The following is a 63,199-nucleotide window of genomic DNA, read 5'->3' as shown; positions in this document are numbered from 1 at the left end:
TATTGGCCCCATCCTTTGGGGAGGTAGTCCAGTCTGAAATCCAAGTTATGTCACGTCCCTGAAACTCACCCTCTATAGAAATCTCCAGCAGTCTCATCTTGCCATGCCCTATCAGAAATCCTAGTCATGTCCCTGAGATTAAATTTTTCCCCTATAAAATCTATTTATGGGCCATCCTATGGCTTCTGTCTTCCTTTGGGTCAGTCTGCTACAGCAAGCCTGATGTCTTTCCCCTTCCCCTTTCCCTGTACCATATGGCATCTCTTCTAACTTCACTATGCTTTCCAAGCCTTTTTCTCCTCCTTATAGTTAATTAACTCTTTTAGGATACCGAGTCCTTTCAGAATTTAGCCTGCCAAGGACATGCATATCCCAACCTCATGAGGTGCTCCCTTCTTACTGGGTAATAGTGAGTTCCACTGAGAATTTAGCTTTTTGTATGATCTCCCATTCCATTTCATATTTACCATTCTAGTGAAGTAATATGATTTTGTGGTCCTCTGATTTTAGGGGGGCTTTTAACAAGTCAGAAAGCCTAAATCTTCTGTTTTTGGAGTCTGCCTCAAGGACAATTGTTGGAATCTTTACAAACTGCTAACTAATTAGAGTTGATCTAATCTTACAAGAAGATGTTTTGGGCAGAACCTGAAACAAGGTACTAAGTGGAACTAATTAGTACAATGCTTGTGTTTGCACCTTTACTCATTGGAGTTCACAAGTATGCCAGCTTCACAAAGTAAACTTTGTAACTTTGGGAATTCACACCTCCCTTAAAGCTCTTAGGGCCAGAGAGCACTATGGGAGAAAACCCATAATCCCTCTCTCTCGTATCCCACAATTCCTCCTTCTTGTATAAAAGAAACAGACAGAGGCTCTTGATCAGATTTCACCGGAATGACATGAAGAGTGGAGCTGGCTGGAGGCTGAAGAAAGCAGAGGCAGAGGCTGAAGGACAAAACCTTTGGATTTGGTGACATTTGGAGGGAGCTCTTGGAACCAAGCAGAGAGATAGACCTCTAAGCTAACCGGGCTATATTGGAGATAATAAAAGAGCTGAACTTTTATCACTTGGCTGTGTTTGAGAAGAAAAAGCTCACCACATTTTGGCGCCTGAACAGGGACCTGATTCCAGTGGAAAAGCCTCTGATCCTGATCCCAGTGGAAAAGTCTTCTTGACCCAGAAATTAGAGTGAGTACAACAAAGAAATTTTGTTAAAAGAGTTAAAGTAGAATTTCATCTAAGATGGGACAGATATTTAGAAAACAGCCTGTTTCTGTTCAAGGAAAATGTTTAGAGAGCATTGTCAAAGTTATGGAAAGCCAAGGTTTAATTATAAGTTTACAGCAAATCACTGAACTTTTACAAACTGTAAAGGACATATGTCTTTGTTTCTCTCTGGAAAAGGAATTAGATCTAAATGAATGGAAATTGATAGGAGAGGATCTTTGTCAATTCTATAATAAAAATGGGCCTAACTCAATAATTAATACATATAATGTAATACAATTGGCTATAAGAAGTTATTTAAGTGATAGAATGATGAAAAGGAAAGTACAGAAGGAAGTGCCAACTTTACTAGGTGAAAAGGAGGACGAATCAGATGAGAATGGAGTTAATTACAATTCTGAGTATGATACTTCACAGCAGGAGGAATTAGGTGATTCCACATCTCATGACCCTCCCCCCGCAATTAACCCTTCCTGGGTGGAACAAGGGGGAGGGAGAGAGGCAGAAACACAGTCAGCTTCTCCTGTAAAGCAGAATTTGACAAGATTAGAAAAAGCATTAATTAAAGCAAAAAATGAAGAAGATATATCTGATTTTATAAATGCATATCCTGTGATTGAAAAGCTTGACTCTTCAGGTCAAAAAAAGAGAAAATATACTCCTTTTAATTTGGAAAAAATTAAAGATTTGAAAAAGGGTTGCACTCTTTATGGGGCTACATCATCTTATGTGAAGATGTTATTAGATAATTTGTCTTATGAAATCTTAACCCCGAATGACTGGAAATCCATAACTAAAACATGTCTAGAACCGGGACAAAATTTATTGTGGCTTTCGGAGTTTCATGAATTATGTAGGATTCAAGCCCAACACAATAGGCAAACAGGAACTATTGGACAAATCACTTTTGATCAACTAGCTAGTCAAGGTCAGTATGCAGAGAGTTCAGAACAGATTTATTACCCCATAACAGTGTATGAGCAAATTTCTAAGGCTGCAATAAAAGCTTGGAATTCTCTCCCTGGACAGAAAGATGGAAATAATGCTTTCACAAAAATAGAGCAAGGTCCCAATGAACCTTTTGCAGATTTTGTGGGACGTTTGCAAACAGCTGTAATAAGAACCATTGGAGACAATGCAGCAACAGAAATAATGACCAGACATTTGGCTAAGGAAAATGCCAATGAGGTTTGCAAAAGAATTATATGGGGGCTAAGCAAAGATGCTCCTTTGGAAGAGATCATAAGACACTGTGCCACAGTAGGCACAAATGCTTATTATACCCAAACTATGATGAACATGGAAAGACAAGGAGCTTCTTGGCAAAGGAATTCTAGAGAAACTCGTCGATGTTTTCAATGTGGAAAAATTGGACATCTAAGAGCCCAATGCAGAAATGGAGATAGAGTGAGAAGACAGGGTGAGGGAAAACCCAAAACCCCATGTCCAAAATGTAACCAAGGCTTTCATTGGGCCTCTAAATGTATATTGACCCAGAGGAAGGAGAGGCAGGACTCAGCTTCAAAGTATCAATCAAAGGACAGGTGGGGCATGATAGCAGCTGAGGTTACACCCAGAGAGACTTTAGAAATTCAGAACTCTGATGTCATCAACCAACAGAAAAGCAATCAGGATTACAGTTGGGGAGAATACAACCCTTATAAGACAACAAGACAATATCCAATGCAAACAACTCCAATGTAATTACCAGATGATGAGGAGAAATCCCAAATTTGGTAAATAGAAGGGAATTAGGTTAACTGCTTGGGGAAGAGGATCTGCTTATATTTCCACAGATGGAGACTCAGATGGCTGACTATGAGACTGTTAAAAGAACTTTTAAAATCTTCAGGAATCATTGGATTTCCTAACACAAGATGAGACTGTTTCAGTTCTTGAAAAAACAGCAAGAATCATTGGATTCCCTGAGATGAAAAATTGTTGATGAGACTTTTGCAGTACTTCAGAGCTTACAGGAATTATTGGATTCCTGGCACATGAACTAATGGACAATGGAATCCTTTTTTGACTATTTCTAGGACTTATGGACATTTGTAAATTTTCAGGTTGATTCATGTTATTTGTTACATTACTACTAGCCTGTGTTATATTGCTATGTGCTTATGTAAATTGTGTGTAATGCCTCCCATATTGATGGATTTATGTATACCATGTATATCTGTTACAAAGTTCTGGCCCATATTGATGGATTTATGTATACCATGTATATCTGTTACAAAGTTCTGGCCCATATTGATGGATTTATGTGTACCCCTTCAGAAACCCGCTAATCTGATTTGATTTCCTATTTCCTTTGGTGTTTTCATCTCCCTTCCTGAGGTGTCAGGGAAGGCGTGATCACCTTTTAGGTGGGGTTCTCACCTCCTTGAGAAATCAGGGAGGTCATGACCACCCTATGTTCTAAAACAAAAGAAAGGGGGAGATGTTGGAATCTTTACAAGCTGCTAACTAATTAGAGTTGATCTAATCTTACAAGAAGATGTTTTGGGCAGAACCTGAAACAAGGTACTAAGTGGAACTTAATTATACAATGCTTGTGTTTGCACCTTTACTCATTGGAGTTCACAAGTATGCCAGCTTCACAAAGTAAACTTTGTAACTTTGGGAATTCACACCTCCCTTAAAGCTCTTAGGGCCAGAGAGCACTATGGGAGAAAACCCATAATCCCTCTCTCTCATATCCCACAATTCCTCCCTCTTGTATAAAAGAAACAGACAGAGGCTCTTGATCAGATTTCACTGGAATGACATGAAGAGTGGAAGGCTGAAGAAAGTAGAGGCAGAGGCTGAAGGACAAAACCTTTGGATTTGGAGACATTCGGAAGGCTCTAAGCTAAACCGGCTGCGTTTTGAGAAGAACAAGAACTTCAACATTTGAACTCACCACAGACAATGATTCTGAATAGACCACTTCTCAATTCATTGCTGACTGATGATCTGGTTAGCGATAATCAAATTCCAGAGACCACTCCTCTGGATCATAGAATTAGCATGTCTATGATAGAAAGCTGGATAAAGGGATCTTCTCTCTCTTAGGACTTTGCTAAATTCTTTATTTAGTTCACTTGTAATGGTATTACAATTACAGTAAAACTCTGCCCCTTGACTTGGAATGGGTTCAAGCCCGCATTCTTTTGAGACCCCTCACAATACCGGTCTGTGACCTCAAACTTTTGGGGTCCCCTTTTCAAACCTCAGCACTGGTATCTGCTGTATCCCTTCATTTTGTCTTTACCTCTTCCCTACATAAATCTACTTTTTGTCAAAGAGAATGGTCATGTGAATTCTTCACATAACTGAACCCCAATTTTTGGTGCCTGTCATCATCTGCTATCCACATTACTTACATCATGTTGGTCCTCAAACCACATCAATTATTACTCTGGTGAGTAAATATTATTGGATAATTTACACCAAAGAGACAGTGAAGGCAATAGCAAAGTAGTAAGATGCCACTAGCAGAATGGCATAAGAAAACAGAATGACTCTCGAAAAGTTACTGGTAAAAAGGTGGAATTATGTTATAATTGGTGGTAGTTTCATTCCTAGTACTGTTCTATCAGAAGAATTAGCAGAGAATTCAGCTATTATCTATCCTGTGTAAGGAGATCTATGCAGGAGTTAATAAACTTTTCTGAAGTGGGATGTAAAAAAAATTAGCCAAATTTTGAGGGGTTATAAAAGAATGTGGAAATCAAATCATTAAAAAAAGAAAAAAAGGAGGGAATTGTGCGAAATGGATGGATATTTGGTTTTCATAAATATGAAAATTTAATTGGAGAAATGAAATGAAACAAATTAGAAAACAGAAACTCACAAGCACATCAAAAAATAATCAAGGATGGAGGTTATCTTCCAAAAGAATATAAGCTCCTTTGTGATGACTTGAGATTTGAAAAGAACCTTTTTCTAAGGCAATCCCAATAGACTTTAGATAGAAAATGTCATCTGCATCCAGAAAAAGAATTATGGAGATTGAAATCAACACATGCTATGTTCATTTCTTTTTATTTTTTTCTCTCCCATATTTTTCCTTCTGTTATGATTTTTCTCTCCCAATATGATTCAAACAGCAATTAATGGAGATAAAAAGAAAAGCAACAAGATAGTCCTGATTCTCAAGAAGCTCATAATATAGTGAGACAACATGCAAACAACTATGATTAAATCAGGTACAGCATAAGTCAGAAATATTCAATAAAGGTAAGTCTTATTAAGTATTAAGGGGAAATCAGAGAAGGCATCTTGTAGAAGGTGGGACTTTAGGTGAGATCTGAAGGAAGCCAGAGATTCCCCAGGATGGAAGTGAGAAAACGGTTTCGGGCATGAGAATGTCCAGAGTAGGAACAGCAAAAAGGTTGTTGTTTGCAGAGTATATAGTGCCAGGTTATGGAGGAATTGAAAACCAAAATATTTTACATTTGATCCTGGAGGCAAAAATGAGTCAATGAATTTGAGTGAATTAAGTTAGGGAAGGTAGAGAATAATTAGACTTGCACTTTAGGAAGATCAATTTGAGTATAGGATATACAAGCTATAAAAAACCAAGTTATCTTAAACTTGTTCAGTGTATCCATTTGTGATCCCATTTGAGGGTTTCCTGGCAAAAATCCTGGAGTGGCTCGCCATTTCTTTCTCCAGCTCATTTCACATATGAGAAAACTGAGGTAAACAGGGTTAAGGGACTTGTTCAGGCTCACTCAGCTGGTAAGTATCTAAGGTCAGATTTGAAGTCTAAAAGATGAGTTGTCTTGCCTCCTCCCCACTGTGCCACCTAGCTACCCATGTAAAACTAGTAGTAGGAAATAATGTGTAAGTTTTACATAATAGCACATAATAGAATGATAGCACTTCCTTGGAAGCACTTGGGGAAGGGAAAGAAGGAGGGAGAAAACTTTGGAACTTAAAATTTTGTAAAAAGAAATGCTAAAATTTTCTTGTCATATATCTGGGGGAAAATACTCTTTTATGTTGAAAAATTTTTTAAAAACAAACTAGAAATAATGTTAGACATTTAGAGATATTTAAGATGTCTTAAAGATCTGAAGTTATTTTGCACCGTAACATTCTTATGCTTCCAAACTTCCCACTAAATTATATTGGAGGAAAACTACACAAGGGAAACTGACTGAAGATTAAAAGATTAAGTCTACAATTTTAAGTAAATACTACATATAATCAACAACTACAAGAAACTAACATTTATTAAATGCTTACTGTGTGCAAGGCAATAAGGATACAAAGAAAAAAGGAAAAAACAATTCCTGCCCATAAGGGGCTTACATTCTCCTGAAAGAAATAGTATGTACAAAAGTAAATGCAAGATAATATGAAAAGGGAGAGAGAACTGATAAGCAAGGAAATATCTTGAATAGGAAGTGGCACCTTAATAAAGCTAAGGATTCCAAGAGAAGGTGAGGAGGGAGTATATTCCAGACTTGGGAAATATTTGCTTATGTAAAAATACACAAATAGAAATGGAGTCTGAGGAAGACCAGGTTGGTCAATTTTGTAAGAACATACTTTGTGAAAGGTAAGAGTGTGAAATAAGACTGGAAAGGTAGGTGGGAGCTATAAATACTTCAAAGTAAGCAGGACAGTAAGAAGCTGTTAGTAATTCTTGAGCTGAAAAGTGACATGATGAAACCCATGCTTTATGGAGGACTTGATAACCCTGTGTAAGATGAATTGGAGAGGAAAGAATAAGGAAATAGAGAAACCAATTAGGTGGCTATTTCAACAGTCCAGTCAAGATGTGATAAGGGTTTGCAGTAGAGTTATGTGAGTGAAGAGAACATAGATGTTGTATGAGTAAGTTGTATGGATAAGACAAGACTTATGTAACTTGACTGGATATGAAAGGTGAAAGGGAAAGAAGTTAAGGAAAAGAAGAGACATTACATTAAAAGCTTTTTTTGTCTACTTTATTTCTTTAACTACATTAAGGTAAGCAATAAGGCAACACAGTAACCTGTCATTAACAAAGATCAAGACAGAATGCTTCTTATTCCCCTACAGAGAATAAATGAGATGCTTCCACAAAAATATGCACAGGGTTTTGCTGGAGTTACTCCTAAAAGCATTTAAAGGAAAACAAAACCTTGGTGGGCTAAATGAACCACCATTCTGAGTTAATAGCTTTTGGTTTCCAAAACAACAGCTAATATCCAGTAATATTCAATTTTCCTGCAGTGACAGTGAATAAGTATTAAAGAATCTTTCATGTAATCTAGGATAGAACCCCAAATTCACTAGGTGTAGTAAGTGTTGAAACACTTTCACATACACACTTATACCAGTCTTCACCAACAACAATTTCAAGAAAACATTATGCCAGTTAGCATTGTTATTTTGTGAGTTTATCTGGATTCTGAAGAAAATCTTTATGACCAAAGCCTTTAAGTATTCTGTTATATATGGGGGCTGATAGTAGCAGTTGCCATTATCTCAACATAACATTTAAGAATAAATGCCAGCTACATTTTATAAACTCATGCTTATACAATTGTGTGTAATCTAGGCAAATTTACAAACACATTAAGGTATTATTTTTCTTGATACCCATTTCCTTCACCAGCAATTATGGTGCAATACATTTCTGACAGCAGCCTTTCTGACAGAAGAATGAAGAGAGATAGTTTTTAGACACAAACACAAGATCTTCCTGCTGTCTGTCAAGTAGTTACTCACACTTTCCTTTTTCAATCTACTAAACTGTGTTTATTTTATTTAATAACATAGAGGTAAGAATATTTTCCTTTTCACTGTGGCATATTTGTGGCTTTATGGGAAAATAGTCAAACACAACAGCTATACTCTGGATAGCGCAACTTAACTTTTTTCTAATGCTAAGTTTTTATTCATTTCATGGAGCAACACAACGTTAATATGCCTTCCAGCACCCAATTATCAACTTAGGAGGTGGCTTCAAATCTGATCTTTAAAAGTTCATTCTGAAACAGACAACAATCTTTTGAGAAAAACATAAGCCCTGTCAGAATTCAGAAACACCATAGGGGTGGAGGTTGGGTTTAGTGGCATGTTTTACAAAAGGTCTCATTTTCAGTTACAGCAACCCAACATAGCAATTTAGTTCTTAAAATGGAGATATAGCTTACTGAGTAGAAACTGATAAAGTGAACTGCTAGAGTTTCTGTGGGACTATTTCAGACACTTTATTTGCCAAAATCAAAATAACTACCTGACAAATTCTAGATGTAGCTAAATGCCAAGAACCTAGGAAGGAAGTAGATGGCAATATTTTTCTTTTATGTTCATTCTTGAATCTAAGGGAATATAATTACTAATTTTCCCCTTAAATTTCTGGAAAGAACATAAATTTAAGACATGCCTAATAATCTAACCTTAAGTTTTAAGCATACTGATCTTATCTACTTAAACTTTGTACTCTGGAAACTTTCCAAATGCTAGAAGCATTTGAGGTTCCCAAATACTAAATTAAAGAGACAAAAACTGAAGGAAGGAAGGAAAAAAGTTACTTCTCAGTAAAATTTTTGCAACACAATGAAATGTATCACTCTTGGCATTGTAATTATCTGCTTTTAAAATAATTATTTAAAAGAACACATTCTATCATTTAATAACAGGATAATTAATAACAGCAATCTTGAAAATGTCAGGTGTTTCATTTCATATTGTGAACATGTTCCTAACAAAAAGACAAGCAACAGCTGCTTAAGGATCAGAAATTGTTCAATCACTAAGCAAGCTACAATAGACAAGTCAGTTCTTTAGTATGTGATGGAAGATGCTAAGGGAAATAGATTTACTTAGACTGCTGAAAAAATTTCTGGTGGAATGACTAGCCCATACATTTAACAGTCTTCTATTTCTAAATATTGGCCAAATAACAGCAGGCTCATTTGTAGTTACTGCTTGAAGATTCTTCTGTAAGATTCTGATCTGTATTCATAAGACTGCTTCGTAGAAAAAACAAGCAGCAATTTGGGAACTGTGAAGTTAAAACCACGTTAGCAAGAGGCAGTAATGGGCTTAAAATAAGGTCACCTTTCTCTGTGTTCAAACAGTGCTGCAGTTCAAAGTGCAAAAAGGCTGTGAAGGAATCAAAGATTTACATTGTGAGTATTATAGCAGCGAAAGAAAGAATTGCAGTTATTCAGCGTTTCTTGTTCCTTGCCCACATTTCCAACTCCCCTGACAGAAATCAGTAGTGTATGAGTATAGCATAAGTGAGGCCTAACGAAGTTGTAGTTTCAGTATTTCCAGACATTCCATTCTGGGATTAGAATCTCCATGCTGTCTTTTGAGGCTTGCTCGTCATTAGGGTCCATCATGGAAGCAGTGGGCCAAGACTGAGCTCTACATGCTGGGTGAGCCAGATGACTTCAGAGCCCTGATCACCCTCCTCAATAGGGCGAACTGGAGCTGCCAGGTTTTTAAACTCATGCTTCATCTTAAAACACACGGTTACTTCACCTTCCTCACGCTGTGGGGTGACTTTGATGAAAATGCCCACTTTGTTGGCTTTTCTGAAGGCTATGATGCTATTAAAGGAAGCAAGCAAAGTATTAAATTGCAAATCAGTTAAAATTCCAGGGATCATGTTCATATTGATAGCACCAAATAGCTCCTAAATTATGGAAAATAAGTAATTGCTCCCCTTTTGTTATCTCAGAAAGCTATCCAGTTTTAAAAGGACAATAATGAAAAGTGTTTAGCTACAATCAAGAACTGTTTTAGTACAATTTTTCTAAAGTTTTCAGAAATTTCAGTAATAGTTCATAGCTTTTAATCTAGTTTCTAGACAAGGGGTCAGTAAATTACCATCCAGAGGCCACAGCCTGTTTTTTGTATTTTTGATTAATTTGCTGATGTTTTAGATCATCATAAAAAAAACTGGTTTTGGGGCAGTAGTAGGTAACGCACCAGCCTTGAAGTCAGGAGGACCTGATTTCAAATTTGGCATCAGACACTTAATACTGCCTAGCTGTGTGACCCTGGGCAAGTCACTTAACCCCAATTGCCTCAGGAAAAAAAAAAAAAAAAAAAAAAGCTGTTTTTTTTTCCTAAAGAGGTTAAAACTTTTTACATATATTGATTAATGCCTAAAACATCACAATATCTTTACAGGGTAAATATTAATAGTCAAGAAATAGTATGTGAAATAGGAAAAATATAAATTTCTGGATCTGCATTTTTACAAGTGCATGTGGAATTTTTACATTTAAAACTCTTATTTTTAATAGTAAAAGGACATTAAGGTAAACACTGTTCAATCTATTATCAATATTATGCTTAAAGAATTCAGGAATTGTACAAAAAGCTACCAGTAAATGAAATATCAAATATTTATATACATTTATAATATTAATTTGTAGACATCTGCATTTAACAATAAAAAAGGGCAAATTTAAGATCTGTTAAATACAATGCCATAAAACCTTTAACTCAGATTTTATTACTTTTTAAACTTGTGGCAATTTAAAAAGGGATGTTATTGAAGTGTACCACTTTAAAAATCCTAAATAATTGTAGTCAAGGATTGTTATTCACTATTTTAAAGAATATTAATACAATTAAATGTATGCAAAAACTTCCTAATAATTAGATGCAAAAGATAGCAAGATGGATGTGCTCACCTCAGGAAGCAGTAGCTTCTACACTTACTGATGTGAAACTTACTTTCTCATGCTGCAAATTAATAGCATGGATAAGATTCTATGGAAAATATTTAACTTAAATGGCAGTAAACTGTTTACAAATACTTTCGTAATATTCATTTAAGTGCCACAAATATATTAATAATTCCTGTTGATCTATTAAGTCAAACAAATATAGTAAGGACCTTTTATTACTGAATATCATTAGTTTAGTTTGAATGTACTTGAAAATAATAAAACTCAGTTTATTCTGTAATTCAGATTATATGTTCTCTCTCTACTTTTTAGTATAAAATAAGGAGATTTAAATTAATTAGTACAATTTATGACTTCCATATTAATACTGTGTTATGTGAAATGAACAGACATGGCCTATTGGATGGAGTAGCATTTAACAAATTTGCTTTGCATTTAGTAGCTCATAAATTTATTAGACAAAATTCTCACCTATAGAGGAAAGAAAAGCAAAAAGGATTAGTGATAGCCATTATATTGACATAGGAAAATGATTTTTAATCAGGTTGATGGTCTAAAAAAGTCTCTGGAAAAGCCTAAAGACAGAATTGAGTTGGCTATTATAATGAATTTCTTCTGGAATGGAAATCCTAGTCCTATCTACTTTCCTTTTCTAGGGAGCAAAGATCAAGTTGAATAGTTAAGATGGAGACTGATATGGAACTTAAAATGGGGGTGAAGAAGTCTCTATATTTCCTATATTAATTATATTATCCAAATATTATTGTGCCTTCCTCTATGTCCAGTTATAATAATAAAATGTGAGTATGCATATAGAATACTGGAGTATGTTTCATTAGTATATTCTAGTATAAGACTGCACCAAATATACTAAGTATCTCAGCAACTTGCTGTCTCACATTTGTTGAGACCTGGAGGTAAAGAACCAGCTTCTGGCTATGTTTCCTAAACTGGAGAAAAATCTGTGAATATATTGTACAGAAGTACTGAAATGGAGATATGTCCATTCAAAAGAAGGGTATTTGGTAGCTCTAGCTTAATAACTTTTCATACAGAATATATTTTTCAAAAAAAGTTTGGGTGACATACAACATTAATGTAATCTTCTCAACTAATGCAAAGTAGTATTTTTTTTTTTAAAGAACTACTTGTGAATTCAGTTATTTTTTTTAAGGCTAAAAACATGGTTCTTTTCTGCTATGATTTTATTTGTTATGCTGAAAAAGTTTAAGTGATACATGTTCAGTTCAAAATCATCCTCATCCAATATATGGTTTTTACTGGTCAGGCACAAGGTTTCTGGGATTCAAATCTATTGAATATGCTAAAAGGAGAAAAATGCAGAGATTACAATTGGGTATTCTGAGTGATAGCCCATGTACTAGTCATCTAACAACTACTTGGGAAGAGAGAAGAAAAACTCACTCAGGGTCATCCTGAAAATCCTGAGGCTCTGCTAATTCATCATATTCTGCTGCTGCATCCTTGCCAGCTAGGACAAGTTCTTTGGGGGGAACAACCACCTGAAATATAATGTGAGAAAAATGAAACTCCTCAAAACATAACTTTCCAAATTGTGTTGACTTAAGTGTATAAAACTTGGAAAAGCCGTAATTCTCCCAAATATGCATATACTTTAAATATTTATATGAGGTACTTTCCATGATTTAAAACCCAAACAAATCAAACTTGTTAGCCTGAACCCAGCTTCAAGTTTATTGAGGAAGAGGTATAGAGGCAGAATCATAATCAACTTTCAATCCTCTATTTTAGTAGTGGAGGGAGCGTCAAAGACATCTACAGTGAGTAAAATCCCTAAATTACATGGAAACTCGAATCATTTAAGTTTTCTCCTATAACAAATCAGAACTGGAAGTGATTGTTTTGACTATCATTTCTTCCATTTGATAGAAGCATCAAGAAGCAATGCCAAAAATCAAATGCAAAAGGAAAAGACAGCATAAAAATAACCAAATAACTGAAAGTTAAATGAAGTGGAGGCCCTCCACTCATTTGTCCTTATTGTATAACATGCATAATTTCAGATTATTAGCTGTTATCATCTTACACTTGGTGAGAAACTTTTGGTTTAAAAATTCAAGTTCTAAATATATTACCACATATGAATGATACCCAGATCAAAGTGGGTCACTCTAGGCAAAATCAGAATATTCTGAAGTCAGCATTAGACAAAAGGGTTCTACCTTAGCAGTGCTATTGATGTTATCAGGGTCTCCCTCTTCACATTCCAACAGTGTCACATGAGTGAGATTCTCCACTGGGTTTGTAAGAGTCAGTAGGACCTGGCTCTCCTGAAGCACAATAAAATACGCATGATAAGAATATTCAGAAAAACATTCTGTGGATTGCTAATATTTCTGCTACTCTAAGGAGCTGGACTCATGTTCCACACAAGATCAAATTCTTCTTGGTTAGTCTGTCAGAAACTCCAGCAAATCATCCTTTTGTTAGTGTTAAATTATAATTTCACAAACCTCTTAAGAACTAGTATCAATCACTGCCTTTGTTACTCATAACTGTAACTTTTTTTTAATGATCTTTCTTAGCTATTGCTATCAAGAAACACAAAAGAGAAGATATCACAATTAATCTCACTCCTTTTTTTGTTGCACCAAACTTCCTGCTCTTCTCCCTCTTCTCCACCAATTTCCTCTCTCCCACTCCTACACTTTTAATTCCCATCCAAAAAAACCATCATGGAACATCTTTCATTTTAACAAGCAAGAAGTTCACTCACCTTCATATAACGTAGGTTAGGGATTGACATGATTCTGACTTCTGGGATATAATTGCTACCAATAAATGTGACATAAATATGAAGAAAACAAATGACCATTAGTTCATCTGAAAATTAATACTATTCTGATTCTAATGAAATTTTGAAGCAAAAACAATCTATTACTTAAAGCAGGGGGTTTCTTCATGTTAGTGAATTTAAAAAAAAATTCTGATAAATGTATTTTAATAGTACTGATTTCCTTTGTAATCCATTTTAATTTTAAGCATTTAAAAACATTCTGAGAAAGGGTGCATAGACTTTACCAGACTTCAAGAGGTTCATGATACAAAAAAGGTGAAGAATCTCAGTCTTAAAAAATCTCATGAGTTGTCTGGCTAAAAGATGAAGACACAATTTTTTTAAAAGCTAGAACAGATATTTAAAAATTTTCTAGTTAACACATGGAAAGACAAGAAAATTTTAATGAATTAAAGTATCACTGTTCTAGAGAATATTGAAAAGACATAAACGATATATTTATATTATATATAAATGTACATATTTTATATATACATAAATGATATATTTATAAATATGAAAAGACATAAAAATGAATATATTCAAGGACAAAACCCAGTTTCCAATGGGGAAATTAAAGAAAATGGACATTTTATAAGAAAACACAGAGTAATAACTGTGATTCACATTTATATATAATAGCTTTAAGGTTGGCAAAAGACTTTATATACATTTATAAACATTTTCTAATTTGATCTTTATAACAGCTTTATGAAAGAGGTGGTGGAAAGAAAGATGATTCCCATTTAACAAAAGAGAAAGAAACAAGTCTCAGAAATTAAATGACTTGAACAGGGTCATACAGGTAGTGTCAGACCAAGGATTAAAACTCAAATCTCTACTAACTCCAAGTCTAGCATTCTTTTCATTACACAATGCAAAAAAGTTGAAAACTTTTATGTTAGAGAAACATAGCCAAAAAAACCAAAACAAACCTTCGGTGCTACTTCATTGCTATTACATTTTCAAAAATAATTAGGAGTGACAAAATTCAATGTTGTTAGAATTGTGGTGAAATAGGTGTACCTAAACGTTGCTGGTAGAACTGCAAAGTAATAGTATCTTTTTTTGAAAGGTACAACAAAACATCATAATACCCTGTGACCCAATAATCCTATTATTTAGACTATATCCCAAGATAGTTGTAAGGGAAAAAAGAGATAAATTTTTAAAAATTAAAAAAAAAGATACATGCATGTATAAAAATAATGTATATATCAGCATAACTTGTAATTTCAAAGAATTGAAAAAAGTCTAATTGTGTCAGTTAGTGAATGGCATATTAAATTAATGTAATGAAATTCCATAATGACTTTAAATTTTATAAGTGAGGAATATAAAGAAATTGAAAAATGTATATGAAGTAAAAGAAGCAGGGAAAAAAGAATTAGAACAATGTAGACATTATCTAAAAATAAAAATGTATAAACAAATACAGAGATGAATGGAATGGGATAAAGCAAAACAAAAACAAAAACAAAAACAACAAAAAACCCCCCAGCTAATAAGCTATTATGGAAATAATATATAAAGAAATTTATTTTAAAATGTAAACAGATGAATACATCCAGCCATTCTGGAGAGCGATTTGGAACTGTGCTCAAAAAGTGATCAAACTCTGTATAACCTTTGATCCAGCAGTGTTACTACTAGGCTTATATCCCAAAGAAATCTTAAAGTAAAGGACCTGTATGTGCAAAAATGTTTGTGGCAGCCCTCTTTGTAGTAGCTAGAAACTGGAAACTAAATGGATGCCCATCAACTGGAGAATGGCTGAATAAATTGTGGTACATGAATGTTATGGAATATTATTGTTCTGTAAGAAATAACCAACAGGATGATTTCAGAAAAGCCTGGAGAGACTTATATGAACTGATGCTGAGTGAAAAGAGCAGGACCAGGAGATCATTATTTACTTCAACAACAATACTTTATGATGATCAATTCTGATGAATGTGGATCTTTTCAACAATGAAATGAACCAAATCAGTTCCATTTGTTCAATAATGAATAGAATCAGCTACACCCAGCGAAAGAACTCTGAGAAATGAGTGTGAACCACTACGTAGCATTTCCAATCCCTCTGTTTTTGTCTGTCTGAATTTTTTATTTCCTTCACTATTTCAAAGTCCAATTCTTCTTATGCAGCAAAATAACCATATGGATATGTATGCATATAGTGTGTTTAACATATACTTTAACATATTTAATATGTATTGTTCTACCTGCCATCTGGGGAAGGAGGGGAAAAATTGGAACAAAAGGTTTTACAATTGTAAATGTTGAAAAATTACCCATGCATATATCTTGTACATAAAAAGCTATAATAAAAAATACATAAAGTTATAATTTTTGTTTAAAGTCTAGAATTTTAAAAAATGTAAGTGTTATGAGAAACTATTATTGAAATACCATAAGGAATTCTATTACAATTAATCATGTGATCACATAAGGGCATACTAGAGATAGGTGCACCTTAGGGGCAGCCTGATCTTTCAGTTATAACCATATCAATTGAAACTGCTGTGTGTAGCTAATCTGCCCAGCCCTATTTCAAACGCTTGGGCATTTACACATATTGTTCAGAGAAAGGGCAAGAGTCAGTCCTAAATAGAAAACTATCATTCATAGACTATTTTAGATGGATGTTAAAATTGGAAAAAGACTCTTCCTAGATTTCATTCTGACATTTCCACACTCTTCCACAGCCTACCAAGGATCCAGAATTAAATAATTAGAAAAAACTTTTTTGTCTACAGACCTGTGATTTCATTGGTGTGGAAAACTATGGATAAGGAAATTCCCTTCTCCAACACAGGTCAGCAACTGTTCATTTCAGAGTTGTCTGGGGTATATTGAAGAGTAAAGTGAGTTTGTCAGAGTGACAAAATCAATAGATGTCAGAGGTAGGACTTGAACCAGGACTTGGACTCTTTATCCACCACATCTACTACATAACATTCTGTGTTCCTGAAAGCATTTTCATATTTATGACCTTGTTTTAGACTCAAAATAATCCTCTGAATTTAATAGAGCAGATATTATCTCCATTTTATTTATAAGGCAATTGAAGTCCAGATATATTAAATGATTTGCCAAAAGACAGAACTTATAAGAGCTCTAGATAGAAATCTAATTCTTCCTAACTGGAAGTTTAGCATACTTTTCATCATGCTACACTGACTCCTTAAAAAAATAATTTTTGTTTAAAGTTTACAATTTTAAAAAATGTAATTCTCTTATTTTTGCAGCTGGTTTTTATTTTATCTAGTTAAATCTAGAAAATATCCACAAAAATAGGATCATTAAAAAAAACCCAATCCTAAACTGAACTTTTAACCATAAAGAAAAGGCAATTTCATTCAGAAAATAACACATCAACATACTCACACAGCAACAAGCTGGATTTTGAATTTGATGGATGTTGGATTGAACTCTGGTTTACTCAAATTATGTTCACATTTCTAAAAAAAGGAAAAAGCCATATATTTAATGTACATCCAAGAAAAATGAGCACTCCTTACTTATAGCACTGTTATTTTCATCAAGAGAAGAATTTACTAACTTTCAATAAAGTAACAAATACAGTAAAGGTGATGCATTTGAGATGAGGGTAGTATGTGAAAAATTTCCAAAATTAAAAGGATAAAATATCAAAATCCAACCATTACTATGAAATAACACACATATGCACCTAGCATTATGTTTTTTTACTCTGGCATCTGCTTTCTAAGAATATACATTCTAAAATGGGTAACACTGATACACCAAAAATATTTAAGATATACAGAAAGACAAAGTGATAGAAATTAACAATAAATGTGATGAGGAAACAAAGGCTCAGAGACCTAGAATTATTTGGCCACTCACATCGAGCTATTAGCAGAGAAGGAATTAAGAGTCCGAATCTCTTGAATTCTTGTTTATGTGCCAAAATAACAAAAGCATTTATTTCCACATTTCCAATTCAGCAAACATTTATTAACATTCAGATGTAGAAGACAAGAGGGATACAAAGAGAGATTTCATAGAGCCTACTTTCAAACTGTTTCCAAGCTAATGAAATCCAGTGAAAGGGGTCAGTGGACTCAAATCACAAAGACACACAAAAAAAGGAAATTTGGGTCTAGAATGTGTAATAAAAATACTTGCATCTGTCTTATGTATCATATCCATTAAGGCTATTATCAATTGCAGAGAAGGGGGTGAGAGAGGAAGATATCAGAGAAGATTACATAAAAGAGGTGGCTCTTGAGGTGGGCTTTGAGGGAAGAGACAGAAGGGACTGAATCCATTCTTAGAAAGGAAGATGATGTGAATAAAAGCAAAGAGATGGGAAGAACAATTCAAGGATGGAGAGTGATAAGTCCAAATTGGCTAGAATATGGATTTAATATATTAAAAGGAATGACAGGAGTTTATGCTAGTAATGTCTGAAGCTAGACTATGAAGGATATTGGAGAAGATGATCAGTTCCTATTTTATTCCACAGGCAAAGGGGAATCACTAAGGATTTTTGGATGGAAATGTTATTGCAGTATTACATTAGGAAGACTTTTTGGAGCAGTAGTCTGAAGGATAAATTAGAAAAAGGATAGTCTGGAGTTAAGGAGACAAGTCAGGAGGTTACTATGAAAGTCTTAAGTAAGAAGGATAAGATAAACTAGGTTAGTAGGAATGGGAAGGAGAGAACTTTTTTTTTTTTTTTTAAATTGGGTGAAAGTAAAAAGGATAGGAACTAGCAAATGACTGGATGAGGTGGGAAGGGAAGAAGACAGGAAAGGGAAACAATCAAAGATGATGTTAAGATTTTGAGTCCTAATCACTAGAAGATGATCATCATCATCATCAAAAGAAATAAAGAAGTGGGGAGGCAAGGCAGATTTGGAGAGAAGATAAAGAACTACATGTAAAGCAACAATGGGATACTGATTATATACAGGTTAAAGAGACACATAAAAATTTGGAGTCATCTGCATAAAAATGATAAGTAAAGTCAAAGGATTGAATGAAAATTATCAAAAGAGAATTGTAGATGGTTACAACAAGAGAACAGATTTAGAAAAATATCTGCTTTTTAAAGGCAGAAGGAAGATTGGGATCAAACCGAAATAACATTAGGAATGATCAGACATAAGAAAACATCAATGAGGAAGGGGTAGTGACAAATGTTGATAGTAGGGACAGAAAAGAGACTACACAACTCAGCAATAAAAGTTGCTGTTGACTCTGAAGAGGTGTTTCAATTAACTAATGAAGATAACAGCTAGATTGTCAGGGACTGAGACAAAGCAGAATCAGAAGGGATAGGACAGTCTATCTAGAAGTTGTGAGGTGAAGAAGAAGCAAGAGGTGAGAATATATAACTTGAGGCAGATAACAGACTGAAGGGAAGTTATTTTGGGATAGAGGAGGCCTGAATTTGTTTGCAGGGCTCTTGAAGGAAGAGCTAAGAAAAAGGAGATGGATAGAGACTGGAGAGGATAGTACTGAGTTTTATTGGTGAAGAAGGTTAGTCTTATGTAATTAGGGAGAAGGAAGAAAAGATGAATGAAGACATTGAGAGATTCAGAGGAGCAGAGCTGAAGGACTTGGCTGAGGGTGGCTTCAGCACTTTAATAGAATAAAAAAGAGGTCATCCATGATACAAGAGAGCACAGAGTTGAGTGAAGAGTTATATGAGAAGGAGCAAAATTCTGTCATCACTTTTGAAGCCTTCATTATCTCATCTGGATTATATCACAGGCTTCCTAATCAGTCTCCCTGCCCTTAAGTCTCTGGAGCTTTTCCAGTCCATCCTTCACACTGTTGACAAAGAAAAGGTATGACAAAGTCACCACATCTAAAACGGCTTCAGTGGTTCCAGGTTCCTCCTCAGCCCAGCATTCAAAGCCCTTTGTCATGTGCCTTTCTCATTTTATCACCCATAAACTACTTTTCATGGATTGTATATTCCAGTCAAAATATACTATTTTAGGTCCCCCTTTACTATACTATCCTTTCCTTCTTCTAGGCCTTTGCACACACTCTCCCTACTTACTGCCTAGAATGGTCTTTTTCACAGCTATGCCTTCGAAGTCTATCTCAGCTGCCATTTTCTTTATAAAGCAAACTGCAATGCAAAAAAAAAATGCTTAATATTTGTGGAGTTGAATATCTGTGTCCAAGATATGACATGTGTATTGCCTATTTCAGAATTATTCAAATACTAATCAGTCTTAGTTTGTTCTAGTTACTCTACTAAAAAATGGCAATTCTTACTCGACAGCGCAGGGATCGTTTGATCAGCAGATGTTTGTGTCGAGGATAGAGCTGGGAAGCACAGATTGGTTGGAAGTCAGGCTGTAAGAGCCGCTGATGCAGGGTAGTCACTGGGGATGCAAAAGAGAAATTTAAATTTACTTTAAGTTGTTTAAATACAACATTTAATCAACAATTATAAAATAATCATCACTGAAATAAAAAGGTCATCATTGGTTTTGTTATCTTTTTTAAGACTATTGCTTAAATACAGATAACTCAAAACAAAGATACTTTTACCTCATAAAATAACATTGATTTAACATGTTTTATGATCATTTTACTAAACAAACCAATAATTTCACACAGTAAACAGAATATGACTAATAAAAGCTAAATTCAAAATAAGTTGGAAACAAATAGAAAAATCCAATACCTTCTGTTAGATTTACTGGTCTTGTATAGTAATCCTCAGGAAGAGGCTCCACTTCTTCCACAGCTTGTGCTGGCTCAATCTTGATTTCTTTTTGATCTTCTCCTTCCTTAAGGCTAAATAATGGAAAGTAGCAGCTTATTGAGTTATCTAGTAACACATGGAATTAAAGCACCAAAACTTCTGTTTAATGAATACCCCCATTCACTTCATCTTTTTAAGTTAATAACATTTTCTGTTTCTAAGTATATAATTTGTTTCTTTTTTAATGTGTGTGTGTGTGTGTGTGTGTGTGTGACAATTCCTATTGGAATTTTCTCCCCTTCCCAGAGTCTTCTGGATAATACCTGTCTTGCTCATCAATGACATTTTAATGTCCAAATGTCCAAACTTACGAAAGTCCTGCAAGGGTACTGATAGGAGCTCCAGCTCGTGGTCTCTGAAGTCTGGTTCCAAGACCATATTTGTCCTAGATGAGAGAAAGTTTCATTAAGATATTTATTTTCAGTCTGTCCTAATTATCAAAAGAAAGAATTATTTTTGAGAAAGTGTGAGAAGTGTAAAAACTAAGCAAAGGAAAGCAAACTAAAGAAGCTCACCTTAATGAAATGAAATGTACTCTTTCCCTATAAAGCTATTTTTTTCTAGTTTAAAAAAGTATCTATCTATAAGTACTAAAACTATTCCAGCATTGTGAAAGTGAATTTAATTCTAGCTTTTCTACTAGTCTAGATACTTCTAAGACATGAGAAGTATAAGATTTTGTGACACATGATCTAGTGACCAACTAGAACCCAAGTGATCTAGGGTCTTTTTCAAAAGCCCTTTTTCAAGAGCTTTATTACCAGCAAAAAAACCACGAAAATGCACTTACCACTACATGAATAGTGTGTTGCTGTGGAGAGCCCCCAAATAGCAGTAGGATGCAACAGAGACAAAAAAATGTAGCAATAAGACAAAAGCAAACTCATAGAGTAAGCAGATCACATAGCAAAGTTGGAAAAATAACAAGTGTATTAAATTTTTTAAGGTCTATGTTTGGTTTCAAAAATGACTTCTTTACCCAGATCAATTCACAAAGATTATCTATTTAAGGTTTTGGCAAGGAATCTATAATTGTGGATCCTCAGCAAATTATAATAGCTGATTGATGCTATGGAAAATAGACAAAAATAGCATTCACCATTCCAATCAAAACATATTTAATGAATTATCCAGCCTTCTTAAATTTTCAGTGGGATGAAGTACTTTCTAATTCTGATATGAATTCCTTACATGCCTTTATCAGGATAGCAATATACTATAATCCTGGAAATAGGAGCTCCCTGTCAGAAAATTTAAGTTTCACCATAGCAATGACAACACCAAATCCTATTTGATTCTCACTGGTCAAGAGACAATTTCTCACCAGATAAAATGATAAAGAAAAAAAAAAAAGACTACAATTCAGTTTTTGAAAACTCTGCCCTTTTAACTGACTGTTCTCCCACCTGACCTTCACTGTGTAAAGACAATGTTCCAGAAATTAAGAAATTGGGAAATTATAAAAAGATTTTTGATGATGTTAGAGCTGAGAAGCTACAGTTATCTGAAGGATAACTGTGAGTTAAAGATTATATGAATGAAGTTAAACATTTACTACTGAGAAGGAAATAATGAATGGGGCAGATCATAAGTTTCTCTCAGAAACTAATTAAGATAATAAAAAGCCGCAGAACTGGGAGATATGAAAAGGAGTCATCCAAAATTACTGGTTTTAAAATGAAGGACATGAAAACTCTTTACATGAAACCCTATCTGGATACTCTTCTTTACAGAATCTCTTCACAGGCACTACAATTCCTGATCAATGAATCACAAAGTTCTGTAGGTACCAAAAAACTCACTGAAAATGCCAGTGGCATGTAGTTTCGACGCCGGGCCAGCTTTTTACGATCTCGTTCTACTTTCTCCTTCTGAGCCAGTTGCTGGTAATATTCAACCAGTTTGTTCATCTGCAGGAAATCAATGATCAACTACTCAAGCATTGATAAATAAAATAGCAGTTTCCCAATCATACCAACCAACATTTCTAAATTCCTAAATTCATAATTTTAACACTGTACTAACTACTATATTAGATTTTATTCCTTTCCCAGTGTTCCTTTTCATAATTAAGCTTATTTTTTTGGACTGAAGTACTAAATTTTATCATAAGCAGATAAGAAAATATCAAGATTATTAGTAAAAATACACTCCACATTATGTTAATTTTTCTACCTTTAGCTATTCAAATTTCTGCTCTTAATTTTTCATTAGATTATTTTTGCTTCTAAGGCAAAAAAGGTAATTATTTCTAACTAAATTTTATGAGATCATGCAAAATAAATTTCTATATTTTTTGTATTAATAGGTCTCTTTCTCTTTCCTTTGATCTCTTTGTGACAGATCTAGTAGTGGTATTGCTGAGTCAAAGGGTATATTTTAGAGATCTTTTGGCATAGTTTCAGATTGTTCACTAGAATGGCTGAACACAGATTCCCCTATCAGTGCATTATTATACCTATTTCCCCACATCCTCTCCAGCATTTGCCATTTCATAGTTATTTTGATCTTCATTTCTCTAATTAGTAGTGATTTTAGAACATTTTTCACATGATTATTAGAAGCTGATTTCTTCCTCCAAAAATTGCCTATTCATATCCTTTGACCATTTATCAATTGGGGAATAGCTCTTTTTCTTAGAAATTTGGGTCATTTATTCTCCAATTGATAAATGGTCAAAGGATATGAACAGACAATTCTCAGACAAGAAATTGAAACTATTTATAGACATATGAAAATATGCTCCAAATCATTATTAATCAGAGAAATGTAAATTAAGACAACTCTGAGATACCACTACACACCTGTCAGATTGGCTAGAGTGACAGGGAAAGATAATGTGGAATGTTGGAGGGGATGTGGGAAAACAGGGACACGGATACATTGTTGGTGGGAAATGTGAACACATCCAGCCATTCTGGAGAGCAATTTGGAACTATGCTCAAAAAGTTATCAAACTGTGCATACCCTTTGATCCAGCAGTGTTTCTACTGGGCTTATACCCCAAAGAGATACTAAAGAAGGGAAAGGGACCTGTATGTGCCAAAATGTGTGTGGCAGCCCTGTTTGTAGTGGCGAGAAGCTGGAAAATGAATGGATGCCCATCAATTGGAGAATGGTTGAGTAAATTGTGGTATATGAACGTTATGGAGTATTATTGTTCTGTAAGGAATGACCAGCAGGATGAATACAGAGAGGACTGGTGAGACTTACATGAACTGATGCTAAGTGAAATGAGCAGAACCAGGAGATCATTATATACCTCAACCATGATACTGTTTGAGGATGTATTCTGATGGAAGTGGATCTCTTTGATAAAGAGAGCTAATTTAGTTTCAATTGATCAAAGATGGGCAGAAGCAGCTACACCCAAAGAAAGAACACTGGGAGATGAATATAAACTGCTTGCATTTTTGTTTTTCTTCCCGGGTTATTTATACCTTCTGAATTCAATTCTCCTTGTGCAACAAGAAAACTGTTCGGTTCTGCACACGTATATTGTATCCAGGATATACTGTAACCTATTCAACATGTAAAGGATTGCTTGCCATCTGGGGGAAGGGGTGGAGGGAGGGAGGGGAAAAATCGGAACAGAAGTGAATGCAAGGGATAATGTTGTAAAAAATTACCCTGGCATGAGTTCTATCAATAAAAGTTATTTAAAAAAAAAAAAAAGAAAGAAATTTGGGTCATTTAAATCTATATATTTAAGACATGCGATCTTAATCACAGAAACTTCCTGAAAAGATTTTTTTTTTGGGGGGGGGGGCAGCTTACTGTTTTTCTTCTAATTTTAGCTGAAATGGCTTTTTATTTGTTCAAAAACTCTTTTATGTTATGCAATTAAACACCCATTTTGCCTCCCAGAAATGTCTCTATTTCTTATTTGGTCATGAACTTATTTCTGATGATAGGTGATAGCTTTAAGTCAAACCATTTAATTTAACCATTGCTAAGCCAAAACAAACAACAAAACAAAGACAACTCATAAACTGATGAAATATTAGTGCTAAATTACTTTTGGAAGGAAAATACTTTGAAAAAGACATTCTTAATGTCAGGGATATTAATTCTAGATCCAGAGATCTAGAGCACAATTGGAACCCAAAAGTCATCTAGACTAATCCCTTCATTTTAAAGATGAGTCTTATCTAAGATCACGAAAAGATTCTCTAATTTTATACCCAGGGTTTTCCCACTACAGCATTCTGAGCAGCCCTAAACATTTTATAACACTCCAACACAGGTAAGACATTTAAATATTTAAGACATTACTACAAAGGGCTTAAATTTTTTTCTTGGATTTCATCTTTTATATTTGAAGGGCTATGTCCATAAGGCAATAAAATAATAAAACTATAGAACCATAGAATTTCAGGCAAGACATAATCTATACAACTTCAATACAACTCGGTACTAGACTTTATAACATCCCTGACAAGAGAGTTTCAACCTCTCTAATTGAAAACCTCCAGTGAAGAGAAACTCACTCTCAAAAGCATCCCATTGCATTTTTTGGACAACTTTCATTATTAGGAAGCTTTCCCTTATATTGATCAAAATTGGCCTTGTGACTTCTACTTGTTACTTTAAGTTCTGCTCTCTGGAGCCAATGAAGTAAAACAAGTCTCATTCTTTTCTCATGGGATAGTCCTTAAAAAAATGGTATAGTTATCATATGTGTTTTAAATTTTTATAGACTGAAGAGGTTCAATTAAACTAAATTTTTTTCTCCTGAATTCAATTAGGAAAAAAACAGATAAGCTTTTCAATTAAAAATACAATTGTACATAGAAAATGCTTATTAAGAAATCTTGATTGATTGATTGCAATTATCTCCAAAGCAAAAGTCAGTTTCAAGTTTCCCAGACTAATCTAACTAAAACACTTTCATTTGTCTATCTTATTTTCCTTTCTTCTATTTCTTTACTTACCCTTTGTGTGTGAGGATTTTCAGGTTCTTGCCATCCACCACTGGCTGCAAAACAAAATGGAGTCTCACATAAGACCTTAAGAAGTACTAAAATCAGTTTCTGTACAACTAGCATCAAAATCAGTTTGAAAAGAGGATAAACGTTTTTCCATGACAAACGTGAACAAAATATGCTTTTTATCTTCATGTTTTCTAAAATTAATAAGGCATATTTTTAAAAACTAGAGTTATAATACTTTCCCACAATTTTTTAGAAGCTAATTTTTCTAAGAGGTTGAGTTCTCTTGGAAGTTTATTTCTTTTTGACTCAATAAAAAAAGCTACATGTGACCCAGGAGAAATGATTTAGTTAAAATAATATTTTAAAAATCCAAGTATTTTATCTAATTGTTTCTCCTGGCTTCTATTTAAAAAACCACCACCTTTTTTTTTTTTTTCTCTAATAGCTTTTTATTTACAAAACATATGCATGGATAGTTTTTTAACATAGACCTTTGCAAAATCTTCTGTTCCAACTTTTCTCCTCCTTTTCCCCACTCCCTCCCCTAGATGGCAAGTAGTCCAATACACATTAAATATGTTAAAGTATATGTTAAACACAACATATGTATATATATTTATACAGTTATCTTGCTGCTCAAGAAAGATCGGATCCAGAAAGAAGGTAAAAAAACCTGAGAGGGAAAACAAAAATGCAAGTAAACAATAACAGAAAGAGACCACCTTATTTTTAATTGCAATTATAATCATCTCAAACCCATCAATCAAACAGACAAAATAATGGCTAAAATTTCAAAATTTTAAACAAACTATATTTTGATAAGTATATTATACATATCCACACTTACAGGCAGCCTAACTCTCTGTATTATTCTAATGTTTCAATTGTGCATTAAAGTTTTCTTACTTTTAAATATATTTGTATACATGTATACATACACATAAACATATACTCATGTAGAGTATCTATTACTAAAAATTCTGTTTGTTTTGCTATAGCTCTTTAAAAAAATCTAACATCATAGAGAAGCATCATTTTCTTATTTCCAAGTTTTCTTTTGTTTCACATATTACCAACTTAATGGGCTTGCTTCTTGACAAGCAGATTGTTTTAACTGAAGTATAGTTGTTTCAGAGATTCTCAAGATACCAGAACTATAAAGGCAAAACAAAATTGATCTTCATCCTTAAGAGCTGCTCCAAGTGAATTATTCTTGCCAAGGTGTTATGTCAGAGGTGATGTGACAGAAAGTAGCACAAACTCTTTATATATTTGTCATCTCCCTATATTGCCTATTGTTCATTCATATACATCTTAACTGACTGAACTACTTTCAGAGAGCAGAAAGACATCAAAAAGTATAACAAGCTTAAAAAAAGAAAAAAAACAGAGAAGATAAAACAGTAGAGAAATAATATTTGCTGAAAACAGGCTCTTTTTGGAGATTGTACTGTTTCATAATTCCAACACTCCAGTGGATGGGTGATTTCTTCCATATGGGTATCACTCTAAAAAAGGAAGCCACCACCTACTCATCCTATCCTTTTATCTGTCTTCCCACAAGTTCACTTCACAGGTTCCATATTCAAGATCTCTTGTCATTATATAAATACCAATGAATACCATCAGTTATCATTGGCTTACAACAACAACAACAAAAGCAACTAATATTTATATGTTGTTTACTATGTGCCAGGCACTGAAGTAAGTACTTTATAAATATTATCTCATTTGATCCTCACAATAACCCTATGAGGTAGGTACCATTATCATCTCCATTTTATTGATAAGGAAACCAAAGCAGGAAGCAGTTAAGTGACTTCCCAAGATCACACGTCTAGCAAGTGGCAAAGAACAGGTTTGAATTCAGATCTTCCTCACTCTAAACCCAGCATTCTATTCACTGAGCCATCAGCTACCAAATGTAATCAGCCCACTTTTTCCTTCTGGTTGTATATTTCTTTCTTTCTTTCTTTCTTTTTTTTTTTTAAATATATTTTTTTCTCTCTCTTTCCTTATTGGCCTTCCTTTGGTAACATCTGGGAAAGGGAGGAAACATACAACACCTGGGAATTCTTTTGCTAGGAGAGTCAAATCTAGAGCTGGCTTTGGATTTAATAATTCAAACTTCTGGTCAAAGAGGTACCAATCAGTTACAACAATAGCAAAGCCTAATTCATGTTCTTGGGATCATTAGATGGGGAGTCATTAATTAGGAAGTTTCAGTTCCCCATGTTTTCTGAGTTTCTGTTGGATTGGTTTTAAGTCATGGCCTTCAATTTCTCTCAGGACTTCAATATAATCCTGGGTCTCCAGATGAAGTGAGCCTTTTCCATCTCAACTTTTCTTGTTGCCAAGAGCAGAGGCACCAGCAGATGGAAGGATCTTTTATTTGTTTTTAGAGTTTGCTTCAGGGAAATCTGCAGGCAACTCCCTAGCTTCAATCTCTTTTACATTCAGGGGATGAAAACGAATTGCTTAGATCAAATACATCTTAGATTAAACCCAAACTTATACCCCCTACAATTTAATTCTTAAGAAACCTTTCCTTTAGAAATGAGTGTGAACCACTACATAGAATTCCCAATCCCACTATTTTTGTCTGCCTGCATTTTTGATTTCCTTCACAGGTGAATTGTACACTGTTTCAAAGTCCGATTCTTCTTGTGCATCAAAATAACTGTTTGGACATGTATATATATATATTGTATTTAACATATACTTTAACATATTTAACATGTATTATTCTACCTCACATCTAGGGGAGGGAGTGGGGGGAAGGAGAGGAAAAATTGGAACAAAAGGTTTTGCAATTGTCAATGCTGAAAAATTACCCATGCATATATCTTGTAAATAATATAACTACCTTTATTCTTGGACAAGCTCTATCCTGCCCCTTCCTAATACTGATTACACAACAATTTGATAATAATCTTTACACTTTTCTTTATGTAATTCCTTGTTTTTATTATGTTGCAATCTGCTCATATCTGGGAGCTAATTAAGTACTTCAATTCTGAAAAGTTGTTCCTTTCCTTTAGGAATAAAAAGCTTCCAGAGGAGGAGAGGTCATGAAAGGCTTCTGCAGTTTTCAAAGGCATGGTAGCTAGTTCTTATTGTTCATTTCCGGTACAAATCTGGTGATAGGTGCAATAATCACTGATGAATATATTTTCTAGGGTGCTTTGATATAAGATAACCTCCAAAATAAAAGAAATCCCTGAATTTCTAAATGTCAGCACCAAGAATGAAGAGAAACTGATAGAGGAGTAGTATATATGATAACAACAAAATGTATCCAATATTTAGGAATTAACTTATCAATATATGCAAGACACCTAAAAAAAAGATGGTTTCAAAATTATTTGGATAGAAATCAAGAAAGAACCCAACAAATGGAGAGATATCTTCTCTTCATGGAAAGTACAGAAAATACAAAAATCTAAATACTTGCAAAGTTTACATATTTAATGTAATATCAATCAACAAAATAATAGGCTATTTTATAGAATTAAATAAAATCAAAAGAAAATAGGAGGTGGATAGATAAATGGACAAGAATATGAAAAATAATGAAAAGGAAAATTAGCCAAGTGGAGACTATCACTATCAAATGTAATACAACATATTATAAAATAATTATTATAAAACTGATACTGGAAAAATAAGGCAATATATTAATGGAAGAGAGTAAAGAATGAAGAAACAGAAATTAATAAATATAAAAGATTAGTGCTTCAAGAAAAAACAATATCTCATTAGATAACAACTGCTGGAAACACTGGATAGCTATTTAGAATCACAATATACACTAGACAATAGATTCTAATCAGATTACTTATTTAAATGTAAAAAAATTATTAAAAATATGAAATAAAAATGAATTATGTTTTCAACTACAGAATGGGTAGAATTTTAACCAAATGAATTATATGAGACAAAAATCATGGCTTTGATTATGAAAAAAAATAAAAGAATTTTGCACATCCAAAACCAGTATTTTAAAAACCATCTCTTTTGATTCAAACCACTTCCACTTGTTAAGTGATGAAATGAGCCATCTATACTCAGAGAGAGAACCGTGGGAATAGAGTATGGTACATAACACAGCATTCTTACTCTCTCTGTTATTATTTGCTGGCATTTTGTTTTCTTTCTCAATTTTTCTTCTTGATTTTTCTTGTGCAGCAAGATACTGTATAAATATGTATACATATGTTGGTTTTAACATGTATTTTAACATATTTAACAAGTATTAGGACTCCTGCCAGCTAGGGGAAGGATGGGGAGGAGGGGAAAATTTGTAACAAAAGGTTTTTTTAAGAGTCAATGTTGGAAAAATTACCTATGCATATGTTTTTTAAATAAAAAGCTTTAATTAAAAAAAATAAAAATAAAAACTATCTCTTTTTTAATTCAAGCCATTCTCTAATTGATAAATGGTCAAAAGATATGAACAATTTTCAGGTGTAGAAATTGAAACTATTTCTAGTCCTATAAAAAGGTGCTCTAAATCACTATTGATTAGAGAAATGCAAATTAAGACAACTCTGAGATACCACTAAGCACCTCTCAAATTGGCTAAGATGACAAGAAAAATAATGATGAATGTTGGAGGGGATGTGGGAAGACAACTAATACATTGTTGGTGGAACTGTGAACCATTTTGGAGAGCAATTTGGAACTATGCTCAAAAAAGTTATCAAACTGTGCATACTTTTTGATCCAACAGTGCTACTACTGGGCTTATATCCCAAAGAGATCTTAAAGAAAGGAAAGGGATCTGTATGTGCAAGAATGTTTGTGGCAGCCCTCTTTGTAGTGGCTAGAAACTGGAAATTGAGTGGATGCCCATCAATTGGAGAATAGCTGAATAAATTGTGGTATATGAATGTTATGGAATATTATTGTTCTGTAAGAAAGGACCAGCAAGATGATTTCAGAGAGGCCTGGAGAGACTTACATGAACTGATGCTAAGTGAAATGAGCAGAACTAGGATCATTATACATGGCAACAACAAGATTATATACAATGATCAATTTTGATGGATGTGGTAAGTTCCAATGATCTTGTGATGTAGAGAGCCATTTATATCCAGAGAGAGGACTGTGAGAACTGAACTCTTTAATCTTATCTTGCCTCAGTTTCTCTGGCATTACAGTTTAACATGTATTGTACTACTTGTCATCTGGGGGAAGGGGGGAAAAACTGGAACACAAGGTTTTGCAAAGGGCTAATGTTAAAGAATTGTCCACGCATATGCTTCGAAAAATAAAAAGCTTTAATTAAAAAAAACACAATTGACCGAATTTTTTTTTTTTTTTGGTGAGGCAAGTGGGATTAAATGACTTGCCTAGGGTCATACAGTTAGTGAGTGTTAAGTGTCTGAGGCCAAATTTGAACTCAGATCCTCCTGATTTCAGGGCCAGTGCTCTATCCAGTGCACCATTTAGCTGCCTCAGTACCTTTAAAACTAAAAGAAAAGATCTACAATAATTTTTTTCCTTTTTTTTATTATAGCTTTTTACTTACAAGACATATGCATGAGCAATTTTTCAACATTTATCCTTGCAAAACCTTCTGTTCCAACTTTTCCCCTCCTTCCTTCCAACTCTTCCCCTAGATGACAGGTAGTCCAATACATGTTAAATATGTTAAAAGTATATGCTAAATGCAATTTATGTATTCATATTTATACAGTTATCTTGCTGCACAAGAAAAATCGGATTTAGAAATAAGGTAAAAATAACCTGAAAAGGAAAACAAAAATGCAAGTGGACAATAACAGAAGGAATGGAAATGCTATGTTGTGGTCCATACTCATTTCCCATAGTTCTTTTGCTGGGTGTAGCTGGTTCTCTTCATTATTGAACAACTGGAACTGATTTGGTTCATCTAATGGTTGAAGAGAGCCATGTCCATCAGATTGATCATCATATAGTATTGTTGTTGAAGTGTATAATGAAGATCTGCAATAACTAATGAGGTAAAAGTTTGGCATCCCAAATCTATAAAGAACTGAAACATATAGAAAAGATAAATTACACATATATCTTTTGTGAAGCAATGTTCAAAGGATAGAAACAGATCAGTTTACAAAAGGAAGAAATAGAAACCATTAATCCTCATATGAAAAAAAAGGTCTCAAACCCCCAAATAATGAGAATTGCAAATCAAGGTAAATATAAGAAGCCATCTTTCATCCAATAGAAATGGCAAAAAACCCCATCTATAATCCAATGTTGGTAGAGCTAGGGAAACAGATACTCTGCTACACTGCTGGTGGGTCTGCAGACTGATGCAAAGATTGTAGAGTAATGTGTAAATATGTAGTGAGTCACAAAACTGATTGTACTTTATGAACCACAGATTTTATTGTCTGATTTCTACTCTAAAAATATCATAAAAAGAAATCAAGTAGCAGATAAATCATCTGCATTTCTATATATCATCACCAAGAATCAAAAGAAACTGAAATATCCTTAGAAAAAATACTTGTATAAAGAAAAAATATTCATAGATGCTCTATTTATGGTAACAAAGAACAAGAAACAGACTGTATGTCTAACAACTAGAAAATGGCTAATTAAATCAGGACCTGTTAATTAATAAAATATACTGCCTTATCAACCAGAAAAATATTAAGGATACATGGCAATATGGAAACACTTATGCAAAGACATGTAAAATAAAATCCAAAGAATTAACATTGTAAACATACTATTTATAATTGCAATGAAAAGGAAAGGAAGAACCCTGGAAGAAAAGGAAAGGAGGGAAGAAGAGAAGGCAAAGAGGGAAGAAAAAAAGACAAGAACCAATGAAGAAAGGATGAGGATGAAAGAAACTATATCCAAAGTACTATGTAGATTTCAAAGAAGGAATTGAACCAAGCTTTTATCTTTGCTTGTCAGTCATTTGTTAATTATTTGGTTATGTCTTATTTGGTTAAGATTTGTAAAACCTTGTTTTGTATTTTTAGAGGTTTATTTTAAAGGCTAATTTGATGATACTTTAAAAAAGACATACTTGATAAATTTAGGATCATCTTGCTGGAGAAACCTGTAGCAGAAACAAGGCATCTATTTACCCCTTAACAATGAATTAAAGATATACTTGAGATAAATATATTAGAATGATAATTTCTGCTATTGACTACTCTGTTTAGACAAATACTTTGATATTGAAAAACTCACAATTATTCTGTTGGTATGGATGAGCATTACAACTTTGCTATTTATAATTCTGTGTTGATAAGTACTTTGGTATTGATAGTTAAGGTGGATACTGTCAAAGAATGTATTGTACATAAACCCTGGAAGGTATATGATGTCATCTGAAGGTAGCTAGTAAAAATGTAGCACTAGTCTAAAAGGTATTTAAACCCTGGCACTAAGATTAATAAATAGAGATTGCAAAGCATATCTTCCCCCTGGCCTCAGATATTCATTCACTCTCAGTATTCACTGGAGCTGGACTCCAAAACATTGATGTGCATATTCCTTATAATGGTACAAATCACAATTCATCTACATCTTCTTATCCTGTGGGACCCCATTCATATTTTTCCTTAGTCTTTCATAGTGATGTCTACCTGACATTGCGAGGATCTTCCTCTAGATCTCCTGATTTTGCAAGGATAGCAATCAAACATATAGGTTATCTATCAGTTATACATCAATGCTGCTACATGACTGAGCTATCTCCTTCTCTAGTCATATGTCTCTGGGATCATAGGAATATACTTCAAATTGAATGAGATTTAAATTCATCATCCTCCAGCAATTCTTCACATGATTTGTGGATAAACTGCCTCTCTCCTGCCAAGCCTGTGCCATTCCAATGAGTTTGGTTACCTGTATCTATAACTGGTTACAGACGAGGGCATTCATTCCTTGACTTACTGTCACATCACTGTTTGAAAAAACAAAAACCAGAAAGACTTTGTTCCGGGGGGGAGGGGAAGAGACATTAAAATATTAAATGTATTAATAAATTAATTATGATACTTTAAAATCCTAGGGACAATCTAGTCTGCTTTCTTCTGCCTGTTTTGAATACAAGATACTGACTGCTGAACATCTGACTTGTTGTCCATGGAACATCTTCCAAAAGACAAGATCTCTAAGATATCTGTTCAGAGTCTACACAACAAGTATTCTTCATCTAAGTTTGTCCTGTGTGCATCATTAAGTCTTTTTAAATTTCTAAAAAGATATTATTTTTAGCATTTAAAAATCTTTTGTGTTCCAAATTCTTTTCTTTCTTGCAGTTTTTCTTGCACTCATTGAGAAGGTAAGCAATAAATCAATTATACCCATGCAAAGTCACGGAAAACAATTTCTTATTAGCCATATCACCAAAAAAAGAAAAAGAAAGTGAAAAAATTATACTTTACTATAGTTCATCACTAATCTCTCTGGAGGTAGAAAGTAATGAGTTCTTTTTTATCATGAGTCCTTTGCAATTCTCTTGGATCATTGTATTAATCAAGAGTAGCTAGGTCTTTCAGTTGATTATCCTCACAATACTGCTGTTACTGGGTACAATGTTCTTTGGGTTCTGCTCACTTTATTTTGCATCAGTTTATACATGCCTTCCCAGATATCTCTGAAATCACCCTGCTCATCATTTCTTACAACACAATCATGTGAAGCAATTTGTTGAGTCATTCACCAATTGAGGGCATCCCTTCGATTTCCAATTCTCTGCAACCACAGAGTTGCCATAAATATTTTTGTACATATAGGTCCTTTTCTTTTTTTTAAAAAAAAGTCTCTTTCAGATACACACCTGGTAATGTTTGGCTGGATCAAAGGATATGCACAAGTTTTTAGCCTCTTAGACAGTTTTGTTCTTCAGAATGGATATGATGTAATACAGCAATGATTTTTGTAGTCTCCTGATTTTAGGGGAGCTTCTGTTGTAACAATAAGTCAGTAAATCCTAAATCTTCTGGTTTTGGAGTCTGCCTCAGGAAACTCCCACAACCAATCTGCTTTTCAATAGACCACTCCTCAATTCATTGCTGAATGATAATCTTGTCAGTAGGAACCAAGTTCCACAGTTACTCCTCAGTTCATTGCTGACTGTCAGACTGATAATCTGTTGGTCAATGATAACCAAATTCCAGAGACCACTCCTCTGGGCCACAGAATTAGCATGTCAATGATAGAAAGCTGGATAAAGAGGTCTCCTCTCTCTTAGGACTTTGCTATTTTCTTTTGGAATTCAGCCCAAACTTTTGGGGTCCCTTCCCAACCTCAAAAATTGGACCAGTTCACAACTCTCCCAATATTGCATTAATATATCTATTTTTCCATATCCTCTCCAACACGTCACTAATTTTTTCTATTGTTTGTCAATCTGATAAGTGTAATATTGTTTTAATTTGCATTTATCTAATCAATAATGATTTATAGCATTTTTATATGATTACAGATACCTTTGATTTCTTCTACTGCCTGTTTATATTCTTTGACTATTGTTGTGCCACAGTTCCCTTTTAATGTCCTGACCCAGTTTCCCTAATTGTCCTATTCAGTTACTCTGCCTCAGGTTATAACCATTCCCTCTTAATGTTTGATAGGATAAAGGTCTTATATCTTAGACCTTAGGCTATACTTATTCCCTCTTAATGTTTGATGGGATAAAGGTCTTTATCCATTTTAGACACCATTAGAATATCAGGAGCCTCTCTAGAACCTCCCATTATGTCATCCTAGGTGCCTCCCCCCATTAGGTCATCCCTATCCAGGTACCTCCCCTATTATGTCATTGTTCTTGTTACCCTATAAAAGAATCTTGTATCTGACATTCATTGCTGGATTCTTTGAGCCGATAGTCTCATTCAGCCCTGGGACCAAATCATGGATCCATTTGATCCCAGTAAATCTGTTCCTTTTAAATAAATTATTAAATTGTTCTCTAATTGCTATCTTGCTCAATTTCTCCAGCATTACACTATCAACTGGAGAATGGCTTATATTTTTAGGAATTTGATTCAATTCTCTATTTGAAAAATGAAGCCTTTATCAGAGAAATCTGCTGTAAACTTTTCTTATGGTGCTTATTTCTCTCTCTCTCTCTCTCTCTCTCTCTCCCCCTCTCTCCAAAATCTATTTTGTTTTCTACTATTGCCTCCATTAATCCGCCCTCTGTTTTATTATCCCTTCCTCTTTCTTATCCCCTTTTCCTCATACTTCCCTCTTAAGATAGATTTCTATACCCAATGAAGTGTGCATACACACACACACACACACACACACACACACATACACACACACACACACTTCTTCCTGCTCTACAGCTCTTCCTTCTATAGTTCTTTTATGTAAAATAATTTTTTCCATTTTTCCTCTTCCTTCTCCCTTTTTCCAGTGCATGTCTTTCTCCCTTTTAAAAGAACATCACAAAATAAATGGCTCACATATATGATCTCTATGTATTATGTGCATTTTTGTTGGAAAGGTTATTCCTGGTTGTAGTCCTAGCTCCTTAGCTGGTATTATATTCCAAATTCTCTGTTTTTTTTAAGGAAGAAACTAATAAATCCTGTGTGATTCTGATGTGGCTTGACAATATTTGAATTTTTTTTTATGGCTACTTGCACTATTTTCTAGTTGACGTGAGAGAGTTGGAATTTGGTTATAATATTCCTGGGAGTTTTCATTTTGGTGTCCCTTTCAGGAGGTAATCTGTAGATTCTCTCAATTTCTATTTTATTCTCTGGATTTAAAATATTGGGGTAGTTTTCCTTTATAATACCTTGAAATATTATATCAAGACTCTTTTTTGATATGGTTTTCAGATTTTTTAATAACTCTTAAATTATCTGTCTTTAATCAATTTTGCTAGTCAGTTCTTGTCCCAATGAAATATTTCACATTTTATTTTTCTATTCTTTTGACTTTCTTTTCCCAATTTTCCTCTATCATTTTTATCTCTAATACTTCCAAGAATTTTTGTTGGGTTTCTGTCCAATATGCATTATTTTTTTCCCCTTTTTAATGCTTTGTTTGTAATTGTTTTCATGTTGTTGTCTTCTAAGTCTTTTGGTTTTCCCTGCCACTGTAGATTTTTATGATCAGGTTCTTTTTTTATTTGGTCATTTTCTCATTTACTTCTTGACTTTAAATTTTATATTAAAATTGAGTTCTGCCTATTTAACATGTAAAAGACTGCTTGCCATCTGGGGGAGGGAGTGGAGGGAGGGAAGGGAAAAATCGGAACAGAAGTGAGTGCAAGGGATAATGCTGTAAAAAATTAACTTGGTATGGGTTCTGTCAATAAAAAGTTATTTAAAAAAAAAATTGAGTTCTGCTTATTTAGGACTGAGGAAACATCAGGCTTTTTTGTGTTGCTCTTTTCAGAGTTGGAGAATCTACAAGTTTTTATTGCTTCCAAGATGGTGTAATCCTGGGAGAAATGTGGTCACTCCTCTCCTTATCTGCTCTTTGATCTTTATTCAGGAAGGACCCTTACTTCTCTCCAACAGCAAGCACTAGTGCTCTCTGCCCTGTAACTGTGACCAGGGATCCTACTCCCTTGTGGCTGATCATCAGCACTCTTCTCTACCCTGGAATTATGACCCAGAATTGTAAATGGGCAAGACAGTTGTCAAATAGTGTTTGGTCCAGCAACCAATGTCAGCTCCAGATCTTCTGTAATTTCTGATGAATTCTCCAACCCCTTTACCATCTCTGGGCTGAGGGCTCCTAAAGCTGTTGCTGTTGTAACTACCTCCAAGGCTGATGTTGCCAACATGACTGCTCTGGGCTGGTACCCACACTGCTGTCACAGACATCTCCTAAGTTTTCTCAGGCTGATCTTTTCTTGCCTCTGCTATTTCAAAATTTGATTTGAAGTATTATTTTAAATTAGTCTGGAGGGGAGTGTTGGGAGAGTTTAACTGAACTGCTTTATACTGCCATTTTAGGCCAAACTCTTTGGATGATTAGGAATGTGAGGGATTCATAAGCTTGTCTGGGGATTGATTCTGACCCAGGGCTTGATATAATCAGCATATCGACAATCAAAAGCATCTGGAGGGCCACATTATCTATTGGGAATCTCTTTTTCCACCTACTTATATGTAGAAAATCTTTCAAGACAGAAGAAAATTTATGGTGAAAATAATCTGTTTATCTTATGATTTACTTAATATTAATAATCAGAGGGCTATCAAATAAAGCTATCTCTGTTATTATATCTTTTAAGGAAGGACTCTTGTGTGATTGAATCATATGTACAGGAAATACCTCGAAGCATTTTGCTCTATCAAATCAAATGTGTTTTAAAGTCAATAAATAGACAAGCATTTTGGCTTATGTTTTCTACAGTTTTCAATCAATTATATGTCTGTAAAGATATGGTCTGTTATGGAATATTATTTTAAAAACCTGCTATCTGTTCTCTTCTCAAACCTTCACCAAGGATCCTAATTGTGTAGAGAATATTTTGTTAAAGATTTTGTACAGGTAAAGGCAATTAGAGGATAATAAATTAAGAAATAAGGCTGTTAAAGAGGTTATCAATATTATTCTAAGGATAATGGCAGGAAACAGAATTCAGAGGAAGATTCTAAGCCAGATGTTAAATTCGTTAAAACAGCTGAGAGAATGACCCAGAAGTAGATAGATAACAGCAATAAAGGAACAGAGGAATTTATAAATGGAGAGAATGAACTTTTGAAAGAGGAGGAGAAAAGGCCATTGAGGGATAATGGTGAATAAATGATCTACAAGTGGCAGTGAGAACTAGGTAACATCCTTATTTCTTTTCTTGACCCTACCAGTTCTAAAGGAAATAGAAAAAAGAGGGGACCAACAAGCAGTTAAGATAGTTGCAAGGGATTAATAGCTTAAGATTTCTGTTAAATGAAAAATCAGAAAGAATTTTAATTGAAAAATTGAAAGACATGAGGGAAGAGCTTATGGATAGGTAGAAAGCACAGTAGAATAAGCTAGGCAATAACTGAACTGGATAGGATGTAACAGAGAGGAAGAGTGAAAGCCAGGTACCAAATTCATTGAAAAAGCTAGGAGAATAATTTGAAAGCATGTAGTTGAGAACAACAAAAGCATAAAAAGAAATGAAGGAAGGAGAGAGATGATTAGAATAGGAATAAATGATCTTAGTGTAGGTAGTATAGACATGATGCTTACATGAAATAATAATTCAAGAATCTGCTAAAATCAAATTGTCTATCAATTTAATACTCTGAAGTTAAATGAGACTAATTAAAAATGTGGAACAGATTCTAGAAAAATTCAGCTTCTCTCTATTCTAAAACAATAAAATTAAGGCTTACAACTTATATTTATCTATTCATATAGATGTACATATAGAAGAATAACTTGTTAAACACACAAATACACCCATGCAAAAGAATCAAATATTAAACTTACCTTAGAGACTGGACCAATTTAAAAAAAAAAAATCGAATACACATAAGTGCAACTGTTTTGAAGAATTTGAAGAAGATTTTACCTATATTGGACCACTAGGTGGTGTACTAGATAGACTGCTAGACCTAGAATAAAGACTGAACTAAGTTCAAATTTAACCTCAGATACTCACTAGCGGTGTAAGCCCCATTTAAATCCAATTCACTTGCATGTCATGGCATCACTTCCCTGATATCACTGTTTTCTTTTAGAATGGCGGATAAACGATGACTCTGAGCAAATCACTTAACTCTGGCTACTTCAGTTTCCTTATCTATAACATGAGCTGGAGAAGGGAACAATGAACCACTCCAGTATCTTTGCCATGAAAATCCCAAATGGTCTTATGAAAAATCAGACATGCCTGTAAAATGACTGAACAACATTACCTAAGTCAATATTAATTTCAACTAGGGTAGTCAACATATTATGCGCGTATTGTGGACCCGTGTATGTATGTATGTATGTATGTATGCGTGTATATATATATATATTATACACACACACACACACACACACACACACACACACACACACACATATATATAGAATATTTCCGTAACACTTCAAAAAAATTTAGTAGTTAAACTATTTGATCTCAAGTTGTATACTGTGGTTCTAAAACTTAGTTTGAACATATTTAAGATAATGATAATATTCAGAATATTTATTTCAGAATAAATTCAGAAATTTCAGAATACTAAGAATACTTAGAAAGTTATTTCCAGTCAGGCATTATTTGCTGGACAAAGAAAGTTTTATAATATTTCTTGACATTTCATATTAAACTTAGTCTCACTCACCAACAGACTTGTCTGCCATGCCCACATCTCTAGAGGTCCAACGACAAAACCCACAAGCCAAGTAATAGGCTTTCTTCATGGTGGTCTTGGCTGGGTCATCAGGAAGCTGTGTGGGAATACTTGTAGCTCGAGTAGAAAGAGTATGCATACAGCCAGGACAGTCAAAACAGTTAGCACATCTATTAAGAGAGAGAATACAGAAATATGGCTGGAGTTTGCTGTTACAAAAATATTTTTTCTGTTGTCCCTTGTTCTTTGTGACAGCAAATCTAATCAGATTTAAGAGACCTACATATTTACTAATTATCATTCATTTTCATAAAGGTTAAAAGGACTTTCATACTGGAAGAGTAAGATAAGAGGTAATAAAATAACTTGAAAGTTCTGAGAAATTTTGCAAAGAAATGTATGTTCACTGTATCAAAGGACAAAGAAGACATTATAAAATGAAAATGTGGAGGATTTAATTTAAAATTTATAAAGTACTACTTGGGTTTCATGTATTAGACTAGGCTTTGGGATATAAATACAAAAAAAAAAAAAAGAAAACAATGCTTACTCACAAATAGCTATCCTCTAAAGAGTAAACATAATGTGTATGTATATTGGTATATATATAAAATAAATACAAGGTAATTAGGGATAGAGATCACTAGCAATTGGGGAAAACAGGAAAGGCATTTTGTAGAAGATAGTGATTAAGATACATTTTGAAACAAATGAGGGATTCTATGAGGTGAATATGAGGAGGAAATATATTCCAAACATAGGAGAAAGACCATGTAAAATCATAGGCATGGGAGATGGAGTACTATAATGAAGAACAGAGAAAAGGCCAGTTTGGTTGGACTATGATACAGGAAGGAGAATAAAGCATAATGAGACTAGAAAGTCGGTTGGGGCCAGACAGTGAAAGGTTTTAAAAGCTAAACAGAGGAATTTACATTTTAGCCTGGAGGCAATAAATAGCCACTGGAATTAACTGAGGAGTGATATGGTTAGATTTACATAAAGGAAAATCATTATCAGCTGTATGTAAGATAGATGTAAGATGGGAGAAATTTAAGGCAGGTGGACCAATCAGAAAATCATTTCAATAGTTGAGGTGAGAGATTATGAAGGCCTGAACTAAAGTAGTGGCAACATAAGTAGACAGAAGGTATCAGACGTGAGAGATGTGGTTAAAATAGAAATGGAAAGATTTGGCAACCAATTAGATACACAGAAAGAAGGGCTGCTGTTAATAAGGTTGCAAACCTGAAAGATGGAAAGAATGGTGTTTTTTTTTTTGATAATAGTATAGTTTGTTGGGTTTGCAAAGAAAAATAATAGGTTATTTTGGATATGTATCTAGGATTATCTAGTTTGCAATATCTAATACACAGGCAGGTGATTCAAGACTGAAACTGTGGAGAGAAATCAAAGTTAGACACATAGATTCATTGAGTCATCTACAAAGAGGTGATAATTAAACCAACGAAAGCTGATGAAGTCACCAAGAAAGTGTAGAGAGAAAAGGTAGTCTAGTACAGCCTGGAGAACATCCACAGTTAAGGAGATAACAAAAGTGATTCAAGGTCTCTCCACAATCTTACTTCACTTCTCCTTTCCATCTGTACCTCATACTACCCACTGCCACACAAGCCCTGCTCAGCCACACTGAACTACATATAGTCTTCCGTGCAGATTTTTGTCTCAGTGTTTTGGCGTGTGTGTGTCCCATTCCTAATCAGCTGGGATAGTGAAAAAAAAGTGCTGGTATTCTAAAATAGCTGAGTCCTAATCCTGCCAGGGAAGCTACAAGCTATATGATTTTGGGCCAGTTATTTAATTAATCTCTTCGTGCATCACTTTACTCATCTGTAAAATGAGGGATTAAACTTACTGGCTTCTAGAGTCCATCCTACAACAGTTATCACTCCTCTGTTCCCACCTTAACCTGCTAAAATCCTATGGATCCTCTACCTATTTCACTTGGTAGTTGGAAGAAAGCACTTTGTAAACTGCCAAGTGCTAGGTAAATGTGAGCTATCATTACTTGTTGGGATGCAGTTCAAAATCTTTATGTTCCATTTTTTAAAATGCCATAAAGCCTTAAACCCAAGTAGGAAATTACTAGGCTTTGAAAAAAGCCTTAGGATTTTACTGGCTAAACATCAAGGAGCCACTGCAGGGTTTTGATCACAGAATCATAGATCTAAACCTTGAAGGGACCTCAGAGGAGAATTAGCCCAATGCTTTCATTTTGCAGATAAGAAAGTGGAAGTCCTGGAAAATAAAGTGATCTGTCTGATGTCACAAAGTAGTAAGCATTAGAATAAAGATCTGGATTCATGTCCTCTATGTCCAGTCAGCTTTCATTCCAACCTAAATGTGCTAACTTTACATCAGTTCAGATAAATCTGCAGGTTTTCTTAAAATCTGCTCATTATTTCTTATAGCACAGCAATATTCTATCACAATCATGTATCACAACTTTTTTTAGCTATTCTCCAATTGAAGACCATTCTCTTAATTTTTAATTTTTTGCCACCATAAAAAAGAGCTGCTATAAATGTTTTTGTTAAAGTGTGAAGGGAGAATGAATAGGGCAAACTGCAGCCTGGAAGTTAGGTAGGGGACTGTTGAGCATGTCCTTATATGGCAGAACTGCGGGTTTAAAAAGAAGACAAAGATAATGCAGAACTAGAATCCATGGCATTGGGCAAGTGACTGGATGGTTTTGATTCTTACAAAAGTGCTAAGTCACTGGAATTGATAGGCACTCCGGGAGATTCACAAGTCCAGGAGATTCACAAGTCAGGAAGGACAAGCCCATTAACCCACAAGCCTACACTCAGATTCATTTCATATATATCACCTTTCTGCTGACTGGAGGCTGGGGCGTCAGAGTTGAGCTAGAGGCTTCAGAAGCTGGAAGAGCTAAAGGACTAGCAACAAGAGCTCTTGGAAACAAGGAAAGAGATAGGCCTCTAAGAAAGCTAACTGGGCTATTTTGGAAGAGACAATAAAGGACTGGACTTTAATTCCTGGCTGCATTTGAGGTGATTATTACTTTGAACTGAAACGAAGGCTGCCTCCAGAAGCCCTCCAGGAAATCTGCTTCCAGAGAATGATTATACTTGAGAGAAGAGAACATTATACTGGATGAAGGAGTGTGAGGGGAGTATTAAGAATAAAACTAGGATTTGAAATCAACATTGCATTTGCATAGAAAGAATGCTTACAATGGAATAAAGATAGAATAAATGAAAAGAACACTTCAGGAAAACTATCAGCATAACTGACAATATCAGTAACAAAAATCATATGATATCAATAGATGCAGAAAAAATCTTTGAGAAAAGAGAATACCCATTCCTATTCCTATTAAAAACAATAAAAAGCATAGGAATCAATGGAAACTTTCTTAAAATGATAAGTAGTATCTATCTAAAACTATAAGCAAGCATTATCTATAATGGTGATAAACTTGAAGCTTTCTCAACAAGATCAGTAGTGAAACATGAATGTCCATTATCACCACTAGACATTGTGACAGAAATAAATGCAAGCTGTAGCAATAAGATAAGAAAAAGAAATTGAAAAAATAAATTTTCACTCTTTGCAGATGACATGATGGTATACTTAAATAATCCTAGAAAATCAACTAAAATAATTGAAACAACATATTTGGCAAAATTATGGATTGTATAATAAACCCACAAAAATCATTAGTATTTCTATATACTAGCAATAAAAATCATCAGGAAAAGACAGAAATAAAAATTCCATTTAATGTAACTGTAGACAATATAAAGTATTTGGGAATCTACCTGCCGAGACAAATCCAAAACTATATGAACTCAATTATAAAACATTTCACATAAATAGACACATCTAAACAACTGAAGAGAAAGTAATTGCTCATGGTTCAAACAAGGCAATATAGTAAAAATGACAATTCTACCTAAGCTAATTTATTTATTCAATGCCATATCAACCAAATTACTAAAGAATTGTTTTACAGAGGTAGAAAAAACAATAATGAGATTCATCTAGCAGAACAAAAAGCCAAGAATATCAATGGAAGAAATGGAAAAAAAAAGTGAGGAAGATTGTCTAGCTATACCAGATCTCAAAATGTAATTATCAAAAATAATTTGGTACTGGCTAAGAAAGAGAATGCTGGATCAGTGGAATAGATTAAGTGCACAATACATTGTTGTAAATGACCATAGAAATCTAGTGTTTGATTAAACCCAAAGGTCCAAGCTTTGAGGGTACGAACTCTGACAAAAATTACTGGGAAAACTGGAAAATAGTCTGGATTATTAGGTAAAGACTAACATGTCACAATGTATACCAAGGCCAAAATATAAATGATTTAGACATGCTGTGATACTACAAGTAAATTAGGGGAGCATGGGAAAATATCCTGTCAGACGTATGAATAATGGAAGAGTAAATGAGATAAAGGAGATTACAGGAAGTAAAATAGATAACTTAAACACATGAAATTAAAAAGCTTTTGCACAAACAAAATCTAAATTAGAAGCAAAATGAGAAATCTAAAAAAGGAAAAGAACATTCCACTAGGAGTGCTCTAATTTTAATTCTGACATGAACTAGCTGTTATTACACTGGATAAGTACTTCTATTGGCTTCAGTTCCCTAATCTACAAGAATGAAGGGCTAAAGTTCCAATGATCTTATGATGATGAGAGCCACCTACATTGAGAGAGGAATAGTGTGGATCACAACATAGCATTTTCACTCTTTTCAGTGTTGTTTGCTTGCATTTTGTTTTCTTTCTCATCTTTTTTCCTTTTTGATTTGATTTTTCTTATGCAGCAAGATAATGTATAAATATGTATGCATATATTGGATTTAACACATATTTTTAACATGTTTAATGTATTGGATTATTTGCCATCTAGAAGAGAAGGTAAGGCAAAGGAGGGGAAATTTGGAACACAAGGTTTTACAAGGGACAATGTTGAAAAATTATCCATGCATATGTTTTGAAAATAAAAAGATTAAAAAAAAAAAAGAATGAAGGGCTCACTTTATATCACTTCAGATAAATCTGCAGGTTTTCCCAAAATCTGCTCATCATTTCTTACAGCACAGCAATATTCCATCACAATCATGTATCACAACTTTTTTTACCTACTCTCCAATTGAAGACTATTTTCTCAATTTTTAATTTTTTGCTACCACAAAAAGAGCTGTTATAAATGTTTTTATACAAAAAAGGACCTCCCCTTCTTTTAAAAATCTTTTTAGGATTCAGATCTGGTGGTAGTATTGCTAGATCAAAAGGTACAGTTCGATTGCCCTTTGGGCACAATTCCAAATTGCTCTCCAGGATGGTTTAGATCAGGTCATAATTCCACCAACAATGCATCGGTTTTCCGATATCTCTTCCAATATTTATTATTTTCCTTTTTTGTCATTTAGTCAATCTCATAGATATGATGTGGAACTTCAGAATTGTTTTAATTTGCATTCCTCTAATCAACAGTCATTTAAAGCATTTTTTTCATATGACTGAACAGCTTTGATTTCTTTTTTTCTCTCAATAGAATTTTATTTTTCCAAATGCATGTAAAGATTGTCTTCAACTTCATTTTTCTGAGATTTTGTGTTCACTAAGACACAAAAGTCAATGACTATAGTAATTAATTAATCTAGTCTTTGATAAGCCCAAAGTCTCCAGGTTTTGGGATAAAAATTCATTATTTAACAAAAATTGCTGGGAAAACTGGAAAACAGTATGGCACAATCTGGGCACTAACTTCTAACATCCTCTATCAAGATAAGGAATGAGTTTACAATTTAGACATAAAGGGTGATATAATAAGCAAATTAGGAGGAGAAGGAATGGTCTATTATTCAGATCTATCCAGAAGGGAAGAACTTATGGCCAAAGATGAAATAAAAAAAAGATAATTTTGATTACATTAAATTAAAGTTTTTTGCACAAGCAAAACCAATGCAGACAAGATTAGAAGGGAAGTAGAAATCTGGGATAGAATTTTTATGGCCAGTGTTTCTGATAAAGGTCTCATTTCTAAAATATATGGAGAAATGACTCAAATTTATAAGAATACAAATCATTTACCAATTAATAAATGGTCAAAGAATATCAATGACAAGTTTCAGATGAAATTAAAGCCATTTCTAGTCATATGAAAACATGCTCTAAATCACTATTGATTAGAGAAATGCAAATCAAGACAACTCTGAGGAACCACTTCAAGCCTCTCAGATTGACAAGCCTCTAAGTTGACAGGAAAAAATAATGATAAATGTTGGAAGGGATGTGGGAAAACTGTGACACTAATGCATTGTTGGTAGAGTTGTGAATGATTCAACCATTCTGGAGGGCAATTTGGAACTATACCCAAAGGGCTATCAAACTGTTCATACCCTTTGCTCCAGCAGTGTCTCTACTCGGTCTGTATTCCAGGGAGATCATAAAAAAGGGAAAAGGACCCACATGTGCAAAACGTTGGTAGTAGCCCTTTTTATAGTGGCAAGAAACTGGAAATAGAGTAGATGCCCATCAGTTGGGGAAATGGTTGAATAAATCAATTATATGAATGCTATGGAATATTATTATTCTATAAGAAATAAGTAGACTGATTTCAGAAAAGCCTGGAAAGACTTACTGATGCTAAGTGAAATGGGTAGAACCTAAAAGAACATTGTACACATTAACAACAAGCTTATGTGATCAACTGTAACAGACTTGGCTCTTTTCAACAATTAAGTGATTCAAGCAAGTCCAATAGATTTATGATGGAAAGCATCATCCACATGCAGAGAAAAAACTATGGAGACTATGGTTCAAAGCATAGTATTTTCACCTTTTTTTATGTTTTTATTTTCCTCTCCATTTTTTTTCCTCTTTTGAGCTAATTTTTCTTGCATAGCATGACAAATATAGAAATATGTTTAGAAGAATTACACATTTAACCTATATCAGATTGCTTGCTATCTTGGGGAGGGGGAGAGAGAGAGAGAAAAATTTGAAAAACAAGATTTTGCAAAGGTGAATGCTAAAAACTATCTTTGTAAGTATTTTGAAAAATAAAACATTATAATAAAAAAATAAAATTTAAATAATAATAAAAAGATTTTGTGTTCCAAATTTTTTCTCCTATCATTTCCTTACCTCCTTCCTCCCCTAGAAAACAAGCAATCTGACATAGGTTAAATATGTACAATCTTTTTAAACATATTTCTGTATTTGTCATGTTGTGCAAGAAAAATCAGACCAAAAGGAAAAAAAAAACTCGGAAGAAAAACCAAACCAACAAAAAAGATGAAACTATGCTTTGATCTACATTCAATCTCCATAGTCCTCTCTCCGTATATGGATGGTGTTTTGCATTCCAAGTCTATGAGAACTGTCTTGGCTCACCACATTGCTCACTATCACAGCCGATTATCACATAATCTTGCTGTTACTGTGTACAATGTTTTCTTGGTTCTGTTCACCTCACTCAACATCAGTTTATGTCTTTCCAATCTTTTCTGAAATTGATAGCTTTGATTTCTTCATTGTGAAAATTTAGGCTAGGCAACCTTTAAGATCTATTCCAATTAAAAAATTCAATAAGGCTAGGAGTAAAAAAATTAACTAATTTAGTGACCAAATGGATAAAATGTTGTTTTAATTTAGAGTATTTTTTTGTCATCATTAACAAAACATGTTAATACTTTTAATAATTTTACCTAATTCATGGCAACAAAGATCTCAATTATCAGAACAAATAAAATATTAGCGGTCCAGTATTGTTTTTATATTCAACCATAATTCCAATGCAATGGATGAAGATGAAAGGATAAATAAGCTAAGCTATTTCCAGGAAAAACAACAACTCCCAACTTTTCTTTTAAGAATGCTATAAAAATGTTCACTGTGATCTCAAAACAACATTATCAGATCATAATTTTTTTAAATTTTTATTTTAGCTTTTTATTTACAAAACATATGCATGGGTAATTTTTTGACATTGACCCTTGCAAAACCTTCAGTTCCAACTTTTCCCTTCTTTCCCCCACCCCCTCCCATAGATGGCAGGTAGTCCAATCCACGTTAAATATGTTAAAGTATGTTAAATCCAACATATGTATATATTTATATTTATACAGTTATCTGATTATAATCTTTACAGTTCCTACCCCAATATTCACAGATGTAAAGTTATCCATTTCACATCTGTATCCTAAAATGAAATTTAAGTTTTTAATTTTTTAAATTATGAACTAAAAAAAAAAAAAAAAATCCAAGGTATGAACCGAAAATGAATGTCAAATTTTTTAGTCCTTGTGGATTTATATGCCTACAAGGACCATACTAAAGACTTGTTAGAGCTTATTCTTAGAATATTCTCTCATAAAAATACTGATGCTGAAAACTACTTCACACTGATTTCAGAAAACAGCAAGAACCAAAAGACTTCTAATTCTACCAAATTCTACATTTAAGTTCCATTCCTTTTCTTCTGGCACATTCAATGTGGAAGTGCTGAACAGATGAGAGCATGAGTCAGAATCAGCATTGTCATAGGATACTGGTTTCCAACAGATTGAGATCAACTTGTCAGAAACCAGAATCAGATAAATGGGGTAGAAAGCTATTTCAAAGGATTCTCTAGAAATGCCTCCAAAAAGATAGCCTATCTGATCAGGGTACTTTTTAGTCCAAATATGGAGCAAAATAGAAGCCCTGATGATTCCCTACTCCATGCTTTGTCCTCCTTACTCTAGAAGAGAGTCCAAGTCATAGTTGGACTAAAGGCATCCCCTTCAGGTAATTACTGCCACTTGAATTGAATAGCTTTTTCTTGTATTATAAATTTTCTTTTCATGTCATCATGAGAACAAAAAATGAACCTGAATGAATAAGAGCAAAGTGTGTTTTTGATAGTTCCTGGCAAGATTCATCCAAAAGCACCAGTGCTACAGTAACTGGCATCCAATGAAGCACAGTCATCCACTGCTGACCTGGCAGTAGATAAAGAAGGTGGAGGTGAACAGAAGAGGCAAGAACATAATTAAGTTAATGTTTCTTTATCATCAATGAAAATGATTGAAGAAAATATGAAGTCATAGCTTTTACCTGTTTTTTTTAAGCTTGGCTTCTGCTGATGGCATATTCTCCAGGCAACTGGGACAATAATGTGAGTCCACCTAAAGCAAACCAGCAAAACTTAATATTAATAGAGGTAGAGAAACACATTTTATAGTATTTGCAGTCATTTGTCTATACCAAAAGAATAATTAATATAACCTTTTTCAACTTGACATTAAGGATATCATGAATAAAAAGTTAGGCTACTAGTTCAGAATTGCAAATACTTTGTGGCCAAGATCTGATTTTCAACAAATGATATTCAATAACTATTTACTGAATACCTATCATATAAAAATACATTGTGCTAGGTGCTAAGGAAGACATAGTACAAGATAAATAGGACAGTCATTACTCTTAAGATGGTAATCTACAGTGGCAGTGGGAAAATACATACACACAGACAATTAAGATTGTCTATTTCTTTTCTCTACTCTACTCATCTATTTCCTTTTCTCTACTCACTATCATCTTAGTTCAGGTCCTTCACCTTACTCACTTGAATTATTGTGATAGCATCCTAACTTGTATATCTGTCCTCCAATTTATCCTCTACATAGCTGCAAAAGGGATAGTTCTAAAGCACAGATCTGATTATGTTATTCCCTTGCTCAATAAACTCCAATGGCTCCCTATTACCTCTAAGATAAAATACAAACTCCTTTTTTGGCATTTAAGGTCCTTCAAAACTTAGTTCCAAATTATCTTCCTTCCTATATTATCTCCCTTCACATACTCTATAATCTAGTCAAATTAAAACTTTTTATTCCTCACACATGCTATTTCCTCCTCCAGTCTCTATGGTTTTGCACAAATTATACCCATGCTAGAAGATACTCCCTCTTATCCATGCCTTAAAATCCCTGATTTCCTTCAAAGTTCATATTAAAAGCTACCTCCTCCATAAGAACTTCTTCCTTCCTTTCTCCAATTACTTTGTATTTTGCATATATTCTGTATATACCTTATTTGTACAGGAAGCCTTTTCTAACTCCCCTCCCCCTTTAATTCTAGCACCTTCCCTCTGTAAATTATTTCCTATTTTTCCTGTATATAATTTGTTTATACTTTAGGTTGTATTTTTAAGTTGTCTTCCAAATTAATTAGATTGTGAGCTCTTCAAGGCCAAGGACTATCTTTTGCCTTTCTTTGTACCCCCAGTGCTTTGCACAGTGCTGGGCACGTTAGTAGGTGCTTAATAAATGCTTACTAATAGGATAACCTCTCTTTTGAATTTCTATTACATTTGCTGGCATATGACAGTTTGGCATATATTTATTCTATGACTTCTTCATGGATATTCCCTTTGTGAACTCAAATATATATGAAAACATCAGGATAACAAAGTTTCAGTTGGAAGGGTCCATATTTTTCATCTAATACAACTCATAGCTGAAAAAGAATGGTCATTTAATCTCTTTTACCTTCAGATTCCTCATCTACAAAATGAGAACAATAATAGCACCTACTTCAAAAAATGGTTGTGAGAATCACACAGAGTACTTTGAAAATGATAAAGCATGTAAAAATGTGGGCTATTATTGTTAATCGCAGGGAAGGGAATTCAGAGGTTATCAAATCCATGCTGAAGTATTCAGTCATATAGCCTCTGCTTGAAGAGATCAAATGAGGGAAAATTTCCTCTCAAGATAATTCACTCCAGTTGGGGATAGTTCTAATTTTTAATTAATTTTTCCAGATATCAAGTCCAAATGTGCCTTTGAAAATTTAGTGAACAATTTGAATGATCCTCAAAGAGCTTTCAGATCCAGTTAGAGCGGAGACCTATGACAAGAAGTTTCCTTCCTCTTACCAGCAACATAGGAAGGTTTTATCTAAAAGATGAAGCTGCTCTTTCCCCATCTTAATTGATTTGCAAGATTAACCTCAAATCAAATACAGCCTCTTGGTCATCTAAGGGCATAAAAAGTCCCAGCCACAGCCTCTTAGAACAAAGTGGACCATAAGATTAGATTTAAATGGGAGAATAGGATGGGGCCAACATGTAGAGAAGTTTAAATGACACTATTCTTGTTTCATATCTTTGCTGTGTTAAAGCAAGTAACTTTTGTTACTTGTTACTTTGTTAAAGCAAGTAAGTTTGACACAAAGTTTCGTCTTTGTGTCAAATGTTCAATGATTTAAAAGTGTCTCATATCATCTGAATATTGAACTTGAACTAAGAGAGTAATGGAATGAAAGTTTCATCTCTGACAGGTTTCTCCTTGAAATAGACATAAAGTCATGAGAGAAAAATTCAATTATGCATTTATTAAGTCCTTACTACATATAAGGTCTTATTATGGATTCTGTAGAAAACAGGTAGACCCATAAGGAGATGGAATCTTATCCTCTTGGAGGTTAGGAAGAGGATCAATATAAATATTACCATGATGTCTACATCTAGAACACACTAGAAGTGTTAAGACAGTGTGCACATATTCATATACCATGTCACCTGTACAGTACCAGGTACATAACATATCTATTTAATAGATAACTATTGTATGATTCAATTCAATAACTAAGTGCTTGAGTACCTATGTGAAAGTATTATTTCAATAATAAAAGCTTACCAACCATACTATCATAGGGAAACAGATCCAGTAAGTCATTTAATGTCATATTTTGTCATTCATTGGCTCTTTACTCATCTATTCCTCTAGTAAGAAATATATTTCTTAGACTAGGCATATCAGTCATTCCTATTAGGCTGAAAACCTAAGCATTTTCAGAAGCAACAATTAATTTTAGTTGGAGAATTAATTTCGTTCACCTTCCTACTTAATGTAGTAATATTCCTAGTATAACATCCATGACAATTGGAGGTTTGGGTTTTACTTGTATATCTCTAAATATAGGAAACTTATGCCTGAGAAAACAGTCAAGCCCATTAAAAAAATTGCCTTACCCACCAAAAAACTTTTTTTTAATGTTTAGATAAAATATTTAATCCTGACGTTTTTCACCCTCTGGTTCTGCCCTCTGGAGTCAAGCAGAATAAAAAAAATTTTTCTTTGACAGCACTTTTAAGTATTTTAATACAGATACTATGTTCCTCACTAAATCTTCCTTTCCTCAGGCTAAACATCCTCAATTTCATCATTCTTTGTATGGTATACATTTGAGTCTTGTTATTATCCTGCTTATCCTCTGGACATAATCTCTAGCTTGTCAAAATCTTCCTAAAATATAGTGGCTAAAAGTAAATTCAATTTCAATTTAATTAGCACTTAGTAAGCATCTACAAAGTTGAAGGGGTACCATGATGTGGGCCTTATTTATATTCAGGAATATTTGTTTCATATCTAGCATCTAACACTTACTATAGGCAAGTCACTTAAATTCACTTCAATTACCTAGAATTTACCAGGTCAATCTAAGAATGGGGCTAAGTACTAGTGGTACAAAGAAAGGCACAAGTCTCTTCACTTAAGAACTTCACAGTCTGACATGGGAAACAACATGGAAATGACTGTATAAGTAACATAAAGAGAAATTAAATTGGAAATAATCAACAGAGAAGGCACTAGAATTAAGGGGGAACTGAGAAAGTCTTCTTGAAGAAGGAGGGACTTAGGCTAAGATTTGAAGAAAGTCAGATTAAATTAGGGGGCAAAAAAGATGAAGGAGAGAGTTAAAGGCAAAAAGGACAGCTGGTGACAATGCTTCAAATTGCCCAGAGTTGGGAGATGGAATGTCGTGTGCAAAGAACAGCACGGATCCAATATCACTGGGTTGTAGAGTAAAATGGGGTGGGGAATAGTAGGTTAAGGTTAAAGATGATTGGAATAATAGAAAGTGACCAGGTTATGGAAGGCTTTATAAGCCAAACAGAGGAGCAAGATACTAGGAACAAAATATCTGAGCAAGATGCTAGGTATTCAGCAGGATGAATACAGAGAGGACTGGCGAGACTTACATGAACTGATGCTGAGTGAAATGAGCAGGACCAGGAGATCATTGTATACCTCAACAACGATACTGTTTGAGGATGTATTCTGATGGAAGTGGATCTCTTCGATAAAGAGAGCCTTAATTGATCAAAGATGGACAGAAGCAGCTACACCCAGAGAAAGAACACTGGGAAATGAATATAAACTGCTTGCATTTTTGTTTTTCTTCCCGGGTTATTTATACCTTCTGAATTCAATTCTCCCTGTGCAACAAGAAAACTGTTCAGCTCTGCACACATATATTGTATCCAGGATATACTGTAACCTATTCAACATATAAAAGACTGCTTGCCATCTGGGGGAAGGGGTGAAGGGAGGGAGGAGAAAAATCGGAACAGAACTGAATGCAAGGGATAATGCTGTAAAAAATTACCCTGGCATGCGTTCTATCAATAAAAAGATATTAAAAAAAAAAAAAAAGATGCTAGGTATTATTAACAAGAGAAGCCAATTAAAGAAAAACCTAAACAAACAAACAAATGATGAATAAAAGCCATCCAAGAAAAACAAGAAAATAATAAAAAAAAGTTAATCAACTAGAAAAGGTGATACACTCTTAAAGATGAAAATAACTCTTTGAAAATTAGAATTGGGCAAAGAGAAGCTAGTGAATCTATGTAAGATCAAGAAATAACAAAACAGATTATAAAAAATGAAAAAATAGAACAGAATATGAAACAAAAGAAAAACAACAGATCTGGAGAACAGATCAAGAGGAGAAAATAAAACAATAACTGGACTGCCATAAAGTTGTGATCAAAAAATGAACCTTGACACAATAATGCAAGAAATAATACAAGAAAATTGTCCTGGAGTGATAGAACATGAGGGGAAAGTAGAAATAGAAAAAATTCACCCATCACCACCCCAACAAGATCCTTTGTAGAAACACATAGGAATATTATTGTCAAATTTCAAGACTCCCAGGTCAACATGGACAAATTTATGTTTTTTATAAATGGGAAATGAATACCATATGTTTAAGACTGACATCAACAATAGGGCAGCTCAAAAGAAAGACTGGGGCAAAGTTAAACCAAAAATAGTAAAATACAAATGAGGTGCAGAGGAAGAATAGAAAAGGGAGGGGGCCTTAGAGGTCTGAAAACCTATCCACATCAGTACTGGGTTAATTATGCAACACTATATATATACTATGAAGGTTATATAGCATCCTCCAAAGTAGTAAGGTGGGATGGATGTGCAGATCAGGAAGCAAAGGGTGTGGGAAAATGAAAAGAGAGGGATCCATGAGTGACAGGAAGTTAAGTAATAGCAAGGCAAGTTAGGAGCAAAATTAAAGCAAAGAGGAACAATAAGTGTGTGTATGTGGAGTGGAGGAGTGAGGTATATGTGGCTATACATGTGTATGTACATTCCTATATATGTAAAAATAATATATCCTTTCTTAACTACTAGCATGCTTGGGAATGGAGGGAAGAAAGAAAGGAGGGAAAAAGGAATTAAGTAAAAAAGATGAGCAGCAGAGAACAAAAGATAATTTACTAGGAAATAAAAAAAGATGGATACTCATGAATATAATTTCTTCTACTAATATATGTATGTGTATATATTTTTAATCTGATAATTTATTGTTATATATTTTGAATCCTCCCTGATGTTCTGCTGGGTACATGACAATGTTCTCTTTTTGTTTTGTTTCATTTTGTTTTGTATTCCTTTTCTAGTTTTCTTTTCTCTTAGTCTATTTTTAAAATTAAAACAAACAAAAAAAGACAAGGCAAAAAGAAAAAATATATCACTCTTGTCCTCAAGGAGCTTACATTCTACTGAGGGGAATGAGAAGGAAGAGGTGAAGAGAAATAGGACTTATATATATGTAAGTAAATAAATATAAAATAGTCTGAGAAAGAACAGCAACAACTTAGAGATGGAGGATGGGAAATGTCAGGAAAGACAATAGTAGATGACACCTGAGCTAAACTTTGATTAAAGCCAGTGATTCTAAGAACTGGAGCAGAATATGAAGTCATTTCAAGTTTGGGAGGCAATCTGCCCAAAAATTGAGAAGATGAGTTTGGGAAAGTAAGTAGAACAGTTTGGTTACAATGAAAATTATGTGAAGGAAAGTAACATGAATTAATTATAGAAAGGTAGGATGCGGCTAGATTATACCAGGCTTGCAATGCCAAACAAAGGAGTTTTTATTTTATTTCAGGAGCAACAGGGAATAGCTCAAAATTCTTGAACAGAAAACTGACATGGTCAAGCTTGTGCTTCAGGAAGATTATTATTTGTGAATAAGATATATTGGTGAAATGATGGATTAGAAGGAGAGAAATAAATGATTAGCCTATTGTAACAGGTAACATGAGAGATAATGAGGGTCTCAACTAGGTAGCTAGCAGGCTGACTGGAAAGGAAATGAACGCAAGGGATGTTTTGGTGGTACAATTGACTTCTTTCAAGTCCTCCTCATCTTCAACAAGAAGTCTTTCCTAATTCTCCTTAATGCTGGTACCTTTTTTCTGTGATTATCTCCAGTTTATCCCATTTATATCACAGTTGCTTATGTGTTATCTCTCCTATTAGACCATGTGCTTCTTGAGATCAGAGACTTGTGCAAGTGTGTGTGTGTGTGTGTGTGTGTGTGTGTATCCCTGTAGTTGAAGTTACCTAGTACATATTAAGTCTTTAATAAATGCTTGTTGATTTAACTAGAATGATTAAACTTGATAATTGAATAGATATGGAGAATGAGAGAAAAGAAAGAGTGAGAACTTGGTGTTACTGGAAGGATGGTGGGACTCTCAGCATTAATAAACTTAGGAAGAGAGTTGGATTTAGGGTGAAAGATGAATTTTGTTTTGGACTTGTTGAGTTTAAGATTCCAGAAAATATCCAAATAAAAGTATATATAACAGACAATAAAAATTGGAGCTAAGAAGATATTAGAGATAGATTTGAGTCATTTGTAAAGAAATGAAACTTGAATATATGGGAGGTAATTAGATCACTAAGAGTATATAGACAAATAAGAGCTCAGGCCATAACCTTTAGAGAGTTCCAGGTTGTGACTAAGAACATAGATGATCTAGCCAAGGAGGTCAAAAAGTAGCACTCAAGCAAGTAGAAAAGGAACTATGTGAGTGCTGTGTCATAAAAGACAAAAATGGAGGACAAAGGATCAAGGAAGGCAGAGTGGTCAACAATATCAAAAACTTAAAAAGAGGCTTCACAATCACTGAGATTTGGAGGAAGGAAAACTGATAATCCTCCAAATGCAATCTGGCTAATTTGGATTTAGTAGATTTATGTTTACTATAGAGTACTAGTTCACTTTCTAGGTACTCACAAATTTTGTATTTTGTACATGTACAAATGTACACATACATTTGAAAATCCATTCCTGAATGGCATCAATAACTAATATGAAGATCATTAAATGAATGGATTAATGAAAAGCATTTATTAAGCATTATCCCTTGCAAAATTCACCTTCTTCCCATTTTTTGAAATCCAAGAGATAAGATATAATACTTAAGTCTAGGTTTCCATGGTAGGCATTGTTATTTAGGTATATCCTGTCACTTTTAAATGACATAGCCATTGAATTCTTCACTCCATCCATTCAAATCTTTCTCATCTTTAACAGTAATGAAGGCCCTCATTATTTTTCCTATGTACTATTGCAACAGCCTCCTAATTGATGTCCCTACCTTCCCAGTCTGTCCCTACTCTATTCTATTCTCCAAATGCTGACAAAATGAAAATCCTAAACAAAGATGTTACTCTCTGCTCAAAAATCTTCACTGGCTGCTCCTTATTTCTACGAAAAATAAAATCTCAGCTGGAAATTCAAAACTCCCCATAGCCTGCCTTTCACCTACCTTTCCTATCTTATTTTATATTATTCCTTTTCTTGAAATTTCCCTTCCAGAAAAACTGATCCAGGTACACAAAATTCTATTTCTTGACTCTGTGCCTTTATATATGGTTCTCCTACACAAGCTCCCTCCTCCCCTCTTTAAAGCATTGCTGGGGCCACATCATCCAGGTCTTTATTAATCCTAATCTCCCCCCTCCCCCCATTATTAGCACCATGTCCCTCTTGAAATTATTTTGCATTTGCCTTATGTTTACTTACTATTTTACAAATTATAAACCCCCAAGAGAATAACAGCTCTTTGAACGCAAGCAGTGTGTATGTGTGTGTGTGTTCAATCTCCAGCTACTTAAGCAGTGTCCTGCATACAGCACTTTGCTGAATGGAAATCTTACATTCCTTCATCAAGCCTTCCCCAGTATTGCTTGAGAACAGGGTTTGGCTTTTTACTAATTTTGTCTCTGTATCCTGCCTAGGACAGTGACCTGCACGCGGCAAGCGATACATCAATCCATGCTTGTTGGATTAAACTGGATAGTAACCCATCTTCTGATAACCCCACCCTCCTCCTCGCCCCGCATCGCCCAAACTCACTCCAACTCTTCTTAAGTGCTGAGAATCTAGCTGGAATTTAAATATACCTTTTGAATTAAACTGAATGTGGCAATTTGGTATTCTTTTTGCTCCTTCCCATCCCCCAAACTGCCCTCTAGAGTTCTGTACTCTGAAAACGTCAGCCCCAGAATAAAGAAAGCTGACACATGCACCCCGACTCATCATCATGCCCCGCAGCCTTGGACCTAAGCCAGGGAAAAGGAACAGAGTGTATTGAGGGGGCAGTTTTAAAAAAAAAAAAAAAAGGCAAGCCTAGAGACCTCTCCTCGGAAGAAAGCAGTAAAGCAGAAGAATGAAGGGAAATACAGGAATTCAAGTTACAAGCGATTCTAGAAGTAAAAGCAAAACGCACAGCCCTTCATTCTAGAACCACGCCTCTCCACAAAACCGGAACCCAGCCCTAATCTTTAACTGACAGCCCCTTCACTCAATCACAAACTGCGCCGGGATACGCGCAGCACCCCCGCCAATGATGAACCAAGCTAAACCACGAGCTTCAGCCTATCGGCGGGCGCTACATAATTAGCCCGATCAGCCGGCCCCACCCAAGCCGTGTCCCATTTAGAGTGACAAAATTGTTGACCAATAGGAAACGAAGACAAATGATCATTCCTGCCTTGAAATGTCAGAGTTCCCTTGCCCCTCTCTATGGGAGATTAATCCCAGAAATGGTTTCTGGTTACCTCGTGTGAGACACATTCCAGCGACCTCAACTCGCTGCAATAGCGGCAGAAATACAGCTGCGAGAGCGGAGCTCGAACCTTTTTCTCTCCTTGGACCAGGTACAGAACCCGTTCCGATTGCAGCAGCGACGCCATCTTGGAATGGGAAGTGCCAAAGCGACTCACCCCTGTCACATGACCAGAAGGACAACTGTTTCCTGTTGCCCCGCCTACTTTCTCCCTTAGTGGTTACGTCACTTAGAACCGTCAAATTCTCTTTCCTGGGCAGCCAGTCATGGGAAACCTTGCAACGTTAAGCGAGTGTTTCGAGGCATACGAAGTACAAAACGCGCATGTGTCACTTGAGGAAGTAGGGAAGAATAATTGGTCTAGTTTCGCGTTCTTGGGAGTAGTAATGAAAATCATTGACTACCATCTGCTCCTGTGTGTCCTGACAGGCTTTGTTAGCTCAACTATCGGTTATTTGGCTATATATATTTTTTTCCTCCACCTGAAACGTCTGCCTGACGTTTCACCATTAGATCATCTAAGCCTATGATGAGTTTCTTCTCCTGTGTCCTATTGCATAGACTTCTTGTTCACCTTGATTATATGAGATAATTTTTCCTTCCCTTCCTTCATCTATGGAAAGGTGGTGACTAAGTGGCAGTTAATAAACCTTTGTTAAAGCACCTACTATGTGTCAGGCACTGCAAAATGCTGGGGATACAAAGGCAACACCCCCTCCCCCAAAAAACAAACAAACAAACAAACAAACAAAAAACCTAACCAACCTGTCTTCGAGAAGCTCCATCTAATGAGGGTGGCAACATGCAAGCGACTATTCACAAATAAATGCATACCAGATAAATTGGATAATCTCTAAGGGAAGGCACTGGCATTTAGGGGGAATCAGAAAGGCTTCTTATTGGTGGGATTTGAAGTGTGGGAGGAAGGGGATAGAGGGCGGTGTCACTGGATGGGGAGGCAACAGGATGTAAAACGTAAAAAGATTGCGGAAAGCTAGAAAAGAACCACATTATGAAGGGATTTGAAGGCCAAGCAGGATTTTCTATTTTATTTCGGAGGTAATAAAAAGCTACCAGAGTTTATTGAAAAGAGTTGTGGCAAGAACGCATGGTCAGAGCTTCACTTTACAGAAAAGATGATGGCTAAATGGACGATGGGGGGTGGGGAGACACTTGAGGCAGAAAAACATTTGGGGCAATCACTGGCAAAGGAGTCAGAGCAACTGGGATTCTAGTTGTGTTTTTGCCACTGATGCTGATTTTAATATGCTGACTCTAGTCCTAACTCATCAATTTTTTGGGTTGTCACTTCCTTTTTCTTTATGTGGTTGAACAGACACTTGCTATAAACTATGTCACCCTAGGCAAGTCATTTAACTTCTTCCAGCCAGTTTCCTCATCTGTAAAATGAAAGGAGTAGATTTTGACTTTTAAGATCTCTTAGCTTTAAATCTCCCATCCTGTGATCCTATGATCTGACAATCTCTGAAGTCCCTTTGAGCTCTGACATTGTGTTGTAACAGGCAATGTGGCTCTGACATTCTGGCTTGTGAGGTCTCTGTCCGTCTCTGGCTTTATGTGATTCTAATTGGTAGGCAATATGACAAAGGAATTAAACAATTGCAAGCAGTAAGTGGGAGATAATTTGGAGCAGAAGGATTTTCTTAGCACCTCTTAATTCACAGTGTACAGGTTATGGGCAAGGCTGAGTTTGCCTTTGGGAGTTCTTTGAGGAAAAAAGGCATTACACATTATATAAGCCCTGATTTTGTCAGTTGTATTTTTCCTTTGGTATTTGATGAGGATTGGTCAGGATCAATCAGAGTTGCTCTGGAAAAGAATTTCAGGGAGTAAGTTGGTTCTCAGTTAAAGCATATTTTAATGTGTATAGCAAGATATGCTTGGTTCTTAAGGGACCAGCAGCAATCTAGACTAAGAGTCCCATATTTATACCAGTTTCTGGGCTAGAGTCACAGGCTGAATTAGATCTTGAATTAACCACAAGGAAGAGAGAAACAAGATATAGTTGCCTACCCATCCAAGTGCAGGGAATTTGAGTTGTGCTACATGTTTCAAAGAACCAGGGTTATAAATATAATATCACATATGTCCCAGTCTCCAAAACAGTCTTTATTGTTGCTCAAATTTTCCACAGGACAGGATACAAAGCAAGGGCTAAAGCCAGTCTCATCAATATAATATCTGAACTTGTTTCCCTTTGTCATTTTTATGCAATAATAAACAATTCAAGCTTCCCCTTTTCTACCTGTTACTTCAACTGTGGAATTCCCAAGAAAATCACCTACAGAGAATGATTCATTAGTGACTGAGAGAAGCAGCATTCATCCTGGTTCTTGAAACAGCTTGTGCATAGACTGCTTGCTGGGCTTGGAATCAGGAAAACCTGATTCAGATCTTGTCTCAGAACTTCCTTGCTGCTATAAGAAATGATGAGTAAGCAGATTTCAGAAAAATAAAACAAAAACTGGAAAGACTGACATGAATTGATGCTGAGTGAAGTGAACAGAACCAGAAGATTGTGCACAGTAAAGACAACATTGTGCAATGATCAATTTTGATAGACTTAATTCTTCTCAGCAATGCATTGATAAAAGACAATTCCAAAAGATCCATAATGGAAAATGCTATCCACATCCAGAAAAAGAACTATAGAGTCTGAATGCGTATCAAAATATACTCTTATCATTTTTTCTTTCTTATGGTTTTTCCCTTTTATTATGATTCCTTTTTTCACAACATGATGAATTGAAAATAGATTTAATATGATTGTACATGTATAACCTATATCAGATTGCTTACTCATATTGGGGAAGGATGAGAGAAAAGAAAGAAAAAATATGAAACTCAAAATCTTATAAATGTGAATGTTGAAAACTATCTTTACATGTAATTGAAAAAAAAAACTATTAAAAAATCCTTTCTTGCTGTATGACTCTAAGCAAGTCACTTAACTGTTGTGGATCTCTTTCCTCAACTGTAAAATGGAGACCATAATAACATCTACAATCTTTGAGGATTAAATGAGATAATATTTTTAAAACAGCACAGTGGCTGGTACTTAATAGGCACTATACTTGTTCCCTCCTTCTGCAGATCCAGAATTGGACTTCTGGTTCTTCTGATCCACTGACAAGGGATGTGCAGCGATTAGAGATGTAAGGTCAACCTTTCTAAAGAAAGGTCAAGATTTCTAACCATCGATTCAGTTGTCCTATGATGCTCTTGTAGTAATGAATGAAGGCTTTAGATTTAGCTAGACAATGACTGTTGATACAATATATGTATTCTGTATGAGATCCTAATCTGTGATGCTACGTATAATGTCTACAAGTAACCTATTTGATTTGCTATGTGGATGGTGGTAAAATATCCCTAAATTCTAGGTTTAACATGAACTGTACTTGATCTTGAGGGCTATCCTCAAAGGTAACTCTAACTTATGATGCCCTCCTTAGGGTTTACTCTGGGAAATTGCAGGATACAGTTTTTGTCTAGGTTTTCACAGACATGGGTAAAAGGATCACTAAAAATTTCAGAACACTTTTTATGTCATTTACAATCTGGACTAATGTTTCATCCATTGACACTTGTAGGCATTCCTGAAAGAGATGACTTAGAGCACTGTCTTCTTAAACTACCAGATGTTGCTCCAGGCTCAAGCTGTCCTCTAAGCTTAAGGCGTTCCAGCTCTCTCACTAGCTTGTGCAAATGAAGCAGTTGATGCAGTAGATTGTCATATCTGATCAAGCTTCCAGATGTTACTCATAGTTCGAGTTATTATTATCTCATTCTTAGTACATGAGTAAAAAGTTCATTTTTGCCTACCTTGGTTTTTCCCAATGCTTTCCTCTGTTTAGGAAGTGAGTAATTCAAATGATAACATAATAAATATTTTATGATTCAGTTCCCATCCTATTGAAATTCTGATCTCTTTTAAATTTTGCATAACATTCAAAAATTATTCATTTGTGTAGGGCTTGCCATACACTTATAAAAGCAGAACCAAAATGAATAAAACACAATGCTAGCATTCCAGATAGTGGAACTATTGCTGGGCAGAATCTGAAATCTCAATTCCCTCCCCCTTTCTTCTGTTCCTTGTGATCCCTTGGCATCCCCAAAGACCATATAGGTATGGGATCACCTTGTCTTAGGCATTTTGGTCTCAAATGTCAGCTAGTCAACAAGCATTTATTAATAAGCTTCTAGGCTTCGGACATTGTCTTAAACATTGAAGACCCAAAGACAAAAGTGTAAAAAGGTAAAATCTGTGGGACATTTTCTGATTCGGTAAGCCACATATTCCTCCTATTATCTGCCTTCTCCTGGAATGACTTCCTCTAGATAAGTTCATAGGCTTATCAGTGACCTAACAACTAAATGAAGCTATTGATGGTTACTTCATGTACTATCAATTACTGGAGGAGATAGTTATAGGAGATCTTTTAGTCATCTTCTGTTAATTCATAGTGTCTCTCTCTTGTGTCTTTTTTGTTGCTGTTTGTTATTTTAAAATTAAATTTTATTTTAAAAAAATCAGCAAAATTCCCTTTCTCTCTTTTCACATTTACATATTTACATGCACATACACACATATATATGTCTCATTTTTTACTCTTGGTCTTTTACTTGTCTATCAGGAGGTGGGTAATATGTTTCTTCATTAGTTCTTGGAATCATTGTTGATCTTTACACCATTCAGTTGTTTGTCTTTACAAAATTGTTATCATTGTATACATTGTTTTCCTGGTTATGTTCAATGCAGCAGTTCACATTAATCTTCCTCAAGTTTTTCTGAAACTACCCTCTTGATCATCTTTTTTTCTTTTTCTTTCTTCCTTTCTGTTTTTTTTTTTAAATTAACAATAGCTTTTTATTTTCAAAATAAAGGGTTTTCAACTAAAAAGATATTTGTTTTCAATATATTGTTTTCAATATAGTTTTCAACATTCACTCTTGCAAAACCCTGTGTTCAAAATTTTTCTTCTTCCTTTCCTCCCACCCCACTCTTGTCTAAACAGCAAATAATCCAATAAAAGTTAAACATACGCAGTTCTTCTAAATATTTTTTCACATTTATCATCTTGCACAAGAAAAATCAGATAAAAATAGAAGCAAATTGAGAAAGAAAAAGCAAGCAAACAACAAAAAAGATGAAAATACTATGTTGTGATCCACATTCAGTCCCCACAGTCCTTTCTCTGAATGCAGATGTCTCTCTCCACCTTAATCATTTCTTATAATAGTATTCTTTCACATTTATATACCATAAATTGTGTGGAGTTTTCAAGGAGTTCTGGCACCTCTTTAGGCCT

The 63,199-nt window shown here is 34.5% G+C and overlaps 1 protein-coding gene across 2 annotated transcripts; it reads right to left on the bottom strand.

The window, feature by feature from the left end:
- Positions 1 to 6,435: 6,435 nt before the first annotated feature.
- DCTN4 (dynactin subunit 4) lies at positions 6,436 to 58,043 on the bottom strand. 2 transcript variants are annotated; one of them, XM_051978702.1, is made up of 14 exons: positions 57,856 to 58,043; positions 48,743 to 48,813; positions 39,628 to 39,806; positions 25,376 to 25,419; positions 22,244 to 22,351; positions 21,232 to 21,252; positions 20,753 to 20,826; positions 20,361 to 20,473; positions 19,946 to 20,055; positions 17,075 to 17,148; positions 13,625 to 13,679; positions 13,071 to 13,178; positions 12,292 to 12,389; positions 6,436 to 9,774 (listed from the first exon to the last, which is right to left on the bottom strand). In XM_051978702.1, exons 1-14 carry the CDS (start codon positions 57,988 to 57,990, stop codon positions 9,561 to 9,563), a joined length of 1,404 nt encoding a protein of 467 aa, XP_051834662.1. In that variant the 5' UTR covers positions 57,991 to 58,043; the 3' UTR covers positions 6,436 to 9,560. The 2 variants fall into 2 exon arrangements, with proteins under 2 accessions (XP_051834662.1, XP_051834663.1); XM_051978703.1 differs by lacking the exon at positions 21,232 to 21,252.
- Between the last annotated feature and the right edge of the window lie 5,156 nt (positions 58,044 to 63,199).

The sequence above is a fragment of the Antechinus flavipes genome, chromosome 2 (assembly GCF_016432865.1).
Source record: "Antechinus flavipes isolate AdamAnt ecotype Samford, QLD, Australia chromosome 2, AdamAnt_v2, whole genome shotgun sequence".
Lineage (NCBI taxonomy): Eukaryota > Metazoa > Chordata > Mammalia > Dasyuromorphia > Dasyuridae > Antechinus > Antechinus flavipes.
Note: the sequence above shows the minus strand (reverse complement) of the source record. Positions and strands in the feature narration are given on the sequence as shown.

Bases quoted from the DNA above. Each gene is read 5' to 3' on its own strand.
- DCTN4 (XM_051978702.1), bottom strand. From the start codon at position 57,990: ATGGCGTCGCTGCTGCAATCGGAACGGGTTCTGTACCTGGTCCAAGGA. The intron at 20,827-21,231 runs GTAAGTGCATTT...TCTCTCATCTAG, and splicing joins AACACACTATTCATGTAGTG to GACAAATATGGTCTTGGAAC. The intron at 13,179-13,624 runs GTGAGTGAACTT...ATTGTGCTTCAG, and splicing joins CTAACCTACGTTATATGAAG to GAGAGCCAGGTCCTACTGAC.